Consider the following 71,860-nt stretch of genomic DNA (forward strand, 5'->3'; position numbering starts at 1 on the left):
GGATTTTGCTTATTTCGTGTTCTTTGGTGTTCATGCACATTGACCCAGAAATCGCAAAGCGTGTGTAAAGAGACCAAAATTACACAACATTGTCTTTTCGCTTCCCTATGCCTAGAAAGAAGACAAAAGCTTTGATTGTGCTTATTTCAATTCGCATGGGATTTTATAGGTGTGCACCAGAATCATCCTCAACCAAAGCAAAAAGGTCTTTTGGGTTCCATCTACATAAAAAGAAGATGATAAAGCTCTGATTGGGCTTATTTCAGATTGGTGTTTTTGGGGTTAGAATGCACATTCACCCACAAATCGCAGTGACATGTTTATTATCAGCCCAAACCAAGCATAGGTGTTTTGGTTCCATCTCAATAGATAGAAGACGAATAAGCTTGCATTTTTCTTTCGGTGTTCAGTCCCCCACAAATAGCAAAGCGAAGTGTAATAAGCCTAGCCAAGCCAAACAGGTTATTTTGGGTTGCAGCAACATAGAAAGAAGAATCTTGGATTTTGCTTATTTCGTGTTCTTTGGTGTTCATGCACATTGACTCAGAAATCGCAAAGTGTGTCTAAAGAGTAATAAGCCTAAACAACGCCAAACATGTTCTTTTGGGTTCCAGCTACACAGAACGAAGAATCTTTGATTATGCTTAATTCGTCTTGTTCTTCGGTGTTAATGCACATTGACCCAGAAATCTCAAAGTGTGTCTAATGAGACCAAAATAACACAGCATTGTCTTCGCTTCCATATGCGTAGAAAGAAGACAAATAAGCTTTGATTGTGCTTATTTCAATTCGCATGGGGTTTTATGGGTGTGCACCAGAATCACCCCCAACTAAAGCAAAAAGGTCTTTTGGGTTCCATCTACATAAAAAGAAGATGATAAAGCTCTGATCGGGCTTATTTCAAATTGGTGTTTTTGGGGTCAGAATGCACATTCACCCAAAAATCGCAGAGTGACATGTTTATTATCAGACCAAACCAAGCATAGGTGTTTTGGTTCCATCTCAATAGATAGAAGACGAATAAGCTTGCATTTTTCTTTCGGTGTTCAGTCCCCCACAAATAGCAAAGCGAAGTGTAATAAGCCTAGCCAAGCCAAACAGGTTATTTTGGGTTGCAGCAACATAGAAAGAAGAATCTTGGATTTTGCTTATTTCGTGTTCTTTGGTGTTCATGCACATTGACCAAGAAATCGCAAAGCGTGTGTAAAGAGACCAAAATTACACAACATTGTCTTTTCGCTTCCCTATGCCTAGAAAGAAGACAAATAAGCTTTGATTGTGCTTATTTCAATTCGCATGGGATTTTATGGGTGTGCACCAGAATCATCCTCAACCAAAGCAAAAAGGTCTTTTGGGTTCCATCTACATAAAAAGAAGATGATAAATCTCTGATTGGGCTTATTTCAAATTGGTGTTTTTGGGGTTAGAATGCACATTCACCCACAAATCGCAGAGTGACATGTTTATTATCAGACCAAACCAAGCATAGGTGTTTTGGTTCCATCTCAATAGATAGAAGACGAATAAGCTTGATTCTTCTTTCGGTGTTCATTCACTCACAAATAGCAAAGCGAATTGTAATAAGCCTAAACTAAGCCGAACAGGTTGTTTTGGGTTGCAGAGACATAGAAAGAAAAATCTTGGATTTCGCTTATTTCGTGTTCTTTGGTGTTAATGCACATTGATCCAGGAATCGCAAAGTGTGTGTAATGAGACCAAAATAAAACAACACCGTCTTTTCACTTCCATACGCGTAGAAAGAAGACAAATAAGCTTTGATTGTACTTAAATCAATTCGCATTGGGTTTTATGGGTGTGCACCAGAATCACCCCCAACCAAAGCAAAAAGGTGTTTTGGCTTCCAACTACATAAAAAGAAGATGATAAAGCTCTGATTGGGCTTATTTCAAATTGGTGTTTTTGGGGTTAGAATGCACATTCACCCAAAAATCGCAGTGACACGTTTATTATCAGCCCAAACCAAGCATAGGTGTTTTGGTTCCATCTCAATAGAAAGAGGACGAATAAGCTGGGATTGTTCTTTCGGTGTTCAGTCCCCCACAAATAGCATACCGAATTGTAATAAGCCTATACAATGCTATATAGGTTCTTTTCGGTTCCAGCTACATAGAACGAAGAATCTCTGATTACGCTTAATTCGTCGTGTTCTTTGGTGTTAATGCACATTGACCCAGAAATCTCAAAGTGTGTGTAATGAGACCAAAATAACACAGCATTGTCTTTTCGCTTCCATATGCGTAGAAAGAAGACAAATAAGCTTTGATTGTTCTTATTTCAATTCGCATGGGGTTTTATGGGTGTGCACCAGAATCACCGCCAACTAAAGCAAAAAGATCTTTTGGGTTCCATCTACATAAAAAGAAGATGATAAAGCTCTAATTGGGCTTATTTCAAATTGGTGTTTTTGGGGTTAGAATGCACATTCACCCAAAAATTGCAGACTGACATGTTTATTATCAGCCCAAACCAAGCATAGGTGTTTTGGTTCCATCTCAATAGAAAGAGGACGAATAAGCTTGGATTGTTCTTTCGGTGTTCAGTCCCCCACAAATAGCAAAGCCAAACAGGTTCTTTTGGGTTCCAGCTACATAGAACGAAGAATCATTGATTACGCTTAATTCGTCTTGTTCTTCGGTGTTAATTCACATTGACCCAGAAATCTCAAAGTGTGTCTAATGAGACCAAAATAACACAGCATTGTCTTCGCTTCCATATGCGTAGAAAGGAAACAAATAAGCTTTGATTGTGCTTATTTCAATTCGCACGGGGTTTTATGGGTGTGCACCAGAATCACCCCCAACTAAAGCAAAAAGGTCTTTTGGGTTCCATCTACATAAAAAGAAGATGATAAAGCTCTGATTGGGCTTATTTCAAATTGGTGTTTTTGGAGTTAGTATCCACATTCACCCACAAATCGCAGACTGACATGTTTATATTCGGCCCAAACCAAGCATAGGTGTTTTGGTTCCATCTCAATAGAAAGTGGACGAATAAGCTTGCATTTTTCTTTCGGTGTTCAGTCCCCCACAAATAGCAAAGCGAAGTGTAATAAGCCTAGCCAAGCCAAACAGGTTATTTTGGGTTGCAGCAACATAGAAAGAAGAATCTTGGATTTTGCTCATTTCAAGTCATGTTTTTTGGTGTTAATGCACATTCACCCACAAATCGCAGTGTGTTGGGTTTTGGGTTGCAGCAACATAGAAAGAAGAATCTTAGATTTTGCTTATTTCGTGTTCTTTGGTGTTCATGCACATTGACTCAGAAATCGCAAAGTGTGTCTAAAGAGTAATAAGCCTAAACAAAGCCAAACATGTTCTTTTGGGTTCCAGCTACACAGAACGAAGAATCTTTGATTATGCTTAATTCGTCTTGTTCTTCGGTGTTAATGCACATTGACCCAGAAATCTCAAAGTGTGTCTAATGAGACCAAAATAACACAGCATTGTCTTCGCTTCCATATGCGTAGAAAGAAGACAAATAAGCTTTGATTGTGCTTATTTCAATTCGCATGGGGTTTTATGGGTGTGCACCAGAATCACCCCCAACTAAAGCAAAAAGGTCTTTTGGGTTCCATCTACATAAAAAGAAGATGATAAAGCTCTGATTGGGCTTATTTCAAATTGGTGTTTTTGGGGTCAGAATGCACATTCACCCACAAATCGCAGTGACATGTTTATTATCAGACCAAACCAAGCATAGGTGTTTTGGTTCCATCTCATTGAAAGTGGACGAATAAGCTTGCATTTTTCTTTCGGTGTTCAGTCCCCCACAAATAGCAAAGCGAAGTGTAATAAGCCTAGCCAAGCCAAACAGGTTATTTTGGGTTGCAGCAACATAGAAAGAAGAATCATGGATTTTGCTTATTTCGTGTTCTTTGGTGTTAATGCACATTCACCCACAAATCGCAGACTGACATGTTTATTATCAGCCCAAACGAAGCATAGGTGTTTTGGTTCCATCTCAATAGATAGAAGACGAATAAGCTTGGATTGTTCTTTCGGTGTTCATTCACTCACAAATAGCGAAGCAAAGTGTAATAAGCCTAAACAAAGCTAAACAGGTTCTTTTGGGTTCCAGCTACATAGAACGAAGAATCTTTGATTTCGCTTATTTCAAGTCGTTCTTAGGTGGTAATGCACATTGACCCAGAAATCGCAGTGTGTTAGGTTTTGGGTTGCAGCAACATAGAAAGAAGAATCTTGGATTTTGCTTATTTCGTGTTCTTTGGTGTTCATGCACATTGACCCAGAAATCGCAAAGCGTGTGTAAAGAGACCAAAATTACACAACATTGTCTTTTCGCTTCCCTATGCCTAGAAAGAAGACAAAAGCTTTGATTGTGCTTATTTCAATTCGCATGGGATTTTATAGGTGTGCACCAGAATCATCCTCAACCAAAGCAAAAAGGTCTTTTGGGTTCCATCTACATAAAAAGAAGATGATAAAGCTCTGATTGGGCTTATTTCAGATTGGTGTTTTTGGGGTTAGAATGCACATTCACCCACAAATCGCAGTGACATGTTTATTATCAGCCCAAACCAAGCATAGGTGTTTTGGTTACATCTCAATAGATAGAAGACGAATAAGCTTGATTCTTCTTTCGGTGTTCATTCACTCACAAATAGCAAAGCGAATTGTAATAAGCCTAAACTAAGCCGAACAGGTTGTTTTGGGTTGCAGCAACATAGACAGAAAAATCTTGGATTTTGCTTATTTCGTGTTCTTTGGTGTTAATGCACATTGACCCAGAAATCTCAAAGTGTGTGTAATGAGACCAAAATAAAACAACACCGTCTTTTCGGTTCCATACGCGTAGAAAGAAGACAAATAAGCTTTGATTGTACTTAATTCAATTCGCATGGGGTTTTATGGGTGTGCACCAGAATCATCCCCAACTAAAGCAAAAAGGTCTTTTGGGTTCCATATACATAAAAAGAAGATGATAAAGCTCTGATTGGGCTTATTTCAAATTGGTGTTTTTGGGGTCAGAATGCACATTCACCCAAAATTGCAGATGATAACAGTAGGTGTCAGAGCTGCTTCCAGATCCTAGCTCACAGAGGATCACGCTAGCCAGCGATCATTAAATAAAAGTCTTTATTGAGTTACAGTTTCCATTCTCAAGCTGCTGCGTGCAACCCTAAGTCTCATGGTTAGATCGGCGAAGCTCCATCTGAGTCTCCGCCCCTTGTACACCAACTTAATATCCTAGCCTTGCTCCACCTTTTCCGCCTGACTGTTCTTCTCTGGGTCCCTCTGCCCCCCGGGGTCTCTTCCTTCCGGGATTCCTCTGACGCTGACGCTGACCCCCCTGACTCTTCTCCCTCCTTTCGGCGGGCTTTAGGACCTGGCTCCCTTTCCGGGCTGCCTACTGCGCCACTTTCCTGTGCATTTGAACTTGGCACGCGCGCCCAACCTTCCACCTTCCGTCTGACCGTTTCTTCGCTCCCCGATGGAGGTGTGGCCACTCCTGACTCGTGCCCTCCCCCCTGTTGTGAGCTGCCAGCGCTTGATCCCTGGCGCCCTTCCTCTTCCCTGCTCTCTGGCGGTGACGCTGGTCCTGATTTCCAACTGCTCCCCTCTGAGTCCCCTCTGGCTCTATCTTCCTGGGGTGTCCCCCTAGGCTCCCCCCTTGCCCTGGCCACTGGTGCTCCTTTCTGTGAATCTTCTGATTCACTGGAAAGACTCGGAGATCTCGGGTCGTCGTCATCACTCATCTTTTCTTCTGCCTCCTCTCCCTCGCTCTCTGTTTCCTCCCTTGCCCTTGCCTCTGCTCCTGAACCCCTGACATCCATCCCCCCCTCGAAGCCCCCTCTTCCCCCCTCCCCTCCTTCCGGTGCGGGATCTGGGTGCTGCCGTGTCAGGGGGACGAATGTCGGATACAGTTCGCTTCCCGTGGCGGGCCGCCATCCGAAGTCTTCCGGTTCTTCCTCCCTGCTCTCGTTGACGACGGTCACCTCCGCTTCCATCTCTGTGCCGCCGTGCTCGAAACCCGGGTCGTCCCCGAAAACGTCCATGTCCGTCTCTCCCTCGTTGCCTTCTGGAGACGTTGCTCGTCCTGGACCCTCCAGCCACCTTCTGCGGAACTGCTCCTCTGGTCGATCATCCCACCAATACGAGGGTTCTGAAGCAGATCCCGAGGGTGACCCCTCCGGGGAACGGGCGTCTCGTGTCGGTTCCTCGTCCGAGTCGAACCCCCGGAACGTGCTGGCTGAAAGCGTGGGCGTGAAAAGCCAGTCGTCGAAAAAGTCTGCTGGCATTGGCCTATGTGGGAAGAGGGCATGAAACTCTTCTTTGAGCAGAGGTTCGTCTAAAGCGTAGCCCGGCACCCAGCTGTTGGCACTGGCCGGGGTGCCCTCCTTGGCGAGAAGGTATTCTACCCCCTCTTCCCCCCATCTGGAGTCCAAAATCTCCGTGACTTCGTTGATGCGCTCCTCCTGTGCCACTCCCCCTTGCCCGGTTCTCTCTCGGAGCGGACCCGGTGCCGTTCCTGGTTCCTGAAACCTGTGAGGTGCCTTGTAGGGAGTGAGCACCGATCTGTGGAACACCGGATGCATTCTGGAACCCTCCGGAAGAGCCAGCCTGAAAGCCACCGGGTTGACCTGTTCGTCGACTTGGTAGGGCCCCAGTTGTTTATGCCCTAGTTTCTTCTTCGCCAACGACCTGGCCGGCACTGCGTGGGCTGCTAACCAGACCCAGTCTCCCACATGGATCTCTTCGCCAACCCTTCTGTGTTTGTCCGCTTGTACCTTGTATGCGTGTTTAGCCAGCTCCAGGTGCCGCCGCAGCTGATCGTGGACCTCCTGCAACTCCGATGCGAACGCATCTGCTGTCTGCGGCTCCCCCTCCCCCATTCTTTCCAGTCCCGGGAAGGTTCTAGGGTGCCTCCCGTTGTTGGCGAAGAACGGCGTGACCCCCGTGGACACGTGCTTCGTGTTGTTGTAGGCGAACTCGGCGAGAGGCAGGTAATCCACCCACGTCGCAGGCTGTTGATTCGCATAACATCTCAGGTACTGCTGCATGATGGCATTGACCCGCTCCGCTTGCCCGTTGGTCTGCGGGTGTCTAGCCGACGCCAGGTTGATCTTGACGTTCAGGAAGCCCATCAGCCTCTGCCAGAAGTTTGAGATGAACTGTCGCCCTCGGTCGGACAGAATAGACCGCGGCAGACCGTGAACCTTGAACACATGGTCTATGAACAGTTTGGCGGTTTGTTCCGCCGTGGCCACCTTCGCACACGGAATGAAATGTGCCATCTTGGAGAACAAATCCACCACCACCAGCACAGCCGTCTTGCCCCTCGAGCTGGGCAGATCCGTGACAAAGTCCAGGGCCACTCTCTCCCATGGCTCGAACGGAGTTTGCAGCGGTTCCAGCAGTCCGGCCGGCGGTCTGTGCACTGGTTTGGACCTCTGGCAGGTGTCACACCTCGCCACGTAGTCCGCGACTTCCCCTCTCATTCCGGGCCACCAGAAGTCTCTGGCTACTAATTCCACCGTCTTCTCCTTGCCAAAGTGCCCGGCAGTGGGCGCGTCGTGCAGCTGCTGCAGTACCTTGGCGCGAAGTTCGTCTCCCGGCACGTAGATGGCCCCTTTACGGATGAGCAAACCATCTCGCAGCTGGAACTCTTCGGTCGCTGCCGTGCCCCTGTGCACCTCTGCCATCTTTGCTTGCGCGAAGGAGTCATCCTGCAACGCTCGTCGCACCGCATCCAGGTCAACTGTCGCCGCCGCGCACGCCCACACTGTCGGTGCGAAGATGTGCATGGCGGCCGCTGGCGTTGCCTCCTCCAGATACTGTGGCTTACGGGAGAGAGCATCCGCCATGATGTTGGTGTCCCCCGGGACATACTCTATTCGGAAGTCGAAATTCGCAAAGAACTCAGCCCAACGTATCTGCCTCTGGTTCAGGAACTGTGCCGTGCGCCAGTGCTCTAGATTCTTGTGGTCCGTGCAGACCTGCACCGTGTGCTTGGCGCCGATCAGGAAGTGCCTCCACGCTTTGAACGCTGCATGAATGGCCAGCAACTCCCTGTCCCAGATGGTGTAGTTCTGTTCGGACTTGCTGAGCTTCCTTGAGTAAAACGCTCCCGGCCTCCAAACCCCCTGCGGGTCTTTCTGCAGCAGGACTGCTCCCACGGCTCTGTCCGAAGCGTCTGTCTCCACCCTCATCGGCCTGCTGGGGTTGACATGAAGCAGCTGCTCTTCCGACGCGAAGAGACGCTTGAGTGCCTGAAAGGACTGCTCCGCCTGCTCTGTCCAGATGAACTTCTTTTTCTTGGAGCTGAGCGTGTCCGTGATGGCCGCTGTCTGCATCGCAAAGCCTTTGATAAACTTGCGATAGAAGTTCGCGAAGCCGACAAACCGTTGGACCTCCTTCCGGTGGCGTGGGCTTTTCCAATCCAACACTGCTCGGACCTTGGCGCTGTCCATGGCGAGCCCTTTATCAGACAACTTGTAGCCCAGGAAATCCACCTCCGTCACGTCGAATTGGCACTTCTCCAGCTTGGCGTAAAGCCTATGTTGCTGTAGCCTGCTCAGCACTTCCTTGACGTGTCTGTCATGCTCCTGCTGCGATTCCGAAAAGATCAGGATGTCATCCAAGAAACAGACGCACGTCTTGTAGAGGAGCCCCGCCAACACGTGATGCATGAAAGCTTGAAAAACGTGGGAGCCATTTTGCAATCCAAAAGGCATAACTCTATATTCGTAGGTGCCCAGGGGCGTGAACATGGCTGTCTTCCACTCATCTCCCTCCCACATGCGAATGAGGTTGTATGCCCCTCGCAGGTCCAACTTGGTGAACACTCTGCCCTTCCGTACCTTTGCGAGGAGGTCGTTGATTCGGGGCATGGGGAAGTCCGATGGCTTGGTCACACTGTTCAAGATGCGAAAGTCCACTACAAGTCTTTTTTGGGGCGTGTCCCGCTTCTTAACAAAGAATACCGGACTGCCCCCCGCTGCCTTGGACTCTCGGATGAAACCGCGCTCCAAATTATGATCTATGAACTCTTTGAGTTCCTGCAGTTCGTCCTCAGACAAGGAATACAGCTTCCCTTTGGGCAGCGCCGCCCCCGGCAGCAGGTCAATTTTGCAGTCATATGGTCTGTGGGGGGGTAGCCTGTCTGCCTCCTTCTCGCAGAAAACCTCCAAAAATTCTGCGTACTTGTGGGGAACCGCTTGCAGCGTGCCTAGCTGCAGCTGTGACTCCTCTTCCCCTCCTTCCTGCCTGGGCACGATGCAGTGTTCAGAGCAAAAGGAAGAGCCGAAGGTCAGCTGCCTCTGGTACCAAGCCAGCGTCGGGCTGTGCTTGTCCAGCCAACTCATGCCCAATACAATGGGCGTGTCCGATAGTTGAGTGACATTGAAGCTGATGATTTCCCTGTGATTCCCAAGTCGCATCACCATTGGTGGCGTCTGCTTCACCACTTGCCCCCCTAGCAGCTCCCTGCCATCCACCGTGACAACCTGCAGGGGCAGCGTGGCAGGCAGCAACTGTATAGCGTGCCGGTCGACAAAGTCCTGCCCTATAAAGTCCGCATTGCTTCCGGAGTCAATGGTGATTGGCACGTCCATGGTGATTCCATTGGGCAGCTGGAGCGACGCGGTGAGCCTCACTACCGGTTTGGGCGGGAGGGGGTCCATGGGCTGTAAAATCTCTGGGGACTGCTTCACTGACACGTCTGGCTGGGCCCCAGTGCCTCTTCCTCCAACCAGACTCCGTCGTTTCCCTGCTGTGGTTCTCCTTGCTGCGTTGCTGCAGTTACCATTGCTGAGGCTGCAGTGTGCTTGTGGAGCCTCTGGGGACACTCTTTCGCCATATGCTGTGGATCACCGCAGATGTAACACTTCCTGTTCCCTCTAGGAGGCTTCGCTTTCACTGCTGCCGGTGCTAGGGCTCTGGCTGCTGACTGAGCCCTTGCACCTCCAACCTCCATAGGTTCCGCTCCTCCTCCTGGCGGAGGCGTGGATTGCGCACGCGCTGCTTCTCTGGGAAGGAAGGAGGAGCCCCTGGCTGGTTCGCGCCCTCCACGCCCTTCGTCCCTGCTCCACGGACGTCCTTCCAGCCGCACCCCCACCGCCAGCGCCCTCTGAACGATCTCCTGCGTGGTCCGGGGTCTCTCCCCCCTCGCAATTTCATCTTTAACCGAGCCGTGCAATCCCTCCCAAAACAGGTCTCTTACAGGAGCCGAATCTCTGTCCCATTCCAGAGCACTGACCAAAGCGAAAAAGCGGGCATGGTACTGCCTTACGCTAGCCCTCCCTTGCTTCAGTCCATGTATCTGCTGCCGAGCAAGATCCACGTCAATGCTTGATAAAAAGCACCCATCCATCGCTTTAATAAAGGCATCCGCATTTTGGAGCGCCGGATCCTTATCTCTCCACAAATTGCGCAGCCATGCTTTAGCATCTCCATGCAAATGGGACATGATGAATCCCACCTTCTCTTGCTCATCTCTAAAGTCTTTGTTCAGCAGTTGCAGTGCACACATTACATCTGCTCTAAAGTTGGGGTACTGTTGCAAATTCCCATCGAAGTGAGAGACCAGACCGCCTGTTCGTCTCCCCAACCCAATCCCCTCCGGTTTGGGTGTCAGTTGCCCTTGCTTCGTAAGCACTTCCAACCTGACCTGGAGATCCCTGTAGGCGGCAGCTGCGTCCTCCTCTCTCTTCCTGGATGCAAGAGCCTCGGCATTCAGTCGTGTCACTGCTTCTCTGAGTTCCACTATCTGCTGTTCGGCCGTCATGTTGTCTGCCGTTCGTGAGCTCGCTAGTAGGCACCCGCTTTCTCTCCTCTCCGCGAGGACGTAGATGCCCACAATCAAGGGATGGAGCTTACTGTCAGAGCTGCTTCCAGATCCTAGCTCACAGAGGATCACGCTAGCCAGCGATCATTAAATAAAAGTCTTTATTGAGTTACAGTTTCCATTCTCAAGCTGCTGCGTGCAACCCTACGTCTCATGGTTAGATCGGCGAAGCTCCATCTGAGTCTCCGCCCCTTGTACACCAACTTAATATCCTAGCCTTGCTCCACCTTTTCCGCCTGACTGTTCTTCTCTGGGTCCCTCTGCCCCCCGGGGTCTCTTCCTTCCGGGATTCCTCTGACGCTGACGCTGACCCCCCTGACTCTTCTCCCTCCTTTCGGCGGGCTTTAGGACCTGGCTCCCTTTCCGGGCTGCCTACTGCGCCACTTTCCTGTGCATTTGAACTTGGCACGCGCGCCCAACCTTCCACCTTCCGTCTGACCGTTTCTTCGCTCCCCGATGGAGGTGTGGCCACTCCTGACTCATGCCCTCCCCCCTGTTGTGAGCTGCCAGCGCTTGATCCCTGGCGCCCTTCCTCTTCCCTGCTCTCTGGCGGTGACGCTGGTCCTGATTTCCAACTGCTCCCCTCTGAGTCCCCTCTGGCTCTATCTTCCTGGGGTGTCCCCCTAGGCTCCCCCCTTGCCCTGGCCACTGGTGCTCCTTTCTGTGAATCTTCTGATTCACTGGAAAGACTCGGAGATCTCGGGTTGTCGTCATCACTCATCTTTTCTTCTGCCTCCTCTCCCTCGCTCTCTGTTTCCTCCCTTGCCCTTGCCTCTGCTCCTGAACCCCTGACAGTAGGTAATTTATTATTATTTATTTACAGAAATATGGGAGCCACCCCCACTCTGTTGTCTCACCTTTCAGCACTGATATTTCCTCCCTCTGACCCAGATTTGGCTTTCATCAGGTATCAAAAAACTTGAAGCATTTTTATTAGGCATTGTAGGAACTGATACATATAGAAGTGATTGTAAGTAGTTTTTGTATGCAATGACGGCAGCACGAATTTTATTGGCACAAAAATGGAAGCAAGAAGAATTACCGGCGAAAGAAGAGTGGAGGATGAAACTGATGGACTATGCAGAACTGGACAAATTAACGGGAAGAATCCGAAACCGGTGGGACCAGAGATTTACAGAAGATTGGCGTAAATTTACGGACTATATGAAAAGTAATTGTGATGACTCAATTACATTTGTAGGTTTGCAGGAAGTTTTGTAAGGGGAATAATTTGAATTATTGCCTTATTGAATGAAAGGGATGATATCGGTTAAAGGTAATATAAATTTAAGAAATGCAGGGGAAATCTTAAAGATTTCATCAGAGGAGCTAACGGAAGTCCAAAAGATTGTATAAGAGTTGGAAATTTGTAAAATGTATGACAATATAAATGTGTTTAAAACGAATAAAAAATTATATATATATATATACCCATCACCAAGGGATCCTTTCAACCTGTGTTATCCTCTGAACCTACCTCACAGGGTTGTTGCAAGGAACAATGGGCGGGGCGAACCATGGACTCCTTGGAGAAAGCAGGGGGAGACCAAGGCAATAGGAAGCTTCTCCTTCCTTGAAGGTTTTGAAGCAGGGTTTTGATGGCTGTCTGTCCTGGATGTTTGAACTGAGATTCATGCCTTGTAGGGGGTTGGACTAATGACCGCCACACTCCCGTCCAACTCTATCATTCTACGTTTTTTGAAATAAGCTCTTCTGCTTTAATGAAGTTGGAGGGTCCAGCCAGACAGACATATCCATTGCCAACCTGGCACCCAGAGATCTCCATGTAGTTGCAGTTGGCCCCACACCTGTGGCAAAATGCACCTGGCGAATGTTGAACCCTGAAGTTAGGGCAGGGCAAAACCCACCACCATGGCTGTCAAATTCCTGGCAGCAGCAGCACTCCTCTGCCTTTATATGGATTGGGACAGGAACATAAAGGCACCTGGAAGTCCTTGGTCCCGTTGAAAGTGGCCTCCTCAGGGAACCAGAAGTTGCTGGCACGGCTGCAGATCGGCTCCCTCTTCTTCTCTGTCTGGTACTAGATGTTCAGACAGTTGGCGTCCAACCCATGCAGCTGGAAGGGAAACGTAGCGCTAGAGCCAAGGGTCCAACCCTCTTGGCAGCACGGAGCACAGGCCTATTATAGGGTCGGCCAATATTATTAATATTCAATAATTCTCATCATATTGGCCACCTGATGAAAGCCAAATCTGGGTCAGAGGGAGGAAATATCAGTGCTGAAAGATGGGTGAGCCAACAGAGTGGGGGTGCCGGCAACATAGATGAAGTAGCCTGTGCTGAGGCAAGGCCAGCAAGATGCCATCCCAAGGGTAATATTTATTCATTTTGTGGACTGCAGGAGGCATCACCGTAGAACATACAGTATATCATATTATATATATCTTTTTTTACACCAGAGCTTTCCAAACAGCTTGTTGTGACACTCTATACATTGTATATAGAGCGCCCTTCACCCCAAGATGGTTGATCTATATAAATTATCTATCTGTCTATGGACACACACACACACATATACATATCCATACATCCATTTTATTTATATACATATATCCATGCATATATGTAGATAGATACACATACATATATCCACATATCCATTTTATGTACACACACACACACACACACACACACAGAGTCAAACCTTGGTTGTCGAACATAATCAATTCCGGAAGCCTGTTCGGCTTCCAAAACATTAGACAACCAAAGCATGGCTTCCAAGTGGCTGCAAGAGCTTCTTGCACTCAAGCAGAAGCTGCGTTGGATGTTTGACTTCCAAAAACTGGAGCATTTACTTCCAGGTTTTCAGCATTCTGGAGCCGAAACATTCCAAAACGGAGCCGTCTGGGAACTGAGGTTTGACTGTATATGCATGCGCGCACACACACATGTATCAATTTTATAGATATATAATACACCCACACCCACACACACTCTGTAGGGGAAACACGGAAGACCACTGTAAATTCAAGGAGTTAGATGACATGTCTCTTTCGCTTTTACACCCGCGGTTTAAGGTTTGCTAAAACATGATAGTATAATTTGTTTTTCACACACCTGTGTCAGGAGTTTTCTGGGTCCCCTGTGTTCTAAGTGCTGATTGGCTAGTGGGGAGGATACCCAGTTGCAGTGAATTGGGTTGGAGACTCTCAGCTGCTCTGCATTAGTTGCACCTGGTGTCCCAGGCTGATATGAGTGATGCCTGCTAACCAGGTGCAATCAATCAAATCAAAGTTGTCTATAAAAGCTGTAGGCTGAAGGGGCTCAGTGAGTTTCTTCACAAATCTACCTGGAGCTCCCGGCAGCTGAAGGGGAGATTGTGTGCGACTCCTCTCTGGTATGCTATAATTTGTGTTTTGTATGCCTGCTGCTATCTGTTAACCTTATGCAAATAAAGCATTGCTTATTCTTCATCCACTGGCGTGCTTATTGGCTCCAGATCCAGAAATAACACTGCCCTTGGCAGAACATATACAGCGCTTTTTTTCTGGGGGGGACGCAGGGGAATGGATACTCCTAAAACATTTTGTGAATGTACTTTTGTCCATTTACTGTATTTATTTTTCCCGGTTTGAACTATAAAATGGTGATTTTCTTGAGTCAAAATGAGAGTATCCCCAGTCACTTTTTTTAGAAAAGAAGTACTGCATATATACACACACACATATACACATATCCATTTTATTTTTATATATTTACAAACGGACACCTATATCTAGGTATGTATATTCTTGTATATAAACTTCCGCGGCCCACCCGCACCATCCTACCGCAAAGGGGCACGAGAGGAAGGCCACTGGGGGAGAAAGGCAGGTGAGGACGAGGCGGGGGGCAGGGCTGCACCCTGGGAGAGCGGGGTCGACAGAGAGAGTGGGTGGGAGAAAGAGAGAGGGCCAGCCTCGCTCGGCACGTCTCTGCTGGCCCAACGTCGCAGCGCCTCTTCCGCCCATTTCCCTCCCCTTCCTGTGCTCATGCCTCTCCTCCGGTGGCACGTCCTTCCGGTACCCCTGCCCTCGCGCAACATGGCGGCAGCACAGCCTCTTCCGCCCATTTCCCTCCCCTCCCCTTCCTGTCCTCTTGCCTCTCCTCCGGTGGCACCTCCTTCCGGTACCCCTGCCCTCGCCCAACATGGCGGCAGCACAGCCTCTTCCGCCCTTCCCCCACCCCTTCCTGTCCTCTCGCCTCTCCTCCGGTGGCACCTCCTTCCGGTACCCCCCTGCCCTCGCGCAACATGGCGGCAGCACAGCCTCTTCCGCCCATTTCCCTCCCCTCCCCTTCCTGTCCTCTTGCCTCTCCTCCGGTGGCACCTCCTTCCGGGTACCCCCTGCTCTTGCCCAACATGGCGGCAGCACAGCCTCTTCCGCCCTTCCCCCACCCCTTCCTGTCCTCTCGCCTCTCCTCCGGTGGCACCTCCTTCCGGTACCCCCCTGCCCTCGCCCAACATGGCGGCAGCACAGCCTCTTCCGCCCATTTCCCTCCCCTTCCTGTCCTCTCGCCTCTCCTCCGGTGGCACCTCCTTCCGGTACCCCTGCCCTCGCCCAACATGGCGGCAGCACAGCCTCTTCCGCCCTTCCGAGCTAGGCGTGCAGAAAAAGGTGAAACTGCCATGAAAAGGAGAGGAGGAGTGTGTGAGTGAGTGAGTGAGAGTGAGACAGGGAGCATCCTAGTAGAGATGGAAGGGGAACCCAAGGGTCATCTAGTCCAACCCTCTGCAAAGAAGCTCAGAGCTACAATTCCCAGGTCTTCTTTGGGAATTCTATGGGAAGTAAGAGTTTACATATTCATGAGCATTCACTTAGAGTGCGCTCATGTTTTTACCTTTTATTGAAAGCGGTCACAAGTGACTTGGGTGGAGTATAAATAATAAAATTATATTGCTCCTGCTGCTGTTCTCTTAGCCTAACTCAAATCCAACCCAATACCAAACCTTAATCCTAATGCTCACCCTAACTCAAACCTAATCCTCACTCTAACCCTAACCTTAACCCAAACCTAAGCCTCAGTCTAAACGTAAACCTAATTTAACCCTAACCCTAAGTAATAAAATTATATTTCCTCTGCTGCTGTTCTTCTCTTACCGTAACTCAACCCCAACTCTAACTCCTAATCCTAATCCAACTCAAACCCAGCTCTCACTGTAACCCTAACCTTTACCCAAACCTAATCCTAAACGCTTTGCTTCTTTTTGTGGTGTTTTGTGTTATTGCTTCATTTCGTAGGTTATGAGGCTTTCTTTGTTTCTTGTGGTGTTGCTTCATTTAGCAGTTTTTTAATTGGCTTTTGTGTTTCTTTTGGTATTGCATCATCTTCATAGGTTGTTTGGATTTCTGATTAATTTGCTTTGGATTTCTGGTAGCTCTGCTTCTTTATGATTTGTTTCTGTGTTTCTGGTGTTTTGGCTTGGTTATGTCATAAAATTGAAGAAATACCACCAGAAGCACAAAAACCAAGAAATATTCCCCAAATGAGGCAAAACCAGGAGACATGAAAACCAAGCCAAATCAATGGAAAAGAAACAATCTCACCCAAAACCGCAGAACCATTCAAAGTAAAAGAAGCAAAACAATTAAATGCAAAAAAACAAGCAAAACCACCCCAAATTAAACAAATCAGCAGAAAACAAAAAAGAAGCAGTAAAGCCACCAATTACAAAGCAATGCCACAAGAAACTGGAAACCAGTTTTTAAAAAGCAAAACCAGAAACTCAACAAGCATGCAATTTATGGGAGTCCAAAAGCACTTCAAGCAACAGAAATTAACCAACATAGCATACTAGTTTTCACATAGTCTTGGGTTTCTGGTGAATGTGCTTCGTTTGCAGCTGGCTTCATTTCTTTTCCATTGGTTTAGCTTGTTTTTTGGACTTTTGCCTTATTGCTTCTTTTGAGAAGTTTTCTTGTTTTTGCATTCTGGTGGTAATACTTTTGAATGCTTTGGGGGTTTCTGGTGAATCTGCTTTGTTTGGGATTGGTTGGCTTCTTTGTCAGTTTCCATTGATGTTGCTTTTACATGGTTCTTCTGCTTCTTTTCAGTAGGTTTTTGTGTTTTTAGTGGTTGACTTCATTGTTGGAATGGTCATTAGACATTTCTGGTGGTTTTCCTTCATTTCTGGTGGTTTTCCTTTTTTTCTTGGGATTATCAGATCTCATACAAATTAATATTCTCAAAGGTGCAAAACCCAAAAAACCTAGAAATGAAGCAAACTCACCATAAATCCAGCACCCAATCTGTTATGTACTAACCTTGGACCCTAGAATGCAACAACTGATTGGTCTTTTCCTGCAGGCCAATCAGGCTCCAAGAGGGAAGCAGAGTTAGCCAGTCAGACGGGACTCATTGTGTAAATAATGTATATAAAAGCTTGAGGTTGGGGGGGGGGGGCAATAAAGAGCATGAAATACATACAAGACTCTGAGTATATTTCACAATCGTAATTTATATAAAAGAATCTATGAAATGAAAACCACAGAAAAAATTCAACATAATCCCCAAAACAAACCAGAAACAACAGAAACAAACCACATCCACCGAAGATGAGAAAACCAATTGAATAGAACCACAAGAAACCCACGCAGTAAACATCTCAGGGAAAGGCGAAATCACCCCCACACCATGCAAAACTAAGGTTTAACTGGCTTTGGGGTTTCTGCGCAATTTACCTTTTCCCTCTTGTTGGGGGTTTCTGGTGGTATTTCTTCTGCTTCTCACATTTCTGCTTCTTTTCAATTGGTTTTGGGATTCTGGTGAATTTGGATATGATTTGATTGAAGTCTCTGTCTGGCAATTTTCCTTTTTCATGAAATCCTTCCTTGTTGGGTTTCTGGTATCTCACTTTTGGTTTTCACATTTCTCTTAGTTTTGCTACGTTTCAGGTAGTTTGCTTATTTTTTGGAATTATCCAGTCTCATAAAAATGAAGCAATATCATTAGAAGCTTAAAAAGCATGAAAAAACCCCCAGGCACTAACCCTAACCCTGAACATCCACCTATCCCCTGCCCTAACCCTGATATTCTGGTCATCCATCTTGGGGATAACAATCTGGTGAGGTAAATTCAGTTGAGATCACTAAATATCTCCATCAGCTGTGCTTCCTCATCCCTGAGCTTATCATAGTTTGGTTTGGAATGTTGTAGAGGTGCTTATGGAGTGGGGGCAGCCTTCCTAAGAAGGTGGATGGGCAAGACATAAAGCTAATCATTCTACAACGACGTTTGTGTTTGAAAATGTGGCTGCTTATATCCCTCATGGCAGAATTATGTTCTGTGCCCCACAGTTGTATAGACCTGGTGGTATGCATCTTTCTGATTTGGGTTGTGACATGATTCTTAAGGATCTGCAAAGAGCTCTGTTTGAGCACTTGTGTGTTTGTGGGTGGAGGTGAACAAGCACACCTGCCCAGACTTAATTTGATTTGGTTACATTGGTCGAATCTGACTAGTTTTGCCGATCCTCAAGTTGTTATATTTAATAAATACAACCTATTTATCCACTTTTGGTTGTCTTGACTCTTCCTCCTGATGTGCTAGGAACCACTCCGTTTGGGGGGCACTGCAAAACATGCGGTTTTTACTGCAAACATTTTGCCAGACTTTGGCCTTGATTTGGAGTGAATCAGACGATGTTGGGTTTTGGGGTGACCTTATGACCCCTGTCAGTTACTTGGTTTGTCGGGCAAAATGCTACAAAAATGCTACAATGTCTGGCAAAATGCTACAAAACTTTTGCCAGACTTTGGCACCAGTTTGGAGTGAATCGGACAATGTTGGGTTTTGGATATTAATTATGAACCCCGGTTTGATGTATCAATTACTCTGTTTATGGGGTGTTACAAAATGTGGGGGTTTTGCTGCAAAACTTTTGCCAAACATCAGTTTTGATGGGATCCCAGATTTGGGGGTTTGTAGTTAAATGAAGCATTCTTTCAGTGCTTCTCGGGAAATGTGCAGTTTCTGTCAGATCAAACTAATACTACTGGATAACATTATATGGTTGTTGATTATCAGACAGTTCTCCCATTTATCAAGGAAAACGTCTGTTATGGGTGGCTTTTGCTTGGTGTGTGTGACTGTTGACAGACAGATTTGAAAAGGAACACAGCTTCCTCTGTATGTCTCACAGTAACTTACTGGCCTTTTTGATTATGCAGTCGGCTCACCCAACACTTCCAGCTGGATTCCGAGGACAGGAAATGATTCTGCTAAAGGCTTTCTGTGAATATACCGGTAATTCCAGTTGATTTGTTTTAATGGTCACATAAAGGCACTTTCTTTGGTTATAAAATGATGTTGTGAGTCTTATATCTGAGCAGTCAATAAACTCCCTCCCCCACAGAAACGCTTGTCTTACTTCTTCTTCTTCTTGGCATCCATACTTACATGTTTGTTTAAAGAAAGACTAACCCCACCCCGAACCCCACCTCCAGCTTTCATCTTATTATTCTAGTGACTAGTCAGTGTTCATAGCAACAGTTGCTTTTGTTACTAGACAAACTGCCCTGAAAGACAGTTACTGTCAGGGCTGCCTCAAGTCTCAGCTCACAAAAGACCAACACCTATCTTTTCTTATATACAAAAGTGTTTATTGCAGTTCATTGTTTGCTTCAGATCCGAGGCGCGCAGCCCTACGTCTGCTAGGCTTAGACCGCTGAAGTCCCCTCTGAATCCGTCCCTCCCCTGCACCAGTTTAAGAGGCTTGCGCTGCTCCACCTCTTTCTCTCTTTCCTTTTCCGCAGGGTCTTTCTGCCCGCTGGGGTTTCGCCCCTCCTGGATTCCTCCGACGCGGAATCTGACTGCTCTTGCCCCCTCCTGCGGGCTTTGGGACCTGGCCCCTCCTCCGGGCTCCCTGTACTTCCGCGCGCCTCTACATTTGAACTTGGCGCGCACGCCCAACCTCTAACTTTCCTTTTGACAGCTACGCTACTCCCTTCACTACTCCCCTCCCCTTCCGGGAGGGTGGCTTGCTCCGACCTCCCTCCTTTTTCTACTGCCGGAGCCGCCTCCCCTGATACACTGGAACCTCCACCCCCTTCGCTGCACTCTGGCGGGGAGGCTGGTCCTGACGCCCAGCTGCCACTTTGGGATCCCCCGCTGGCCCCCTGCTCCTGACACGTCCCCCCTGGGGCTCCCCTGGCCTTGACCACCGGTGCCCCCTTCTGGGAATCCTCTGATTCGCTGGAAAGACTCATGGAATCTCTTGAGTCATTGTCATCCTCTTCCTCGCTGTCCTGGGATTCATCCCCATCGCTCTCCATCTCCTGCCTACCCTGTGCCTCTGTCCCTGAACCCCTGACATCCATCCCCCCCTCGAAGCCCCCCCTTCCCCCCTCCCGCTGCTCGGGCGCAGGTTCCGGGAGCTCCGTTGTAGCGGGGGTAGATGCTGGATACAGTTCATTGACGTCGATCTCCTCTGCTTCCAGTTCAGTGTATGCGTGCTCGAAACCGGGGTCCTCCCCCAACACATCCAAACCCTTCCCTCCCCCTGTTACTTCAGGCGATGCTGCTTGCCAAGGTCCCCTTCGCCACCCCACTTCTGGTTGATCGTCCCACCAATAAGAGCGGTCCGTGTCCACCCCCGAGCATGATCCCCTTGGAGGGCTCGATTCCGGCGTGGTCTCCTCTGCGGAGGAGAACCCCCGGAAGGTGCTGCCTGAAAGTGTGGGCGTAAAAAGCCAGTCGTCGAAATACTCCGCTGGCATGGGCCTGTGTGGGAAGAGTGCATGGAACTCGTCTTTAAGAAGAGGTTCCTCCAGAGCATAATCTGGCACCCAACTGTTGGCGCTGGCCGGGGTACCTTCCCTGGCGAGGAGGTATTCCACTCCCTCCTCCCCCCATCTCGAGTCCAGAATTTCCGTGACCTCGTTGAGTGTCGGGGTCCTCGGTGACTCCCCCCCCCTGGTGACTCTCTACGTGGGTCTGGTGCCGTCCCTGGCTCCTGAAATCTGTGTGGGGCCTTGTAGGGTGTAAGCACCGACCTATGAAAGACCGGGTGCATTCGGGAACCTTCTGGGAGGGTCAACCGAAAAGCTACGGGATTGATCCTGCCCTCAACTTGGTATGGCCCTAGCTGTTTGTGTCCCAGCTTCTTCTTAGCTAACGACTTGGCCGGCACCGCCTGGGCTGCTAACCATACCCAGTCCCCCACCTGGATGTCTTCTCCTGCCCTCCTGTGCCTGTCTGCCTGCACTTTGTAGGCGTGTTTAGCTAGTTCCAAGTGCCGTCGTAGCTCCTCGTGGACCTCCTGCAATTCTGCTGCTAAATGCTCAGCTCCCTGCGACTCCCCCTGCGTCATTGTCTCCAACGCCGGGAAGGTTCTGGGATGTCGCCCATTGTTGGCGAAGAACGGTGTCACCCCCGTTGACGCGTGCTTCGTGTTGTTGTAGGCAAACTCGGCCATCGGTAAGTAGTCCACCCAAGTTGCAGGCTTTTGATTGGTGTAACATCGCAGGTACTGCTGCATGATGGCGTTGACCCTTTCCGCTTGGCCGTTGGTTTGCGGGTGTCTCGCCGACGCTAAGTGGATCTTGACATTCAGGATGCCCAGGAGCTTCTGCCAGAAACTGGAAATGAATTGGCGACCCCGGTCGGACAGGATGGACCGCGGTAAGCCGTGCACCCGGAACACGTGGTCTATGAACAGCTTGGCGGTCTGTTCCGCTGTTGCCACCTTCGCGCAAGGAATGAAGTGCGCCATCTTGGTGAACAGATCTACAACCACAAGCACCGCCGTCTTGCCCCGCGAACTGGGCAGATCAGTAACAAAGTCCAGCGCCACCCTTTCCCACGGCTGTAGTGGCGTCTCCAGCGGTTCCAGCAATCCCGCTGGCTTCTTGTGCACTGGCTTGGACCTCTGACAAGTGTCACACCTGGCGACGTAATCCGCGACCTCTCCCCGCATCTGGGGCCACCAAAAGTCTCTGGCTACTAAGTCCGCCGTCTTTTCTTTGCCGAAGTGACCCGCGCTGGGTGCGTCGTGTAACTGCTGTAAAACCTTCGCGCGGAGATCGTCTCCCGGCACGTAGAGAGCACCTTTGCGGGTCAGCAGGCCGTCGCGTATCTGGAATTCGCCGTCCTTTGCCGTCCCTCTTCGCACCTCCTCCATCTTGGATTGTGCAAACGGATCCGTCTGTAGCGCGCGTCGTACCGCGTCAAGGTCCACGGCGGCGGAAGCGCACGCCCACGCTTGCGGTGTGAAAATGTGCCTGGCTGCCACTGGTGCCGCTTCCTCGAGGTACTGCGGTTTCCTGGAGAGCGCATCCGCTATGACGTTGTTGTCTCCCGGGATATACTCTATCCGGAAATCGAAATCCGCAAAGAACTCCGCCCATCTCATGTGCCTCTGGCTCTGGAGCTTCGCCGTGCGCCAATACTCTAGGTTCTTGTGGTCCGTGCGGACCTGCACGGTGTGCTTGGCTCCGATGAGGAAGTGCCGCCACGCCTTGAAAGCCGCGTGGATGGCCAACAACTCCCTGTCCCAGATGGTGTAGTTCTGTTCCGACTTGCTGAGCTTCCGGGAATAGAAAGCGCAGGGCCTCCAGTTCCCTTGCGGATCTTCCTGCAAGAGGACGGCCCCCACTGCTCTGTCAGATGCGTCAGTCTCAACCCGCATGGGCCTGCCGGGATTCACGTGTAGCAGCTGGTCTTCGGACGCGAAGAGACTCTTAAGTCTCCTGAAGGACTGCTCCGCCTGGTCCGTCCAGGTGAACTTTTTCTTCTTGGAACTGAGGGTATCCATGATAGCTGCCGTCTCTTTCGCGAAACCCCTGATGAACTTGCGGTAAAAGTTGGCGAAACCGACGAACCTCTGGACCTCCTTCCGATTGCGCGGGCTATTCCAGTCCAACACCGCGCGGACTTTGGCGCTGTCCATGGCTAGTCCCTTGTCGGACAGCCGGTAGCCCAGGAAATCCACCTCCGTCACGTCAAACTGGCACTTCTCCAGTTTGGCGTAGAGTCTGTGCTCCCGTAGCCTCTGCAGGACCTCCTTTACGTCTCTCTCGTGAGTCTCCTGCGATTCTGAGAAGATCAGAATGTCGTCGAGGAAGCATACACACTTCTTGTAGAGGAGTCCTGCTAGCACGTGGTGCATGAATGCTTGGAAACAGTGGGAGCCATTTTGGAGACCAAACGGCATAACTCTGTATTCATAGGTGCCCAGCGGCGTGAACATGGCCGTCTTCCACTCGTCACCTTCCCTCATGCGTATTAGATTGTATGCTCCGCGTAGATACAACTTGGTAAAGATCCTCCCCTTCCTCACCGTCGCGAGCAGGTCGTCAATCTTGGGCATGGGGAAGGCCTTGGGCTTTGTCATCGAGTTGATGGCCCTATAGTCCACAATGAGCTTTTTTTGGGGCGTGTCCTTCTTCTTCACGAAAAACACAGGACTGCCCCCCACGGCCTTGGATTCTTGGATGAATCCCCGCTTCAAATTGTGATCTATGAACTCCCTGAGTTCCTGCATCTCATCTTCAGACATGGAATACAGCTTCGCAGTCGGCAGCGTCGCCCCTGGTAAGAGGTCAATTGCACAGTCGTAGGGCCGGTGGGGTGGTAATTGGTCAGCTTCCTTTTCGCAGAAGACCTCCAAAAACCCCTTGTACTTGTGGGGCACTGCCTGCACCATGCCTAGATGCAACTGTTGCCCTTCCTCCTGGCCCTCCTCCTCCTGGCCGGTCTGGATGCAATGTTGTGCGCAGTAGGACGAGCCAAAGGTGAGCTGCCGCTGGTACCACGCTAATGATGGGCTGTGTCTATCCAGCCAACTCATGCCTAACACTATAGGCGTGTCTGACAGTTGGGTGACATTGAAACTGATGACCTCGCGATGATTCCCAATTTTCAGCAGCATGGGTGGCGTCTGTTGTACCACTTGCCCACCCAGCAACTTTCTGCCATCTACCGTGACGACGTTCAGAGGCAGCGTGGCTGGTAGTAGCGCTATGCGATGCTGCTTGATGAACTGCATCCCCACGAAGTCTGCGTTGCTCCCTGAGTCAATCGTAATGGGGACTTCCAGGGTGAGTCCATTAGGTAGCTGGAGAGTAGCAGTGAGCTGCACCACTGGCTTGGGTGGTAAGGGGTCTGTAGGCTGCAAAAGCGCTGGGGACTGCTTCACTGACTTGCCTGGCGGAGCCCCAGCATCTCTGCTTCCAGCCAGGCATTCTCGTTTCCCTGAAACTGTTCTCCTTGGAACGCTTCCCCTGTTACTGTTGCTAAGGCTGCAGTGTGCTTCTGAAGCCTCTGGGGACACTCTTTAGCCATGTGCTGTGCACTGTCACAGATGTAACACTTCCTGGTCCCTCTAGGAGGCTTCGCCTTGACTGCTCCGGACGCTGAGGCTCCGGCAGCTGACTGAGCCTTTGCACCACCCAGCTCCATTGGTTCCTCCCCTCCCTTCAGCATAGGCGAGGGATTTGTACGTCCCAGGTCCCTGGGAAGAAGAAAAGGAGGCGCTCTAGCTGGTGGGCGGACGTGACGCCCCTCCCCACTGTGCCAAGGGCGTTCTTCGTGGCGCACCCCTATCGTGAGTGCCCTCTGCACGACGTCTGCTAGGGTTTGAGGTCTGTCTCCCCTAGCCAGCTCATCTTTTACTGAGCCATGAAGCCCCTCCCAGAACAAGTCTCTCACTGCCAGGGAGTCCTTTTCCCAGCCCAGCACATTCAGCAATGCAAAAAAGCGAGAATGGTACTGACGCACTGTAGCCTTGCCCTGCCGCAATCCATGCATCTCCTGGCGCGCCACATCAACGTCAACGGTAGATTGGAAGCAAGCGTCCATGGCTTTGATAAATTCGTCAGAGTCCCTGCGGGCAAGACCATCTTCGCGCCACAAATTGCGTAACCAGGTTCTAGCTTCCCCATGCAAATGGGACACAATAAAGCCTACTTTCTCCTCCTCATCTTTGAAGTCTTTTCGAAGCAAATGCAGCGCGTATAGGACGTCTGCTCTGAAATTGGGATAATGCTTCAGGTTCCCATCGAAGTGGGCTACTAAATTGCCCCCCCTCCGTCCGAGACCGATTCCCTCTGATCTGGACCCCGGGAACCCCTGTTTGCACGCCTGATCCCACCTGGCTTGCAGATCCTGGCATCGCACTTCTGCTTCGGCAACTGTCTTCTGAGAGACCCGTACTGCAACGGAGAGTTCAGCAACTGCGTTTTGCAGGGTCGTTATCTGCTCCTCAGTAGTCATGTCTGCCAAACTTCGTGAGCTTTGCAAAAAAATTTTTTTTGCAGTTTAGGAGAGGGGACTTACTGTCAGGGCTGCCTCAAGTCTCAGCTCACAAAAGACCAACGCCTATCTTTTCTTATATACAAAAGTGTTTATTGCAGTTCATTGTTTGCTTCAGATCCGAGGCGCGCAGCCCTACGTCTGCTAGGCTTAGACCGCTGAAGTCCCCTCTGAATCCGTCCCTCCCCTGCACCAGTTTAAGAGGCTTGCGCTGCTCCACCTCTTTCTCTCTTTCCTTTTCCGCAGGGTCTTTCTGCCCGCTGGGGTTTCGCCCCTCCTGGATTCCTCCGACGCGGAATCTGACTGCTCTTGCCCCCTCCTGCGGGCTTTGGGACCTGGCCCCTCCTCCGGGCTCCCTGTACTTCCGCGCGCCTCTATATTTGAACTTGGCGCACGCGCCCAACCTCTAACTTTCCTTTTGACAGCTACGCTACTCCCTTCACTACTCCCCTCCCCTTCCGGGAGGGTGGCTTGCTCCGACCTCCCTCCTTTCTCTACTGCCGGAGCCGCCTCCCCTGATACACTGGAACCTCCACCCCCTTCGCTGCACTCTGGCGGGGAGGCTGGTCCTGACGCCCAGCTGCCACTTTGGGATCCCCCGCTGGCCCCCTGCTCCTGACAAGTCCCCCCTGGGGCTCCCCTGGCCTTGACCACCGGCGCCCCCTTCTGGGAATCCTCTGATTCGCTGGAAAGACTCATGGAATCTCTAGAGTCATTGTCATCCTCTTCCTCGCTGTCCTGGGATTCATCCCCATCGCTCTCCATCTCCTGCCTACCCTGTGCCTCTGTCCCTGAACCCCTGACAGTTACTATGAACTACATGTGTCTTCTTGATATATAAAGTTGTTGCTAGTTTCTGCAAAACACTTCTTTCAACAATCTTTCAACAAGAAATAAATGAATAGGAGGCTGCTCTAAGGAAGAAGTGTGATTACATCTGGAATATCAGACTCTCTGTATTTTTGTTTATTTACTTGATTTAGGGGTGGCTGCTTCACCCCCTGGCTACGCCCATGTCCCCAACTAACTGAGCTTCTTGGGATCATCCTGTCATGCTGTGAGCTACTACATTATCCTGCACTTTACAGAACCTTCCTTAGAGAATAAAAAACTGAGGCAAATTTCCAGTCTAAACAGGCTACACAAAAAGAAACTGCAGCGATTCTTTATGTATGACTTGTGCTTGAGCGCCTGATATCTCAGAAAATCAACATCAGTGTTGGGGTGGGTGGGTCAGGGCATTTCCAAAATGTTATGATAGATGGAACCATGGGTGTAGCCAAGGGGGGGGCAAATAAATAAAAATAAATAAAAATACATAGCTAACTGACGTTCTGCACCCCCTAACAAAAGGCCTGCCCCCACTAACAAAAATCCTGGCTATGCCCATGGATGGAGCCAACTACAGTAATTCTGGTTTTGTCCCCACCCAGAAGTGTAGCATGTGTGGGCTGTTGGGGGCACAAATGTGGTCCCGTGGGCCCTGGGCACAATTGTGTCAGGGGGCACAAACAGGTAACCCCACAGCAGGCTCCCTCATTGGTGCCTGGCTCCGTGTGAGAAGGAGCTGACCTAAGCTGCTGTGCTTCTGCTGGTCACAATTTCACCCAAAATCTGACGTTCTGCATTTCACTCAAAAATGCTGCCAAACTGTTGCAAATGCTCCCCTGAAAGGTTTTTCGGTGGAAACAACAGGGTTTTTATCATCGGAAAAACCCTCGACGTCTTAACTTGCGGAAAAATAATTTTTTTTAAATAATCCCTAACCCCAACCCCAACCCCTAAACCCTAACCCTAACCCTAAACCCTAACCCTAACCCTAATCCTAATCCTAATCCTAATCCTAATCCTAATCCTAATCCTAATCCTAACCCAATCAAAGCTTATTCGTCTTCTTTCTATGCATATGGCAGCAAAAACAACCATTTTTCCTGTGTTTCGGATTATTTCACTTCACTTTGTGATTTTTGGGTGCATAAAGAACCTGAAACCTGGTGAAAATATCCAATAAAAGCTTATTCGTCTTCTTTTTATCCATATTGAACTAAAAGAATTCTATTTTGCTTTATTTGACATTACATGACTTCGTTTGTGACTTTTGGTTGACTATGCATCCACACCCACAAAATAGAAAAAAAGATAAATACGCCCAAACAAAGCTTATTCATCTTCTTTCTCCGCAAGCTGACAAAAAAACGTTTTTATCTACTTGCACTTTGATGTGCTTTCGAACTGCTAGGTTGGCAGGAGCTGGGACCATGCAACCGGAGCTCACCCCATCGCAGGGATTCGAACCCCCCAACCTTCTGATCGGCAAGCCCTAGGCTCTGTGGTTTAACCCACAGCGCCTCCCGCGTCCCCTTTCTTTTTTTAAAAATTACTTTTTTATTCAAAATTAAAACAAAACGTATTATCCAGAAACATATCATCCTTATTTCCCCCTTTTTTCCTCCCTCCCTCCCTCCCCCCCTCCCCCCACAGGACCCACCCACCCCCACCCTTCGACTCCCCTCAGTTCCAGTCTTTGATTTCTCTAAAAATGTTGTTTTTTGCATGTTACACAGTTGTATTTATCCTCAAACTGTTTAAGTAATAATTATCAATAAGAAGTTTGTGAATGTTTATTCAACCAGCCAAGGAGTCCAGTTCGCTTTGTTGTGTCTTCAAATACTTTGTAAAGGGTTTCCATTCATCTTTAAAGTCACAGTTATCCTTGTGCCGTAGCTTGTATGCCAGTTTTGCCAGTTCTGCATAGTCCATCAATTTTTTTGCCATGATCCTTTAGTTGGGGTTTCTTCAGTCTTCCTTCTTTGTGCTATTAAAACTCTCGCGGCCGTTGTCGCATACATGAAGATGTTTTTCAGCTTTTTTGGCAGATCTTTCCCTACAATCCCTAATAAAAATGCTTCAGGTTTTTAAACAAATGTTAAATGGAACATTTTCTTCAATTCGTTATATATCATTTCCCAAATTTTTTTAATTACCTTACAATCCCACCACATATGATAAAATGTCCTCTCCATTTCTTTACACTTCCAATGTAGATTTGAACTAGTTTTGTACATTTCCCCTAACTGCACTGGTGTTATATACCATCTGTACATCATCTTCATGTAATTCTCCTTCAGTAGGGAACAATCTGTAAATTTTAAATCAGTTTTCCATAATTTTTCCCAGTCTTCCATCATAATGTTGTGACCTACATCTTGGGCCCATTTAATCATAACTGATTTTACCTCTTAATCTTTCGTCTCCCATTCTAATAGTATGCTGTATACGGCCTTCAGTAATTTCACTTTCCCTTCAATCACTTCCGTTTGAAACCTAGATCTTGTATAACTAAATCCTTTCTTGCTGTCTTCTTTATGTGTTTCATATAGTTGTCGATAATGCAACTGTCAGGGGTTCAGGGACAGAGGCACAGGGTAGGCAGGAGATGGAGAGCGATGGGGATGAATCCCAGGACAGCGAGGAAGAGGATGACAATGGCTCAAGAGATTCCATGAGTCTTTCCAGCGAATCAGAGGATTCCCAGAAGGGGGCGCCGGTGGTCAAGGCCAGGGGAGCCCCAGGGGGGACGTGTCAGGAGCAGGGGGCCAGCGGGGGATCCCAAAGTGGCAGCTGGGCGTCAGGACCAGCCTCCCCGCCAGAGTGCAGTGAAGGGGGTGGAGGTTCCAGTGTATCAGGGGAGGCGGCTCCGGCAGTAGAGAAAGGAGGGAGGTCGGAGCAAGCAACCCTCCCGGAAGGGGAGGGGAGTAGTGAAGGGAGTAGCATAGCTGTCAAAAGGAAAGTTAGAGGTTGGGCGCGCGCGCCAAGTTCAAATGTAGAGGCGCGCGGAAGTACAGGGAGCCCGGAGGAGGGGCCAGGTCCCAAAGCCCGCAGGAGGGGGCAAGAGCAGTCAGATTCCGCGTCGGAGGAATCCAGGAGGGGCGAAACCCCAGCGGGCAGAAAGACCCTGCGGAAAAGGAAAGAGAGAAAGAGGTGGAGCAGCGCAAGCCTCTTAAACTGGTGCAGAGGAGGGACGGATTCAGAAGGGACTTCAGCGGTCTAAGCCTAGCAGACGTAGGGCTGCGCGCCTCGGATCTGAAGCAAACAATGAACTGCAATAAACACTTTTGTATATAAGAAAAGAAAGGCGTTGGTCTTTTGTGAGCTGAGACTTGAGGCAGCCCTGACAGCAACCAACTCTGAAAGTGGTCTTTGATCTCATCATAATCTCTTAATTTCCATTTTCCATCATGTTCCTTTAATAAATCAACATATGTGAGTCATTTTCCTTTCTTTCCAAGTGGTTTGAGCAGTAATGCTTCATGTGGTGAAAGTCTTTTGTTTCAATAAGTCTTTGTATCTCTCCCATACTCTCATTAGTGATTTCCTGATTATATGGTTGTAAAAACTTCTATGAACCTTCACTTTCCCGTACCATAAGTATGTGTGCCAGCCGAATCTGTTGTCATGTCCTTCCAGTTCTAATGCCTCTTGCTTAATCCAATCTCATCCAGTCCCTGATCCATACCAAACAAACAGATTCATAATACAATTTAAGGTCTGGGAGGGCAAACCCGCCTCTATCTTTTATGTCTGTAAGTATTTTATGTTTTATCCTTTGCCTTTTGCCCCCCCCAGATAGATTTTGAAATCTCCTCCTGCCATTTTTTAAAACATTCATCTTTCGGGATGACTGGTATGGGTTGAAAAAGAAATAGCATTTTTTGGGGGGCCGCTAGGGGCACTTTGGAAGATGGCCGACAATACCATCTCTCCGGCTCACACGAGGTAATTAAGAGGCTAATGATGGGAGTAAATTAGCCTCCCCATTTTCCCAGGGGATGGGAAAACGCTGCCTCGTCCGCAGTTGCCAATAAATCACCCCCGAGTTCGAAAGACTTTTGGATCAGCGTGAAAATCCACACAGGACTATAACAATGTTTGCTTCAACTTGCTTGTGGAGATAACTCAGAGGTTATTAAGAAGAAAAATAATAACAACAAGAAGATTTGAAGACGGAGACTTCCGGGCTGGTGCCTCCGGTAATGGCGGAATTCCTCTGATCGGGAGGAATTTGCCCCGTGGGAATCTGGGTCTGGCCGCCACGGCGAAGGCGGAGACCCACAAAAAATCACAGGCGGGAGAAGCCTGTGAGCGTGGGATTCGGCGGGCACCCTTTGCGCCTCCCCTACTCGCGCCTCCCCTACTCGCGGGGAAACCCAGCTTCGGGGGCGACGTGGGGTGAGCGGTGTGGTGCTTTGAATCATCTGCTTCTTCCACGGAGCGAAGCTGCATAGCTGTTGCCAGAGAGCGCTGACTTTTTCCTGTGGACAATTTGACTTTAAAGTAATTACCTGCGAGTAGAGCTGAAGCGGGAGAATTGGATTTTTAAAAGTTTAATTTGGTATTGTAACGGGGAGGCTCAATACAGGAAGTCCGCCTTCCCCTTTTGTAAATAGACTGAAGCAATGAGGCTGCAAGCTGAAGCCTTGGAAAGCCTTTTGTAAAAGACTAAATTTCCATCGGTAAAGAACATTAAACCCCCCCTTGGAGGCAGGAGAAGAGGGGGGGGGAGTTGTGGACTGAGTATGCCTGCAGGAGAGAGCGAAGAGAGCTAAAATACCGCTGCTCTGACCCTGGAAACGGGCTGCTAGCAGGACTGACGTCTTTTGGAATGTTCATTGACAGCGTTTAGAACGTTCATTGACAGCTAGCTAAATAAGAGAAATACATTGTTTCTGCTGTCTCCGGCTGCTTCTAAAAAGGAGTAAAAGTAACTGAAAAACTGAAACTAACTTTGGATTGTTTGAACTGTGTTTAAAAGAGGACATTACTGACTAATATAAATAGAAACTGTTTCCCCCTAGTGGAAGCCTTTGAAACTGGTTGGTTTACAAGAGCTGGGTTGGGGGAATTTCCAGCTGCAAGATAAACTGTGAGACTCTGGGACTGACCTTGAATCTTTTAAGTGTTATGGCAAATGGGAAGGAAGAAACAGACCAGTCAACTGCTGAAAAAACATTAAGGTCTGGGAGGACTTGGCACCAACCCAGGAGAGGCTCAACATCAGGCCCCCCTGCTTCTTCTGCTGCTGCTTCTGTACCAGTATATTCGAAACCAAGAGGAATGTCGACAGAAGAGGCCTTAGCGGTTGCATTAAATAAGATAAATGATTCACTGGAACAGCTTAACAAGAAAGCAGATGTGACAAATGCGAAAGTGGATGTTGCAACCATTAAAATCGACCTAAATACAGAAAGTATAAATAATCTGGGACAAAAGGTGAATACCAATACAGAAACCATCCAGAAATTGATACAGGAATCTACTTTGATATGGCAGACTGCGGAGGAAGCCAGGGAGAAAGCCGTTGCTGCTGAATGTAAAGTAACACAACTGGAGAGAGCGAGAGTCCCAGCCCTACAGAGGCAACTTGATGAACATAAGTTGACGCTTGCTATGATTGAACTTAAAGAAAAACAGATGAATCTGAGGATCAGAGCCCTACCTGAATTGGAGAAGGAAAGTTTGACAGACTTTCTCACACAGGAATTTGCAGACTTTTGGGACTTGGACTTGGGTCAAGAAGAGTTTAGAATTGTGAGGGCCTTCAGACTTGGAAGAGGAGGGAAAAAAGAGAAGAATAGAATAAGAGACTGCTTGATCACCCTTCGAACTAAAGAAGAGAGAGATAGAATCTTGGGTTGGCATTACCAGAAGAACCTAGAAGTACAACAGTCAAGAGTGGAAATTTTTAAAGACGTCCCGAAATATCTTTTGGATCTTAGGCCTAACTACGGAGATATTGTTGCCCTGCTGAGAAGGAACAAAATCATCTTTAGGTGGGAATTCCCCCAAGGTCTATCCTTCAGTTTCAAAGGAAGGAAAATAAAAATAAGATCAGTAGAAGATAAAAGTTTTTGCATAAATACAAAGAAGATCTGCAGAAGGGACTTGGAAAAGAGCCAGGAGCATCGGACAGAAGATCATCAGATAGAGGACTAGAGCAAAAAGCATCGAAGATCACCAAACAGGGGAATATTGGATATATCAGCATTATCCTTTGGATTGGATCTCCCAGTGAACGTGTCACCACTACCACCAACAGAAGAAGAGCAAGCATTGGGTGCAGTTGGAGGAATATCAGTGTAATTACATGATGGCGTTGCAGGTTTTGAGCTGGAATGTGAATGGATTAAATTCCCCAGAAAAAAGGCGGAGAGTCTTTCATTTATTGAAAAAAGAACATTTGGACTTGATTTGTTTACAAGAAACACATGTGATAAGGCTACACAGGAAGATATTGAGTAATAAAAGACTGGGCCAAGAATTTATCTCATCAGATAAAGTTAAAAAAAGAGGAGTGGTCCTTTATGCAAAGGAGAGCCTATCACCGAAATTCATATTCAAAGATGACCAAGGAAGATTTGTTGCAATTGAAATTCAATCACAAGGAGAGAAATTTCTGATTGTAGGTATTTATGCACCAAATGAAGGAAAATTGGAGTTCTTTTAAGAAGCTACACGAGACTCTGATGGATTATATGGACTATAATATGATCTTGATGGGAGATATGAATGGAGTGGTGTCTACAAATATGGACAAGGCACAGAGACAGGTAGTCACCAAAGATGGTAGACTACCAAAAACCTTTTTTGACATGACTGAAAATATGGACTTAGTTGACATTTGGAGAATGAAGAACCCTCTGGGAAGAGAGGGAACCTTCTTCTCTGAGGCTAAAATGACATGGACAAGAATTGACCAAATCTGGGTAACTAGGAGATTGGCTCTGAAGATCAGTAAAGTGGAGATTTGCCCCAAAACTTGTTCCGACCATAATGCTGTGAAGATGGAAATGAAATTGACGCCAACTGGTTCCTTTAGATGGAGGATGAACGGCACTTTGTTCAGGAACGAAGAGGTGACCAAGAAGGCCCAAAAAACTCTAAGAGATTATTTCGAGATAAACATGAATACTACAGTGGAAAAAAGAGTAATTTGGGTTATGAGAGGATTCCTAATACAATTAATTTGGGTTATGAGAGGATTCCTAATACAACAGAATGCAATTAAGAAGAGAACTCAGAATGAAAAAAAGGATAAAATCCTGGGGAAAATAAAGGAAGGAGAGAAGAAATTGAGAGCAAAACCAAAGTCACAGGAGATCCTGAAAGAGATAAAGTTATACCAAGTACAATATACGAAGCTGATGAATCAGGAAATAGAATGGAAGATTAAACAGATGAGGCAAAAGACATTTGAATCGGCAAATAAGTGTGGAAAATTGTTGGCCTGGCAAATGAAAAAAAGACAAAAACTCAATACTATTACGAATTTGGAAGTGGAAGGAAAGAATATACAGAATCCAGTGGAGATCAGGAAGTGTTTTCAGAGGTATTTCAAACAACTTTATACACAGGAGAAGCAGAAAGAAATGGACATTGATCGATTTTTGAAAATAAATGGACTACACAAAATCTCTCAGGAAAAACAGCTAATGTTGAATTACAAAATAACGGATCAGGAGGTGGAAGGGGCCATCCAGAACATGCAATTAGGTGAATCTCCAGGACCAGTTGGTTTGACTTCAAGATATTACAGATCTTTGAAAGAATGGTTAATACAACCATTGAAGGAAGTCTGCAATGAAATATTGGAAGGGAGAAAGGCACCAGAGTCGTGGAAGGAAGCTTACATTACACTTATACCGAAAACAGAGACTGAAAAGACACAGCTCAAGAACTACCGCCCTATATCGCTGCTTAATGTGGATTACAAAATTTTTGCAGATATTTTGGCTAAAAGATTAAAAAAGGTATTAGTAGAAGAAATTCATAAAGACCAAGCGGGCTTCCTCCCGGGCAGACATTTGTCTGACAACATGAGAAATATAATTAATATTCTAGAAAAATTACAAGTGAATATTAATACTAAGGCAGTCTTGATATTTGTGGATGCAGAGAAAGCCTTTGACAACATTTCTTGGAGTTTTATGAAGAAGAATCTACAGGGAATGGGGGTAGGTCAAGGTTTTGAAAATGGTATAGGTGCAATTTATTCAGAACAAAAGGCAAAATTAATTGTGAACAATGTAGTGACAGAAGAGTTTAAGATTGAGAAAGGGACACGACAAGGTTGCCCAATTTCTCCATTGCTTTTTATATCGGTCCTTGAGGTTTTGTTAAATATGATTAAAAAGGACCAAGAGGTTAAAGGTATACAAGTGGGAGCTAAACAGTACAAATTGAAAGCATTTGCTGATGACTTAGTATTGACTTTACAGGAGCCAGAATCTAGTACCAAAAGGGTATTGGAACTGATTCAAGAATTCGGACAGGTAGCAGGTTTTAAGTTGAACAAGATGAAAACTAAGGTTTTAGAGAAAAACTTAACTGTGAATGAGAGAGAGAAGTTTCAGGAGGAGACAGGACTAACATTGGTTAAGAAAATGAAATATTTAGGGGTTAACATGACTGTCAAAAATGTGAATTTATTTAAGGATAATTATGAAAAATGTTGGATTGAAGTGAAAAAGGATTTAGAAATATGGACAAATTTGAAGTTATCATTGTTAGGCCGAATTGCTGTGATAAAAATGAATGTGTTGCCAAGGATGTTGTTTTTGTTTCAAACATTGCAAATTTTGGATAAGATGGATTGTTTCAAGATGTGGCAGAAAGATATTTCCAGATTTGTTTGGCAGGGCAAGAAGCCTCGAATAAAATTTAAGATATTAACTGATGCCAAAGAAAGAGGTGGATTTGCCCTGCCAGATCTTAAACTTTATTATTAATCAGCTGCTTTTTGCTGGCTGAGAGAATGGCTGCTTCTTGAAAACACTGACGTGTTGGATTTAGAAGGTTTCAATAATGTATTTGGCTGGCATGCATATTTGTGGTACGATAAGGTAAAAGCACATAAAGCGTTTAAAAATCATATTGTTAGAAAAGCATTGTTTAATGTTTGGATAAGATATAAGGATATGTTAGAAAAGAAAACCCCAAGATGGTTGTCACCAATGGAAGCGAAGGCACAGAAAAAACTCAATATGGAGGCCAAATGGCCGAAATATTGGGAAATTCTGGATCAAGATGGAGACAGAATAATATTGCAGAGCTTTGAAAAATAGAAAAATAAAGTGCGAGTGTCAGGGGTTCAGAGACAGAGGCACAGGGCAGGCAGGAGATGGAGAGCGATGGGGATGAATCCCAGGACAGCGAGGAAGAGGATGACAATGACTCTAGAGATTCCATGAGTCTTTCCAGCGAATCAGAGGATTCACAGAAGGGGGCGCCAGTGGTCAAGGCCAGGGGAGCCCCAGGGGGGACGTGTCAGGAGCAGGGGGCCAGCGGGGGATCCCAAAGTGGCAGCTGGGCGTCAGGACCAGCCTCCCCGCCAGAGTGCAGCGAAGGGGGTGGAGGTTCCAGTGTATCAGGGGAGGCGGCTCCAGCAGTAGAGAAAGGAGGGAGGTCGGAGCAAGCCACCCTCCCGGAAGGGGAGGGGAGTAGTGAAGGGAGTAGCGTAGCTGTCAAAAGGAAAGTTAGAGGTTGGGCGCACGCGCCAAGTTCAAATGTAGAGGCGCGCGGAAGTACAGGGAGCCCGGAGGAGGGGCCAGGTCCCAAAGCCCGCAGGAGGGGGCAAGAGCAGTCTGATTCTGCGTCGGAGGAATCCAGGAGGGGCGAAACCCCAGCGGGCAGAAAGACCCTGCGGAAAAGGAAAGAGAGAAAGAGGTGGAGTAGCGCAAGCCTCTTAAACTGGTGCAGGGGAGGGACGGATTCAGAGGGGACTTCAGCGGTCTAAGCCTAGCAGACGTAGGGCTGCGCGCCTCGGATCTGAAGCAAACAATGAACTGCAATAAACTCTTTTGTATATAAGAAAAGATAGGCGTTGGTCTTTTGTGAGCTGAGACTTGAGGCAGCCCTGACAGTAAGTCCCCTCTCTCAAAACTGCAAAAATTTTTTTTTTGCAAAGCTCACGAAGTTTGGCAAACATGACTACTGAGGAGCAGATAACGACCCTGCAAAACGCAGTCGCTGAACTCTCCGTTGCAGTACGGGTCTCTCAGAAGACAGTTGCCGAAGCAGAAGCGCGATGCCAGGATCTGCAAGCCAGGTGGGATCAGGCGTGCAAACAGGGGTTCCCGGGGTCCAGATCAGAGGGAATCGGTCTCGGACGGGGGGGGGGCAATTTAGTAGCCCACTTCGATGGGAACCTGAAGCATTATCCCAATTTCAGAGCAGACGTCGTATACGCGCTGCATTTGCTTCAAAAAGACTTCAAAGATGAGGAGGAAAAAGTAGGCTTTATTGTGTCCCATTTGCATGGGGAAGCTAGAACCTGGTTACGCAATTTGTGGGGCGAAGATGGTCTTGCCCACAGGGACTCTGACGAATTTATCAAAGCCATGGACACTTGCTTCCAATCTACCGTTGACGTTGATGTGGCGCGCCAGGAGATGCATGGATTGCGGCAGGGCAAGGCTACAGTGCGTCAGTACCATTCTCGCTTTTTTGCATTGCTGAATGTGCTGGGCTGGGAAAAGGACTCCCTGGCAGTGAGAGACTTGTTCTGGGAGGGGCTTCATGGCTCAGTAAAAGATGAGCTGGCTAGGGGAGACAGACCTCAAACCCTAGCAGACGTCGTGCAGAGGGCACTCACGATAGGGGTGCGCCACGAAGAACGCCCTTGGCACAGTGAGGAGGGGCGTCACGTCCGCCCACCAGCTAGAGCGCCTCCTTTTCTTCCCAGGGACCTGGGACGTACAAATCCCTCGCCTATGCTGAAGGGAGGGGAGGAACCAATGGAGCTGGGTGGTGCAAAGGCTCAGCCAGCTGCCGGAGCCTCAGCGTCCGGAGCAGTCAAGGCGAAGCCTCCTAGAGGGACCAGGAAGTGTTACATCTGTGACAGTGCACAGCACATGGCTAAAGAGTGTCCCCAGAGGCTTCAGAAGCACACTGCAGCCTTAGCAACAGTAACAGGGGAAGTGTTCCAAGGAGAACAGTTTCAGGGAAACGAGAATGCCTGGCTGGAAGCAGAGATGCTGGGGCTCCGCCAGGCAAGTCAGTGAAGCAGTCCCCAGCGCTTTAGCAGCCTACAGACCCCTTACCACCCAAGCCAGTGGTGCAGCTCACTGCTACTCTCCAGCTACCTAATGGACTCACCCTGGAAGTCCCCATTACGATTGACTCAGGGAGCAACGCAGACTTCGTGGGGATGCAGTTCATCAAGCAGCATCGCATAGCGCTACTACCAGCCACGCTGCCTCTGAACGTCGTCACGGTAGATGGCAGGAAGTTGCTGGGTGGGCAAGTGGTACAACAGACGCCACCCATGCTGCTGAAAATTGGGAATCATCGCGAGGTCATCAGTTTCAATGTCACCCAACTGTCAGACACGCCTATAGTGTTAGGCATGAGTTGGCTGGATAGACACAGCCCATCATTAGCGTGGTACCAGCGGCAGCTCACCTTTGGCTCGTCCTACTGCGCACAACATTGCATCCAGACCGGCCAGGAGGAGGAGGGCCAGGAGGAAGGGCAACAGTTGCATCTAGGCATGGTGCAGGCAGTGCCCCACAAGTACAAGGGGTTTTTGGAGGTCTTCTGCGAAAAGGAAGCTGACCAATTACCACCCCACCGGCCCTACGACTGTGCAATTGACCTCTTACCAGGGGCGACGCTGCCGACTGCGAAGCTGTATTCCATGTCTGAAGATGAGATGCAGGAACTCCGGGAGTTCATAGATCACAATTTGCAGCGGGGATTCATCCGAGAATCCAAGGCCGTGGGGGGCAGTCCTGTGTTTTTCGTGAAGAAGGACACGCCCCAAAAAAGGCTCATTGTGGACTATAGGGCCATCAACTCGATGACAAAGCCCAAGGCCTTCCCCATGCCCAAAATTGACGACCTGCTCGCGACGGTGAGGAAGGGGAGGATCTTTACCAAGTTGGATCTACGCGGAGCATACAATCTAATACGCATGAGGGAAGGTGACGAGTGGAAGACGGCCATGTTCATGCCGCTGGGCACCTATGAATACAGAGTTATGCCGTTTGGTCTCCAAAATGGCTCCCACTGTTTCCAAGCATTCATGCACCACGTGCTAGCAGGACTCCTCTACAAGAAGTGCGTATGCTTCCTCGACGACATTCTGATCTTCTCAGAATCGCAGGAGACTCACGAGAGAGACGTAAAGGAGGTCCTGCAGAGGCTACGGGAGCACAGACTCTACGCCAAACTGGAGAAGTGCCAGTTTGACGTGACGGAGGTGGATTTCCTGGGCTACCGGCTGTCCGACAAGGGACTAGCCATGGACAGCGCCAAAGTCCGCGCGGTGTTGGACTGGAATAGCCCGTGCAATCGGAAGGAGGTCCAGAGGTTCGTCGGTTTCGCCAACTTTTACCGCAAGTTCATCAGGGGTTTCGCGAAAGAGACGGCAGCTATCATGGATACCCTCAGTTCCAAGAAGAAAAAGTTCACCTGGACGGACCAGGCGGAGCAGTCCTTCAGGAGACTTAAGAGTCTCTTCGCGTCCGAAGACCAGCTGCTACACGTGAATCCCGGCAGGCCCATGCGGGTTGAGACTGACGCATCTGACAGAGCAGTGGGGGCCGTCCTCTTGCAGGAAGATCCGCAAGGGAACTGGAGGCCCTGCGCTTTCTATTCCCGGAAGCTCAGCAAGTCGGAACAGAACTACACCATCTGGGACAGGGAGTTGTTGGCCATCCACGCGGCTTTCAAGGCGTGGCGGCACTTCCTCATCGGAGCCAAGCACACCGTGCAGGTCCGCACGGACCACAAGAACCTAGAGTATTGGCGCACGGCGAAGCTCCAGAGCCAGAGGCACATGAGATGGGCGGAGTTCTTTGCGGATTTCGATTTCCGGATAGAGTATATCCCGGGAGACAACAACGTCATAGCGGATGCGCTCTCCAGGAAACCGCAGTATCTCGAGGAAGCGGCACCAGTGGCAGCCAGGCACATTTTCGCACCGCAAGCGTGGGCGTGCGCTTCCGCCGCCGTGGACCTGGACGCGGTACGACGCGCGCTACAGACGGATCCGTTCGCACAATCCAAGATGGAGGAGGTGCGAAGAGGGACAGCAAAGGACGGCGAATTCCAGATACGCGACGGCCTGCTGACCCGCAAAGGTGCTCTCTACGTGCCGGGAGACGATCTCCGCGTGAAGGTTTTACAGCAGTTACACGACGCACCCAGCGCGGGTCACTTCGGCAAAGAAAAGACGGCGGACTTAGTAGCCAGAGACTTTTGGTGGCCCCAGATGCGGGGAGAGGTCGCGGATTACGTCGCCAGGTGTGACACTTGTCAGAGGTCCAAGCCAGTGCACAAGAAGCCAGCGGGATTGCTGGAACCGCTGGAGACGCCACTACAGCCGTGGGAAAGGGTGGCGCTGGACTTTGTTACTGATCTGCCCAGTTCGCGGGGCAAGACGGCGGTGCTTGTGGTTGTAGATCTGTTCACCAAGATGGCGCACTTCATTCCTTGCGCGAAGGTGGCAACAGCGGAACAGACCGCCAAGCTGTTCATAGACCACGTGTTCCGGGTGCACGGCTTACCGCGGTCCATCCTGTCCGACCGGGGTCGCCAATTCATTTCCAGTTTCTGGCAGAAGCTCCTGGGCATCCTGAATGTCAAGATCAACTTAGCGTCGGCGAGACACCCGCAAACCAACGGCCAAGCGGAGAGGGTCAACGCCATCATGCAGCAGTACCTGCGATGTTACGCCAATCAAAAGCCTGCAACTTGGGTGGACTACTTACCGATGGCCGAGTTTGCCTACAACAACACGAAGCACGCGTCAACGGGGGTGACACCGTTCTTCGCCAACAATGGGCGACATCCCAGAACCTTCCCGGCATTGGAGACAACGACGCAGGGGGAGTCGCAGGGAGCTGAGCATTTAGCAGCAGAATTGCAGGAGGTCCACGAGGAGCTACGACGGCACTTGGAACTAGCTAAACACGCCTACAAAGTGCAGGCAGACAGGCACAGGAGGGCAGGAGAAGACATCCAGGTGGGGGACTGGGTATGGTTAGCAGCCCAGGCGGTGCCGGCCAAGTCGTTAGCTAAGAAGAAGCTAGGACACAAACAGCTAAGGCCATACCAAGTTGAGGGCAGGATCAATCCCGTAGCTTTTCGGTTGACCCTCCCAGAAGGTTCCCGAATGCACCCGGTCTTTCATAGGTCGGTGCTTACACCCTACAAGGCCCCACACAGATTTCAGGAGCCAGGGACGGCACCAGACCCACGTAGAGAGTCACCGGGGGGGGGAAGTCACCGAGGACCCCGACACTCAACGAGGTCACGGAAATTCTGGACTCGAGATGGGGGGAGGAGGGAGTGGAATACCTCCTCGCCAGGGAAGGTACCCCGGCCAGCGCCAACAGTTGGGTGCCAGATTATGCTCTGGAGGAACCTCTTCTTAAAGACGAGTTCCATGCACTCTTCCCACACAGGCCCATGCCAGAGGAGTATTTTGACGACTGGCTTTTTACGCCCACACTTTCAGGCAGCACCTTCCGGGGGTTCTCCTCCGCAGAGGAGACCACGCCAGAATCGAGCCCTCCAAGGGGATCGTGCTCGGGGGTGGACACGGACCGCTCTTATTGGTGGGACGATCAACCAGAAGTGGGTTGGCAAAGGGGGCCTTGGCAAGCAGCATCGCCTGAAGTAACGGGGAGGGAAGGGTTTGGATGTGTTGGGGGAGGACCCCGGTTTCGAGACGCATACACTGAACTGGAAGCAGAGGAGATCGACGTCGATGAACTGTATCCAGCATCTACCCCCGCTACAACGGAGCTCCCGGAACCTGCGCCCGAGCAGCGGGAGGGGGGAAGGGGGGGCTTCGAGGGGGGGATGGATGTCAGGGGTTCAGGGACAGAGGCACAGGGTAGGCAGGAGATGGAGAGCGATGGGGATGAATCCCAGGACAGCGAGGAAGAGGATGACAATGACTCAAGAGATTCCATGAGTCTTTCCAGCGAATCAGAGGATTCCCAGAAGGGGGCGCCGGTGGTCAAGGCCAGGGGAGCCCCAGGGGGGACGTGTCAGGAGCAGGGGGCAGCGGGGGATCCCAAAGTGGCAGCTGGGCGTCAGGACCAGCCTCCCCACCAGAGTGCAGCAAAGGGGGTGGAGGTTCCAGTGTATCAGGGGAGGCGGCTCCAGCAGTAGAGAAAGGAGGGAGGTCGGAGCAAGCCACCCTCCCGGAAGGGGAGGGGAGTAGTGAAGGGAGTAGCGTAGCTGTCAAAAGGAAAGTTAGAGGTTGGGCGCGCGCGCCAAGTTCAAATGTAGAGGCGCGCGGAAGTACAGGGAGCCCGGAGGAGGGGCCAGGTCCCAAAGCCCGCAGGAGGGGGCAAGAGCAGTCTGATTCCGCGTCGGAGGAATCCAGGAGGGGCGAAACCCCAGCGGGCAGAAAGACCCTGCGGAAAAGGAAAGAGAGAAAGAGGTGGAGCAGCGCAAGCCTCTTAAACTGGTGCAGGGGAGGGACGGATTCAGAGGGGACTTCAGCGGTCTAAGCCTAGCAGACGTAGGGCTGCGCGCCTCGGATCTGAAGCAAACAATGAACTGCAATAAACTCTTTTGTATATAAGAAAAGAAAGGCGTTGGTCTTTTGTGAGCTGAGACTTGAGGCAGCCCTGACAGCGAGATTGGCTCCATTATTACCAAATAATGGAGGCATACAATTTGGACAAAAAAGTTGGTTTCCAGGTGGAAAAATCAAAATTGGAAACAGAATTGTTAGATCCAAAAATTAAGAATTTGTCAAGAATGTATAACTTGCTGTTGAAATGGAACACTCAGGATGAAATGGTGAATCAGCTATGATTAAATGGGCACAAGATGTTGGACATAACATAATGATGGCCGACTGGGAACAGTTATGGACCACAGGTATGAAATTCACGGCATGTAATGCCCTAAGAGAAAATTTAATAAAAATGATTTATAGGTGGTACATGACACCAGTCAAGCTTGCAAAAATTTACCATTTGCCCGACAATAAATGTTGGAAATGTAATGAGACTGAAGGTACATTCTTTCACCTTTGGTGGACATGCCCAAGGATTAAGACATTCTGGGAGATGATTTATAATGAAATGAAAAAGGTATTCAAATATACCTTCCTGAAGAAAGCAGAGGCCTTTCTCCTGGGCATGGTCGGCCAATTGGTGCCAAAGAAGGATAGAACTCTTTTTATGTATGCAACAACAGCAGCAAGAATACTCATCGCGAAGTATTGGAAGACACAAAATTTACCCACCCGGGAAGAATGGCAGATGAAGTTGATGGACTATATGGAACTGGCGGAAATGACTGGCAGAATCCGAGACCAGGGAGAAGAGTCGGTGGAAGAAGACTGGAAAAAGTTTAAAGACTATTTACAGGAATACTGTAAAATTAATGAATGTTAGAAAAATGTTGGAATGAAGTTATATGGCTTTAGTAGAAATGTTATAAGGAATTAAGTATAAATAGATTAATAGAGAATTAAAGGGAAAAATAAGGTTAGAATGTGTTAAGATAATTATAGGATAGAAAACAGAGGAAGATGGAAAGGAATTGCTGAAACAATTAACAGAAGTGGAATACAAAAAGGGAGGTGTGAGGAGGTTGTGGAAATAAGTGAATGAAAGATAAGATATTGAAATTGTTTGATGTGTTTAACTGTTTTCGTTTTGTTTTGTTAGTTTAATGTGTTAGTGTTATGTAGTGTTTTTGTATTGTATTGTATTGTTTTTGTAGTGTTTAAATTGTTGGAAAAGTAATAAATATTTTTTTTTAAAAAAAGAAGATTGGAAGACGGGATTTGTAAAGGATAACAGCAAAGAGACAGAAAGATGGGACATGTGAACATCAAAGCAGCAGAAATATGAGATGATTGGACCCTTTCCTAACTCGAAGCATGGATACCCCCAACAAAAATTTAAAATTCAGCTAAATATTTGGAGTTTATTATGTATTGGTATAATTTGGAATTAATGTGATATGATTGGTTTGTTAATTGGAAATTTAATAAAAATTATTTTAAAAAAAGAAAGAAAAAGAAATAGCATTTTTGGCAACACATTCATTTTAATTGCCGATATTTTTCCTAACATTGAGAGATTCATTCTGCTCCATATTTCTAAATCTCTTTTTACCTCAAGCCAAATTTTTTCATAGTTATTTTTAAATAGGTTTCTTAACCAAATCCCTAAATATTTAACCTTTTTATGGACTTCAATCTCAATGTTTTGTTCTAATTCGGTTCTTTCTTCTTCCTTCATGTTTTAAACTAATAATTTAGTTTTATTCCTATTTAGCTTAAATCCTGCCACTTCCCCAAATTTCTGAATTTTTTCTATTACTTTAGGGAGTGAAGTTTTAGGTTCTTCCACTGTTATCACTAAGTCATCTGCATACGCTTTTAACTTGAATTCACTTTTCCCAGTTTTTACACCTATATCTGCTCTTATGTTTTTGGCAAGTACTTCCAACACCAAAATAAACAATAATGGTGATAATGGGCATCCTTGTCTTGTTCCTTTTTGGATCTTACATTCATCTGTTATCACCTGATTTATTAGTTTGGCTTTTTGTTCTGAAGAGATCGCTGCTATTCTTTTTAAAAACTTAGAACTTCCTTCACTCTCTCTCTCTTTCTCCCCCTAATTTCCTCTCTCTCCTCTCTCTTTCTCCACCTCCCTCCCTCCTTCCCCCCTCCCCCTCTCTCTCTGTCTCTCTTTTTCTCAAGAGATTCCATGAGTCTTTCCAGCGAATCAGAGGATTCCCAGAAGGGGGCGCCGGTGGTCAGGGCCAGGGGAGCCCCAGGGGGGACGTGTCAGGAACAGGGGGCCAGCAGGGGATCCCAAAGTGGCAGCTGGGCGTCAGGACCAGCCTCCCCGCCAGAGTGCAGCGAAGGGGGTGGAGGTTCCAGTGCATCAGGGGAAGCAGCTCCGGCAGCAGAGAAGGGAGGGAGGTCGGAGCAAGCCACCCTCCCGGAAGGGGAGGGGAGTCGTGAAGGGAGTAGTGTAACTGTCAAAAGGAAGTTTAGAGGTTGGGCGCGCGCGCCAAGTTCAAATGTAGAGGCGCGCGGAAGTACAGGGAGCCCGGAGGAAGAGCCAGGTCCCAAAGCCCGCAGGAGGGGGGAAGAGCAGTCTGGGGATTCCGCGTCAGGGGAATCCAGGAGGGGCGAAACCCCAGGGGGCAGGAAGACCCTGCGGAAAAGGAAAGAGAGGAAGAGGTGGAGCAGCGTAAGCTTCTTAAACTGGTGCAGGGGAGGGACTGACTCAGAGGGGACTTCAACGGTCTAAGCGTAACAGACGTGGGGCTGCGCGCCTCGGATGTGAAGCAAACAATGAACTGCAATAAACACTTTTGTATATAAGAAGAGATTGGCGTTGGTCTTTTGTGAGCTGAGACTTGAGGCAGCCCTGACAACATCCTTTTATATATTTGAACATGGCTATCATATCACCCCTTAACCTCCTCTTCTCCAGGCTAAACATGCCCAGCTCCCTTAGCCGTTCCTCATAAGGCATCGTTTCTAGGCCTTTGACCATTTTGGTTGCCCTCCTCTGGACCCGTTCCAGTTTGTCAGTGTCCTTCTTGAACTGTGGTGCCCAGAACTGGACACAGTACTCCAGGTGAGGTCTGACCAGGGCAGAATACAGTGGCACTATTATTATTATTAACAGGTAACACTATTACCTGTCCCTTAAAATACAGAATTGTCCCCGTATTGATTTAATATGGGGCACACAGTTTGTCCTATATTTGATGTCCTCCTCCCATCCTTCCTCCCCTCTCCCTCTCCTTCCATTGGCCCTTTAAGCTATTTATGCCCCACCTTTTTTGTCCCAGCGGTGGCACTGCTGGTGGGCGGAACTTGCATGGGCAGAGAAGTCCTAGTTTCCTTTACTATTAAGTTTAGGATAGTAGGGACGCAGGTGGCGCTGTGGTCTAAACCACTGAGCCTCTTGGACTTGCCGATCGGAAGGTCGGCGATTCAAATCGTCGCAACAGAGTGAGCTCCCGTTGCTCTGTCTCAGCTCCTGCCAACCTAGCATGCCAGTGCAAGTAGGTAAATAGGAACCCCTGTGGTGGGAAGGTAAATGATGTTCGCGTGCTCTTGCATTCTTCACTGTCCTCCATGCACCAGAAGCAGTTTAGTCCTGCTGGCCACATGACCCAGAAAGCTGTCTGTGGACAAACGCCAGCCCCCTCTGCCTGAAAGCGAGATGAGCGCCACACCCCATAGTCACCTTTGACTGGACGTAACTTTACCTAAGTTTAGGACTGATGCATTCCCCTGAATCTTGCTTGGTTAAATAAAATCTCTCTTTGGATCTTTGATACATCTGATAAGATCCAATTTAGCAGGTAAGATCAGATTTTCTCGAAGCGCAACAATAAAAGTTCTCAGACCCAGGGGAATTAACAGGTACACAATAAAATCCAAATACAGGTCAGGCAAAAGTGTGGATGAGCCCCCACTCTTACATCACGGTACAAAAGGTAGTGAAGGAGGGGTAGCTTGTTAGAACAAATCTTACCATTCCACTCAACACTAACAGCAAAAAGTCCAGTTTTTGCATACAGTGTCAAGTTCTTAAGAAATGAGAGGTCCAATAGTGATCACTTCTGAGAAAAATAGAGCTTCTGAAGAATGAAAGTCTTTTTATTTGCATGCAAGGAACATTTGCAATTCTACTCATACTTTGATTTCTCCAGAACTTAAAGGAAATTCTGCAACACTTGAAGATGGAGCAGGCAGGCAGGATGTGTGTGTGTGTGGGGGGGGGAGTGAAACATTGCTAAACCTGGTAGCAGCTAAGCTGCTAATAAGCTGAAAATAATGATTGTTACATTTGATCATTTTAATGACGTAGTGCCAGCTGCTATTCTAACTCCTTTCTTGCTGAAGAACAAAGCCTATACCAGACCAATTCTCTCAGGTGGTAAAGAGGGATGTGTTTGCAGGTTGAAACCTGATGGGAAATTGTCTCATTGTCCCACACAAACAGGGTGCATCGGGAGAGGAGGGGGAGGCCTAATTACAGTGGTTCTGGGTAGGGGGAGGTATGGCATGGGGGAAGGGACAGGCTGGGTAAGGGGCACGTGGCCCAGGCAGCTAGTGACTGTGCTGTGTGCCAGCCCCTCCTCCAACCTGGGGAATTGCGGTTGTCCTATCAGCCAGCCCTCAGGTCTGCGACTGCTGCTGTTGAGTGCCAAGTCAGCCCAGAATGAAATCTCCCTCATCCATGGTCTGATTATGGATGAGGAGGCTAATCTGGCATGTAACCAGGTTGGGTGAACAGGATGGAGTTGGTCTCACCCAACTATGCCTATCTGGTTACTCAGTACAGCATCAGGCCAAATTTGAGGATCAGGGATGGGGAGTTTCTGTGGTTTATAGAGATCCTCTCTCATCTCCAGACTTTCTGTCCAGTTGTCTAGAGTGTGTGTTCTTGGTGTTGGGCAGATTAGGGATTCTGCTGGTTTACCACCCACCTTCCTGCCCAACAGTGTCCCTGCCTGAACTGACAGAGCTGGTCTCGGAGGCGGTGTTGAGGACTCACAGACTGCTGGTTCTGGGAGACTTCAGCATCCATGCCGAGGCAGCTGGCTTTGGGGGGGGTCAGGACTTCATGGTGCCATGACAACCATGGGTCTGTCCCAACATGTCACTGGCACAAGGCAGGCCACACTCTGGACCTTGTCTTCTCGACTGGGCAAGAATAGAGTGATTTGAAGGTGAGGGACATTGACATCAATCCATTGTCATGGTCAGGTCACTTCCTGTTGAGATCTAGGATGTCAGCACCTTTTCCCCTGTGCCAAGGTGGGGACCTATTAGGAAGGTCTGCCCTTGGAGGCTGATGGATGCAGTGGGATTCCAAACAGCTCTGGGGTTTTTTCCGGCTGATATGATTGGTGCTCGTCTCGAAGCCCTGGCAGATCTCTGGAACACCCAAATGGCTCAGGCTATTGACACGATCGCCCCTGAGCGTTCTCTCCCACCTTGTGGAGCCTGATTGGCCCCCTGGTGTACTCCAGAGCTTAGGGCAAAGAAACAAGCTGGGAGACAGCTTGAACGCAAGGGGAGGAAAGATCCAAATGAATGCAACCGAACACTGCTCATTATCGAGCCTACTTAGTGGCAATGAAGGCAGCAAAGAAGGCATACTTTGCTGCCTCCATTGTATCCTCATTATGTTGTCTGGCAGAGCTTTTCTGGGTTGTACAGGGCCTTTTACAGGCTGGCCCAAAGGAGGTGACAGAACCAATGGAGGCTCGTTGTGACTTGTTTGTAAAGCATTTTGAGGATAAAATTGCTTGCATCCACCAAGACCTTGACTCTGCTGTTATAGCAGATGAAACTCATGGGGTGTCCAGAGCACAGTCTAGTCCTGTTGTGTTGGCTGAGTTTCAGTTGGTAAGGCTCAAGGGTGTGGACAAGGTGCTCGAATCAGTTAGAGCAACCAGTTGTGCTCTAGAGTCCAGACCCTTTCCCCTCTTGGCTGATAAAAACCAGCAGGGAGGGAACAGCTAGCTGGGCCAGGGAGGTGATCAATGTCTCTTTACCAGAGGGGGTGCTCCCTGCCTGTTTGAAGAAGGCAGTGGTAAAACCACTCATTAAGAAACCTTCCCTGGATTCAGAAAACCTAACTAACTACCGGCCAGTTGCTAGGCAAGGTTCTGGAGTGAGTGGTTGTGGACCAGATCCAGCCGCTTTTGGAAGAAACTGCTTTTCTGGATCCATTTCAATCAGAGTTTAGGCCTGGTTTTGGCACAGAACCTGGTTTTTGGTTGCCCTGTATGATGACCTCAGTTGAGAGAGAGAGAAGGGAAACATGTCCCTGTTAATTCTTCTCGACCTCTCTGTGGCTTTCAATACCATTGACCATGATATCCTTTTGGTGCGACGCTCCAAACTAGGAGTTGGTGGCACCGCTTTGCGGTGGTTCCAGTCCTACTTGGATGGTTGTTCCCTGAGGGTGTTACTTGGGGAATGCTTTTCAGCCCTGTGGAACCTTCAATGTGGGGTTTTGCAGGGCTCAGTCCTATCCCCCATGTTGTTTAACATCTACATGAAACTGCTGGTTGGGGTTATCCGGAGGTTTGGAGTACGTTGTCAGCAGTATGCTGATAACACTCAGCTCTACATCACCTTTACATCTGCAGGTGAGGCAGTGGAAGTGCTGGATAATGGACTGGATGAGAACCAACAGACTGAAGCTCAATCCAGATAAGACTGAGGCACTGTTAGTGGGGGGGTTCCCTAGACCAGATGGGTGGGAGGTTGCTTGCTCTCAATGGGGTCACATTTACTCTGAAGGAGCAGGTTCGTAGCCTGGGGGTCCTCCTGGATCCTTTGCTGTCGCTCACGGTTCAGGTGGCCTCAGGGGCCCGGAGTGCCTTCAATCAGCTTTGGCTGGTGGTCCAGCCACGCCCCTATCTGGACAGGGATGCCTGTTGTCTATGTTCTGGTAACCTCAAGGTTAGATTACTGCAATGCGTTATATGTAGGGCTGCCTCTGAAAACGGTTCAGAAACTTCAGCTGGTGCAGAATTCCATGGTCAGGTTGCTCACCAGAGCAAGACGGTTTGAGCATATTACACTTATCCTGGTCCAACTGCACTGGCTGTCAATAAGTTTCTGGGCCAAATTCAAAGTGTTGGTTTTGAACTATAAAGCCTTAAATGGCTCAGGATTGCAATACCTCAAGGACCGCCTCTTTCCATATGAACCAACTCAGACCCTGAAATCATCTTCTGAGGCACTTCTTCATGGGGGGGTTCGGAGGGTGGCAACACGAGAATGGTCCTTCTCTACAGTGGCTCCCATCTGTGCAATGTTCTCCCCCGGGAAGTTCGTCTGACACCTTCGTTATACACCTTTAGGTGCCAGGCAAAAATGTTCTTTTTTAACCAAGCCTTTGGTTAAAGGATCTGATTTACATCCTATGCCCTTTTAAAATGTGATGTTTTGGGGGAGGTTGTTTTTATTTTTATTTTGATTATGTATTTTGTGGTTTTGTATTTTGATTTTATTCTGTCAACTGCCCTGAGACCTCCGGGTATAGGGCGGTATATAAATTCAACAAACAACAACAATCACTCCAAGACTGCTACTGGGATAAAAAGAATGTTTTTCTGGCATTTTCTGGTAGTTCTTAGACGTGCATTTAGCCACTGGTTGAGCATCTGCATACATTCAATAATTGCTAAATGGTCTGATTTTGCCACTTAAAACCCGCCTTTTCCATTTCCACTTTGAACTGAACTTTTACATCAAACTTTGAGTGCTTTCTATTTGTTGGCAGGGCCTCTCTTTATTGTTTTTGAAGGCATCCCATGTGGGATTTCATAAGCTGTCAAGCACAAAATGCCATTGTGTGGCAACTATCAACAATGGCTGATTATGAGCTGTCAAATATCAAATATGTCAGAGGATGTCTAGGGCAGATACCAAATGTTATAATAATAATAAAAATTTTTATTTGTATCCCGCTCTCCCCAGCCAAAGCCAGGCTCAGAGCGGCTAACATCATATAAATAAGACAATATGCATAATACAATATACAATATGCAAATAAAATAACATTCAACATTCAGTAAAATAATATAAAATAATATTAAATATCAGCATTTCAAAATTAAACAGAAATCCACTCAATAATTACAATAAGTAATTTCTAAACTCCAATCAATAAAACAACAGCAAACCACAGTGCACAACATAATACAGTACAAAATAAGAAGCAGAGACTGCAGGGTGGGGCAAGGCAGGTGGAAGGAGGCCTTGCCTGATGGAGTCTCCCCCCTCACTGTTCTTCCTCCAGGCACAGCTTCCTTATGAGGAGACCCAGGGCCAGGGGGTGGGGCAAGGCAGGTGGAAGGAGGCCTTGCCTGATGGAGTCTCCCCCCTCACAGTTCTTCCTCCAGGCACAGCTTCCTTATGAGGAGACCCAGGGCCGGAGGGTGGATATTCCAGAACTTTGAGAATACCTGGAGGAAATTCATTATTTGTGGAATGGCTGAGAAATCCTCACCCTTCTTGCATTAAAATGCCGTACATGTGGTTCCCCCAAGGTCTCCCATTCAGGCACTGATTGGCCCCCTGACCTGCTTAGCTTTGTTATACCTTGGAGGAAGACTTTTGGGGAGAAAGAAAATATTAGGAACCCTGCTGTGTCATAACAAAGGTCCGCCAAGTACGAGTAGCATCCTGCCTCCAACAGCTGCCAGACAGATGTTTCCAGGAAGCCCACCAGGAGAACATGAGACCCAGAGAGCCCCTGCTGCCTCCTAGGAGAAATGGGACATGGAAATGACATATAGCCTTCATGGCTCACCAGCATTTGTAGACTTCTCCTCCAATTTGCCCATTTCCTTTTTAAAGCCATCTAATCCAGTGGCCATTCTCACATCATAGGAATGTGGGAGGGAACTGGCAGTGATCTACCCATTTTTTTTGGGGGGGGGGAGTTCAGAGTTGTTGAGCTTTTTTTAAGGGCGGACAGACCTTGTCAAGCAGTAAGTGTGGTGATTTGCAGCAGACCATTGGTCTACATTGCCCATCTAAGATTCCTGATGGAGACTGGACCTAGGACTGATTACATGCAGAGCACATGCTGTGCTGCTGAGCTATATCCCATAAATGAATTAATATGTTCTGCAAAGAAGATTTTTTTTTTAATCTTGAATCTTGTCCATCAATTCCATTGGGAGTTAAATTTCAGCTCAAGAATTCTAGATTCTTGTCAAGCATTGTTTCATTTATGGCTGGGAAAGTGGATGGACTGATCCCATTACTAGATCCATTCTCTCTTGCTGTTGCTTTTAAAATGTTTTTTCTCTCTTCTCCCTCCTCTGTTCATCTTCTTACTTACATCTTCAAGGATAAGGATCGGAAGGTCAACCTTCTTCTAAAGCAGGGACAACGTCCAACTCCCAAGAGACTGTGATCTACTGGGGGGGGGGGACTGGCAGTGATCTACCGATTTTAGGGCGGGGAGTTCAAAGTTGTTGAGCTTTTTCTAGGGGAGCAGTGTGGGGATTTGCAATAATATCCGCCCTCCCTTCCCCACAGGTGGGCAGGGTTTGCAGCACTGAGCGAGCCTCACCGGGCGGGTGCCACCCACCTGTTTCAGCTGGCCTTTGACCCACCCTCAGCCAGGGAGGACAATGGATGGCCGGCTGGGGGTGGGCCTAAGGCCAAAAGAGGTTGACTCCTTGGCTCAAGCCTCTTTTGCTGTTCTTCCTTTCAGGATCAGGAGTGTATCCAGGCGGCTGGATTAAGGTAAGTAGGCGGTCTTCTTTCCTTTGCCTGGATGGGGAAGGGGGATTTTGCCCCCCTCCACCAGGCTAGGCTGCAATTTTGTCGTGCCCAATTGGGTACATTGCAGCCTTTTCAGGTTTTGCTGTTTTGTTTTTGTCCCCAGCGTGGGAGGGAGCATTGCTCCTCCACCACTGGCCTGAGTGGGTGGCACGCCCCCTGGCAGGGCTGCTAGTGCGGCCTGCTCGCCTTTTTGTGGCTGCTGGAGGGAGGCATTGCTCCCCCACCGCCGGTCCGTGGTTCTGCCGACCTGAGTGGGCGGTGTGGGACCTGGCTGGGCCATTTGCGTGGCCTGTTTCCTTTGTGGTGGCGGGGGGGATTGCTCCCCACCGCCACCTGCCGCCGATCCGGGGCTCTTACTGACCCGGGCGAGCGGTGCGGGCCCCACTAGGCCGCAAGCACGGCCTGGTTGCCTTTCTCGGCAGCGGGGGGGGGCGGCATCGCTTCCCACCGCCGCCGGCCCGGGCCCGACAAGGCCACAAACGTGACCTGGTCACCTTTCCCAGCAGCGAGGGGGGGGGCGCGGCATTGCTCTCTTCTGCCTACTGCCGGTCTGGGGCTCCTGCCAACCTGGCGGGTAGTGCGGACTTGGCTAGGCCGCAAACACAGCCTGCTCGCCTTTTTGTGGCGGCTGGGGGAGCGTGGCCTACTTGCATTGGTACGGCCAGCCCGGGTGCGCTGCGCAAGCCTGACTAGGCCGCGGTGCTGGCCTCCTCGCCTTCTCTGTTTGCTTTTGTGGTGGCAGGGGGAGGGCATTGGTCTCCCGCAGCTGCCAGCATGGGTACTGCCAGCCCGAGCAGCCCGCTCACTTTTGCGGTGGTGAGGGGTGGCATTTCTCCCCAGCCGCCGCCAGCCACCGGTGTTGCTGGCCCGACTGGGTGGCGGGCCCCTACCAGGCCACAAGGGCCGGCCTGCTTGTTGCAGGTGGGGGTGTGGCATAGCTCCCCTGCTGCCAACCGCCCTGTGGGAGGTGCCTCATCAGGCCTGAGGGTTCCTTGGCAACAGGCCACTTGGTGGGCTTCTGATTTGGCAGCGGCACGGGGGGCTCCTCGCTGCTAGGCCACAGGTCAGCCACCCACTGAATAATCTTATAAGCATGGCTTTCAGTTGTCTGGCTGGGGGGGGGGTTATGTCAGGCCGCATGGCAGTCATGTTCACACCCTTACCCCCCTGCTTTATAGCAGGAGCCCATGATTAAGGATGTGTGCTAACTGTTATTCCTCTTTTGCAGTTTTAGTGTTTGTGCGCAGTTAGGTTGGCTGGTTCTGTCCTTAGCCCAAATCTTTTGATTGCAAAGTATATTAGTAACAACAACAACAACAACAACAATTAAAAAACAAACAAACAAACAAACAAACAAAAACCTGCCATTTTACTAGAACATTGCTTCTAGGTGCATTATGTCTCTAGCCGTGGCAGCTGAACAATTGGAAGGCTCCCCCTTGCACACACGTGGTGCTGTAGCGGGGGGGGGGGTACTCCAAGAGCTGCAGCGAAGGACTTCCGGGGTGGCGCCACTGGCAATGACGGACTCCCTCTGAACTGGAGGGATTAGCTCCGCGGGAAACGGGTCTTCTCCACTACGGCGAAGCGGGGACCCTCTTAAAAATCACAGGCGGATGAAGCCTGTGACCATGGGACTCGGCGGGCACCTTTAGCGCCCCCCCAATCCGCTAAGGAACCCACTAACGGGCTCCGAAGTGAAGAGGGGGAAGTGGCGCGGTGCTGTGAGTCAACTGCTATTTCCGTGGAGCGAAGCCGCATAGCCATTGCCGGAGAGCGCTGCTTTTTTCCTGGGACAATTTGGACTTTAAAATAAGCACCCATGAGTACTTAGACTTTGAACAATTGGACATCAAATAAGGACTAGCGAGCAGGAAAGAAATGGATTTTAAAAACCTACTCTAATTTGGTACGGAACGGGAAGGTCTAAACAGGAAGTCAGCCTTCTGTTCTTTTGTAAACAGAATAAAGCAAAGACAATTTAAACTAGAGCTCAGAAAATCGTTTTTAAAAGATTGGATTTCACCATTTAAAATTGTGGAACCCCCCTTTGACAGCAGGAGAAGGGGGGGATCTTTTTGGACTGTTTAAAGTGACTTTAAAGTGAAGTAACTTTCCTCCGTCCTGATCCTGGAGCGGGGTGTCAGGACTGACGTTTGAAGTTCATTGACCAAAGACAAGTGTTTTTGACAGATAGCTAAAAGAAGAGAAACATAGTGATTCCACTGCTCCCTTTCGCATTTTAAAGGAATATATATGGACAAAGTATCTGTCAGAGCTGCTTCCAGATCCTAGCTCACAGAGGATCACGCTAGCCAGCGATCATTAAATAAAAGTCTTTATTGAGTTACAGTTTCCATTCTCAAGCTGCTGCGTGCAACTCTACGTCTCATGGTTAGATCGGCGAAGCTCCATCTGAGTCTCCGCCCCTTGTACACCAACTTAATATCCTAGCCTTGCTCCACCTTTTCCGCCTGACTGTTCTTCTCTGGGTCCCTCTGCCCCCCGGGGTCTCTTCCTTCCGGGATTCCTCTGACGCTGACGCTGACCCCCCTGACTCTTCTCCCTTCTTTCGGCGGGCTTTAGGACCTGGCTCCCTTTCCGGGCTGCCTACTGCGCCACCTTCCTGTGCATTTGAACTTGGCACGCGCGCCCAACCTTCCACCTTCCGTCTGACCGTTTCTTCGCTCCCCGATGGAGGTGTGGTCACTCCTGACTCGTGCCCTCCCCCCTGTTGTGAGCTGCCAGCGCTTGATCCCTGGCGCCCTTCCTCTTCCCTGCTCTCTGGCGGTGACGCTGGTCCTGATTTCCAACTGCTCCCCTCTGAGTCCCCTCTGGCTCTATCTTCCTGGGGTGTCCCCCTAGGCTCCCCCCTTGCCCTGGCCACTGGTGCTCCTTTCTGTGAATCTTCTGATTCACTGGAAAGACTCGGAGATCTCGGGTCGTCGTCATCACTCATCTTTTCTTCTGCCTCCTCTCCCTCGCTCTCTGTTTCCTCCCTTGCCCTTGCCTCTGCTCCTGAACCCCTGACATCCATCCCCCCCTCGAAGCCCCCTCTTCCCCCCTCCCTTCCTTCCGGTGCGGGATCTGGGTGCTGCCGTGTCAGGGGGACGAATGTCGGATACAGTTCGCTTCCCGTGGCGGGCCGCCATCCGAAGTCTTCCGGTTCTTCCTCCCTGCTCTCGTTGACGACGGTCACCTCCGCTTCCATCTCTGTGCCGCCGTGCTCGAAACCCGGGTCGTCCCCGAAAACGTCCATGTCCGTCTCTCCCTCGTTGCCTTCTAGAGACGTTGCTCGTCCTGGACCCTCCAGCCACCTTCTGCGGAACTGCTCCTCTGGTCGATCATCCCACCAATACGAGGGTTCTGAAGCAGATCCCGAGGGTGACCCCTCTGGGGAACGGGCGTCTCGTGTCGGTTCCTCGTCCGAGTCGAACCCCCGGAACGTGCTGGCTGAAAGCGTGGGCGTGAAAAGCCAGTCGTCGAAAAAGTCTGCTGGCATTGGCCTATGTGGGAAGAGGGCATGAAACTCTTCTTTGAGCAGAGGTTCGTCTAAAGCGTAGCCCGGCACCCAGCTGTTGGCACTGGCCGGGGTGCCCTCCTTGGCGAGAAGGTATTCTACCCCCTCTTCCCCCCATCTGGAGTCCAAAATCTCCGTGACTTCATTGATGCGCTCCTCCTGTGCCACTCCCCCTTGCCCGGTTCTCTCTCGGAGCGGACCCGGTGCCGTTCCTGGTTCCTGAAACCTGTGAGGTGCCTTGTAGGGAGTGAGCACCGATCTGTGGAACACCGGATGCATTCTGGAACCCTCCGGAAGAGCCAGCCTGAAAGCCACCGGGTTGACCTGTTCGTCGACTTGGTAGGGCCCCAGTTGTTTATGCCCTAGTTTCTTCTTCGCCAACGACCTGGCCGGCACTGCGTGGGCTGCTAACCAGACCCAGTCTCCCACATGGATCTCTTCGCCAACCCTTCTGTGTTTGTCCGCTTGTACCTTGTATGCGTGTTTAGCCAGCTCCAGGTGCCGCCGCAGCTGATCGTGGACCTCCTGCAACTCCGAAGCGAACGCATCTGCTGTCTGCGGCTCCCCCTCCCCCATTCTTTCCAGTCCCGGGAAGGTTCTAGGGTGCCTCCCGTTGTTGGCGAAGAACGGCGTGACCCCCGTGGACACGTGCTTCGTGTTGTTGTAGGCGAACTCGGCGAGAGGCAGGTAATCCACCCACGTCGCAGGCTGTTGATTCGCATAACATCTCAGGTACTGCTGCATGATGGCATTGACCCGCTCCGCTTGCCCGTTGGTCTGCGGGTGTCTAGCCGACGCCAGGTTGATCTTGACGTTCAGGAAGCCCATCAGCCTCTGCCAGAAGTTTGAGATGAACTGTCGCCCTCGGTCGGACAGAATAGACCGCGGCAGACCGTGAACCTTGAACACGTGGTCTATGAACAGTTTGGCGGTTTGTTCCGCCGTGGCCACCTTCGCACACGGAATGAAATGTGCCATCTTGGAGAACAAATCCACCACCACCAGCACAGCCGTCTTGCCCCTCGAGCTGGGCAGATCCGTGACAAAGTCCAGGGCCACTCTCTCCCATGGCTCGAACGGAGTTTGCAGCGGTTCCAGCAGTCCGGCCGGCGGTCTGTGCACTGGTTTGGACCTCTGGCAGGTGTCACACCTCGCCACATAGTCCGCGACTTCCCCTCTCATTCCGGGCCACCAGAAGTCTCTGGCTACTAATTCCACCGTCTTCTCCTTGCCAAAGTGCCCGGCAGTGGGCGCGTCGTGCAGCTGCTGCAGTACCTTGGCGCGAAGTTCGTCTCCCGGCACGTAGATGGCCCCTTTACGGATGAGCAAACCATCTCGCAGCTGGAACTCGTCGGTCGCTGCCGTGCCCCTGTGCACCTCTGCCATCTTTGCTTGCGCGAAGGAGTCATCCTGCAACGCTCGTCGCACCGCATCCAGGTCAACTGTTGCCGCCGCGCACGCCCACACTGTCGGTGCGAAGATGTGCATGGCGGCCGCTGGCGTTGCCTCCTCCAGATACTGTGGCTTACGGGAGAGAGCATCCGCCATGATGTTGGTGTCCCCCGGGACATACTCTATTCGGAAGTCGAAATTCGCAAAGAACTCAGCCCAACGTATCTGCCTCTGGTTCAGGAACTGTGCCGTGCGCCAGTGCTCTAGATTCTTGTGGTCCGTGCAGACCTGCACCGTGTGCTTGGCGCCGATCAGGAAGTGCCTCCACGCTTTGAACGCTGCATGAATGGCCAGCAACTCCCTGTCCCAGATGGTGTAGTTCTGTTCGGACTTGCTGAGCTTCCTTGAGTAAAACGCTCCCGGCCTCCAAACCCCCTGCGGGTCTTTCTGCAGCAGGACTGCTCCCACGGCTCTGTCCGAAGCGTCTGTCTCCACCCTCATCGGCCTGCTGGGGTTGACATGAAGCAGCTGCTCTTCCGACGCGAAGAGACGCTTGAGTGCCTGAAAGGACTGCTCCGCCTGCTCTGTCCAGATGAACTTCTTTTTCTTGGAGCTGAGCGTGTCCGTGATGGCCGCTGTCTGCATCGCAAAGCCTTTGATAAACTTGCGATAGAAGTTCGCGAAGCCGACAAACCGTTGGACCTCCTTCCGGTTGCGTGGGCTTTTCCAATCCAACACTGCTCGGACCTTGGCGCTGTCCATGGCGAGCCCTTTATCAGACAACTTGTAGCCCAGGAAATCCACCTCGGTCACGTCGAATTGGCACTTCTCCAGCTTGGCGTAAAGCCTATGTTGCTGTAGCCTGCTCAGCACTTCCTTGACGTGTCTGTCATGCTCCTGCTGCGATTCCGAAAAGAGCAGGATGTCATCCAAGAAACAGACGCACGTCTTGTAGAGGAGCCCCGCCAACACGTGATGCATGAAAGCTTGAAAAACGTGGGAGCCATTTTGCAATCCAAAAGGCATAACTCTATATTCGTAGGTGCCCAGGGGCGTGAACATGGCTGTCTTCCACTCATCTCCCTCCCGCATGCGAATGAGGTTGTATGCCCCTCGCAGGTCCAACTTGGTGAACACTCTGCCCTTCCGTACCTTTGCGAGGAGGTCGTCGATTCGGGGCATGGGGAAGTCCGATGGCTTGGTCACACTGTTCAAGATGCGAAAGTCCACTACAAGTCTTTTTTGGGGCGTGTCCCGCTTCTTAACAAAGAATACCGGACTGCCCCCCGCTGCCTTGGACTCTCGGATGAAACCGCGCTCCAAATTATGATCTATGAACTCTTTGAGTTCCTGCAGTTCGTCCTCAGACATGGAATACAGCTTCCCTTTGGGCAGCGCCGCCCCCGGCAGCAGGTCAATTTTGCAGTCATATGGTCTGTGGGGGGGTAGCCTGTCTGCCTCTTTCTCGCAGAAAACCTCCAAAAATTCTGCGTACTTGTGGGGGACCGCTTGCAGCGTGCCTAGCTGCAGCTGTGACTCCTCTTCCCCTCCTTCCTGCCTGGGCACGATGCAGTGTTCAGCGCAAAAGGAAGAGCCGAAGGTCAGCTGCCTCTGGTACCAAGCCAGCGTCGGGCTGTGCTTGTCCAGCCAACTCATGCCCAATACAATGGGCGTGTCCGATAGTTGAGTGACATTGAAGCTGATGATTTCCCTGTGATTCCCAAGTCGCATCACCATTGGTGGCGTCTGCTTCACCACTTGCCCCCCTAGCAGCTCCCTGCCATCCACCGTGACAACCTGCAGGGGCAGCGTGGCAGGCAGCAACTGTATAGCGTGCCGGTCGACAAAGTCCTGCCCTATAAAGTCCGCATTGCTTCCGGAGTCAATGGTGATTGGCACGTCCATGGTGATTCCATTGGGCAGCTGGAGCGACGCGGTGAGCTTCACTACCGGTTTGGGCGGGAGGGGGTCCATGGGCTGTAAAATCTCTGGGGACTGCTTCACTGACACGTCTGGTTGGGCCCCAGTGCCTCTTCCTCCAACCAGACTCCTTCGTTTCCCTGCTGTGGTTGTCCTTGCTGCGTTGCTGCAGTTACCATTGCTGAGGCTGCAGTGTGCTTGTGGAGCCTCTGGGGACACTCTTTCGCCATATGCTGTGGATCATCGCAGATGTAACACTTCCTGTTCCCTCTAGGAGGCTTCGCTTTCACTGCTGCCGGTGCTAGGGCTCTGGCTGCTGACTGAGCCCTTGCACCTCCAACCTCCATAGGTTCCGCTCCTCCTCCTGGCGGAGGCGTGGATTGCGCACGCGCTGCTTCTCTGGGAAGGAAGGAGGAGCCCCTGGCTGGTTCGCGCCCTCCACGCCCTTCGTCCCTGCTCCACGGACGTCCTTCCAGCCGCACCCCCACCGCCAGCGCCCTCTGAACGATCTCCTGCGTGGTCCGGGGTCTCTCCCCCCTCGCAATTTCATCTTTAACCGAGCCGTGCAATCCCTCCCAAAACAGGTCTCTTACAGGAGCCGAATCTCTGTCCCATTCCAGGGCACTGACCAAAGCGAAAAAGCGGGCATGGTACTGCCTTACGCTGGCCCTCCCTTGCTTCAGTCCATGTATCTGCTGCCGAGCAAGATCCACGTCAATGCTTGATAAAAAGCACCCATCCATCGCTTTAATAAAGGCATCCGCATTTTGGAGCGCCGGATCCTTATCTCTCCACAAATTGCGCAGCCATGCTTTAGCATCTCCATGCAAATGGGACATGATGAATCCCACCTTCTCTTGCTCATCTCTAAAGTCTTTGTTCAGCAGTTGCAGTGCACACATTACATCTGCTCTAAAGTTGGGGTACTGTTGCAAATTCCCATCGAAGTGAGAGACCAGACCGCCTGTTCGTCTCCCCAACCCAATCCCCTCCGGTTTGGGTGTCAGTTGCCCTTGCTTCGTAAGCACTTCCAACCTGACCTGGAGATCCCTGTAGGCGGCAGCTGCGTCCTCCTCTCTCTTCCTGGATGCAAGAGCCTCGGCATTCAGTCGTGTCACTGCTTCTCTGAGTTCCACTATCTGCTGTTCGGCCGTCATGTTGTCTGCCGTTCGTGAGCTCGCTAGTAGGCACCCGCTTTCTCTCCTCTCCGCGAGGACGTAGATGCCCACAATCTGGGGATGGAGCTTACTGTCAGAGCTGCTTCCAGATCCTAGCTCACAGAGGATCACGCTAGCCAGCGATCATTAAATAAAAGTCTTTATTGAGTTACAGTTTCCATTCTCAAGCTGCTGCGTGCAACTCTACGTCTCATGGTTAGATCGGCGAAGCTCCATCTGAGTCTCCGCCCCTTGTACACCAACTTAATATCCTAGCCTTGCTCCACCTTTTCCGCCTGACTGTTCTTCTCTGGGTCCCTCTGCCCCCCGGGGTCTCTTCCTTCCGGGATTCCTCTGACGCTGACGCTGACCCCCCTGACTCTTCTCCCTCCTTTCGGCGGGCTTTAGGACCTGGCTCCCTTTCCGGGCTGCCTACTGCGCCACCTTCCTGTGCATTTGAACTTGGCACGCGCGCCCAACCTTCCACCTTCCGTCTGACCGTTTCTTCGCTCCCCGATGGAGGTGTGGTCACTCCTGACTCGTGCCCTCCCCCCTGTTGTGAGCTGCCAGCGCTTGATCCCTGGCGCCCTTCCTCTTCCCTGCTCTCTGGCGGTGACGCTGGTCCTGATTTCCAACTGCTCCCCTCTGAGTCCCCTCTGGCTCTATCTTCCTGGGGTGTCCCCCTAGGCTCCCCCCTTGCCCTGGCCACTGGTGCTCCTTTCTGTGAATCTTCTGATTCACTGGAAAGACTCGGAGATCTCGGGTCGTCGTCATCACTCATCTTTTCTTCTGCCTCCTCTCCCTCGCTCTCTGTTTCCTCCCTTGCCCTTGCCTCTGCTCCTGAACCCCTGACAGTATCTTAAAAAGCAAGATGGCGAACGGCACTTAGTCAGCATGAGTGTGAGCTCCCTGATTTATCTTTTAACATTGTTTTAATGAGTATAGAAACCTTTTAACTTTTAACTTTAGTTTTTAGTTTTTAGTCTTAGTTTTAAATTAGTAAGTAGGAGGACGCCTTTTTCTATCGGGGAGACAACCATTAACCTTGAAACTGGGGCGGTTGCATGAAGAGAGAAATGACTAAGCAACTATACAGCCCTGCTTGTGGGAGAGGAACTGGGAAACGTACCAGAGATTCTAGAGATATAGACGACACAGAGGAACTGAGATGCCTGCCTCTTGCTAAACAAACAAAAATTAGTGAATCTGAAAGTACAAAGGATATTTTTAATATCCCGGTTTCAAACTCTTTCACACTGCTAGCAGAGATGAATGACGAGGAATCCAGTGTGAAAGAACCTTTTGATAACCTGCCTACTAAACCTTCAAGCAATAATAATACTGGCATCCACTCGAATGTTTGCACTAGAGCCCGTGAAAGCTGCATTGACGAGATACTATTTGAACACTCAACTACTTTAGACCTGGTTGCTAGAACAGTGGACTATATCTTTAAATACATAAAAGACATCCAAGGATCCTTGGAGAAGATTATCTCGCTTGTATCCCTAACAGGTAAAGACAGTTCCCCTGATGTACCACCTGAGATGAAGCCCTTACAAATGCCCAGAGCACCCGTTTTACCTCATACCTCCTGTATAATTCCTCAAGCTGCTGGCAATCAGAAAAGTGAGCAAGGTGAGCAAAATAAGAAGGAACAACACTCTGCACCTCCTCACAAACTGCTGCTGCAAGCTACCAAAATCTGCCTAACGGTTTGCCCCTTTAGAGGCAAGGTGATAAACTGGCATTATAAGAGTGATATAAGGAGATACCTAGTGGAGCTTCTGAGGGTAACCCCTAGCTCTATTGACCTGAAGCATATTGATCATATTAGCAGCAGACCTCAGAGGCAGAGAGTGCTGCTCTCCTTTAAAACCAAAAAGCTCCCTGCACTTATTATGTCCTCAAGAAGCCTTCTAATTAACTATGGAATCCTTGCTACAAGAGTCTTTACCAATACCAAGATCTGCCCCCTCTTACCAAACTGCTTGTTCAAAAAGAAAGCAGACAAGTCTGAGGGTCCGCCAATTGCCACGACCCCAACTCCCCTGGCCGCAGATCTAATCAGCTGGATTGACGCCCCCCTGCCTCCACTGACAAAGGCCATACATTTGGAGAATTCTACGGAGCGTGAGTTACTTCTATCCTTCTCCCAATTGCCAAAACTGGAGCGAACAGAGATAACGGACAGATTGGACGAGTTGCTACTCTGTCTCCGTAACTCAGAAGATCATGCTCATGTAAATAAGATGAATTCCTCACCAATTGTAGATCAGGCTACACAAGCCCAAGTGGTACCTGCTTTAACGACCTTTGATCTGCAACCTGGCTGTGCACAGCCTCGGGATGTCAAGTCCGGGCAGGATACAGTGGAAGATTCGACAACCCTCTGGTCAAATTCGGAAGCTGTGGCAAGACTGGATGCTCTTTTGGAGGCAAACCGAAAAGGATGCCTTCCACCTGCCTTACACTGCATGTTCCCTGCAGCATCTGCAGATCCAAAAGGCCCACCCCCCTCAATCTTAGAGCATACTTTAAATGTAGAGTCTATGGACCTGTCGTTAAGTGATACTCCTGTGCACCAGAATCCATCCCTGCAGCTACCAATAATTAAGCCTCAATCCATGGCTGCTGCTGCGGTAAGTGGTGCTCGGAAATTGCCTGGTAAGCAAGCTACAATTACTTCCTTTTTCCAGCCTATTGTCCCCCCTCGCCGCATGCATTCCCAGGTGGATTCTGCCGTGCTGGTTCCGCAAGGCCCAGCATGACTCGAAGGGGTGACCAGGAGATTACTTACTTTCTTATCCTGGAATGTAGCTGGCATTAAACCTAAGCTGATGGATCCATCCTTTGTCGCCTACATAAAAGGCAGTCATATTCTTTTGCTGCAAGAGACCTGGGCTTGTGAGGGCTTCTCCCTATCAGGGTATAAGGGCTTCTACCTGAATGCACATCAGAATTTACTATCTCCTGGCAGACCACAAGGTGGGTTGGCTACCCTAGTTTCTTTGGCCTTAAACCTGCAGGTGGAACAAATCGACATCCAGTCGTCATCCATGCTGGGTGTTAAGCTACAAACAGCGGAGGAAGTGTTCGTGGTGATTAATGTTTATTTGCACCCAATCTATAAGAAAAACCTGGTGGACCAAAGATGGAGGGAAATTCAACAGACTCTTGAAACTCTCCTAGAGAAATATCCTGAAGCCACCTTCCTAGTTGCAGGAGATTTCAATGGCCGATTGTCTCACTCTGATAAATCATTATTTGCTAAATATAATAAATATCCCTCACTACCCATTTTAACCTCAGACCTTTTACCCAGGAATTTTAAAGACAGTGTTGCTACATATGCAGGTTTTAAATGTAGACAAACTTTGATGGCTCTTAATTTTCACCTTTTAAACGGAGCTCTCAGTTCTGATTACCCTGCCGAATTTACTTTCTGGTCAGGCTCCCGAGCCTCTACCATAGACTTTATTTGGACATCAGTAGACCTAATTCCCAAAATTTCCAACTTTAGGGTGGTAACGAGGCTGGAAAGTGACCATTTTCCATTAGAACTTTCTCTGACCCTGGATGGAGAATTGGCTACCTATTCCTGCGTGCCTATTACAAATAACCAGCTTCAGATGAGGCCCACTGCCTTAAAATGGACCGACAATATGGCTCAACGGATAAATGAACTCCTTTGGTCTGACCAACTGCAAGAGACAAGGGACTCCCTTATCCAGGCAGTTGAGCCACTGCCAATATATGACAATTTAGTAGAACTGCTAAAACCTTCGTTGGCTAAGACCCCGGTAATGAATAGTAACCATTTCTCTCATAAAAAGTGGTTTGACGAGGAATGTAGGCACTTCAAGAACAACCTATATAATGAATTCTTGGCATATAGGGCATCAAATGACTCCGCACCTAGCAGTCACCTTATGAACCTCAAGAGAAGGTATAAAGCACTATTAAAGGAAAAGAAGCGTGCGGCAGAAAGAAATGATTGGAAGAACCTTCTAAAAGCTGCAGAAAATAGAAATCCCTCCTCCTTTTGGCACCAAATTTCCAGATACCTGGGTAGACCGTTGTCAAGGATAGAACCCCAAATTTCAGCTGACACCTGGGAAAGCTTCTTCTCCGTTTTATATGCAGCTCACGCAGCTAGCGGAGGAAGGTTAGATTTGGCCCCCTTGCCAGAGTGGGATCCTGTTACCTGCTCTGAAGTGGAAACACTTATAGGCCAATTTGAGGCGGGCAAGGCACCCGGAGACGATCTTATTTCCATAGATGTTATTAAAGCCAATAAGGATTGGTGGTGTCCACCCCTAGCAGCTCTTTTTACTTATATAAACAAAACAGCACAATTTCCTCCAAGCTGGAACTCTGCACTGATTGTGTTAATTCACAAGAAAGGGCCGCGCACAGACCCGGCCAATTTTAGACCAATTAGCCTGCTAAATGTTATCGGGAAGATCTATTCAAGATTTCTACTTAAAAAATTAACGACCTGGATGGAAAGCAACAATATCATCGCAGAGGAACAGGCGGGTTTCCGCCCCGGAAGATCAACAACAGACCAAATCTTAATCCTAAATCACTTGGCCACCAAGTACGCTGGCAATGGCCTAAAAGCCCTCCACGTCGCCTTTATAGACTTTAAGCAGGCCTTTGATCTAATTCCCAGGAACCAGCTATGGACAAAATTGGCAGCGACATCTATCGACCGCCGCCTTCTCTTGCTGATTATTAATTTGCATACAAATACCCTCTTGAGGATTAGGATAGATAGTAAGGGGCTAGTCTCCAATCCGGTTGCCACCACTAGGGGGGTAAGACAGGGCTGTTTGCTTGCCCCTGCTCTGTTTAACTTCTATATTAATTCGCTAGTGGTGCATATGGCAAATGCTGATTTCCATCCACCAAAACTGGCAGGACGAGCCTTGAATGTCCTACTGTATGCGGACGATGCCGCCCTATTAGCTACCTCCCCCATCGGATTAAGGAGGATGCTTCGAGCTCTTCATGAATATGAGACCCAACACGAGCTCCAATTAAATTATGCCAAGACCAAAATAATGGTCTTTGCTGCTCGACCGAAACCTAATTTATGGTCAATTAATGGTATTCCTTTAGAGCAGGTCAGTTGCTTCAAGTACCTGGGTCAGGTTGTAAGATCAAATAGGTCCTTCCTGGCGCACAGAGAATACATAGCCTCGAACGCATCCAAAGCAGCCCTGATGATTAGAACCCTGTACTCCAAGAAACAGGCACAAACTGTCAATGTTGCCTTACGTCTCTTTAAAATGAAAGTCCTCCCTCTTCTGCTGGTGGGCATTGCCTTGGGCTCACGTAGGGATTTTGAAAAATTGGAATCTATCCAAACCCAATTCCTCAGGGCCATACTCAGGATCCCCCCCTCTGTGGCAGGTGCGATCATGAGACTGGAAACCGGTTGTCAAGCCTTTAGGTATGTGGCCCTGAAAGCGAAGTTATGGCTATGGCTCAAGCTCTGTTTCAGACCGGTGGGTTTGGCCCCCTTGATTCTGAGGGATAACTTTAAATCTCCATGGGAAGGGGAGATAGTGGAGGAAGTGCAGAAGTGTGGGTTGTCCTCCCTTTATATAGAGTCCATGACGTATAGCCACGCAAAGGCGGTGATCGCGCAAAGATTAAGGGATATTGCCAGACAGGAGGACATAGCCCGTGTGAAACCTGGGTTGTTTCTGGGGGAGCAGTTGTATCGGGCTGCTCCAGCTCGCTACCTGGCGGATATCCACTACGTGGAATACCGCAGACTATTTACTGCGGCTAGGCTGAATGTTCTTGACTCGGCGGTCCTGAAGGGAAGATATGGAGGAGTCCCATATGACCAGAGATTATGCCACTGTGCATTGGGTGAGGTAGAATCCACAGAGCACATTTTATTGAGCTGTCCCTTCTACAACGATTTAAGACAGTATCTTATAACTCCATACTTACCCCAGCTCAGTTCCCGACAAAGAGGAAAGCAGACAGCATATCTGCTAAATAAGTCTTCTGGGAAAACAACCTTGTCAGTGGCTAAATTTCTTTTCCTGGCACTCAAGTGTCAGAAACGTATAATTGAATGCTTTGACGTGGGTTATCTGTGAGAGGTCTAGTACTGTGGCCCTACCTTACTTATGTACCTTATGTAACTTATGATGTTATAGTTTATAATTATTGTGTAATGTTTTAATTCTGACTATCGGTCGAATAAAGAAATTGATTTTTTTTTTGATAATTCCAATAAATAATAATAAATCTCTGTTCCAGGACAGTCTATTCTGGTCTAGTGACAATTTCCTCGTCTTGTCCCGAAGTACAAAGTGTGGATAAGCCACCCTCAAGTTCTTTTCCAGTGAGGCAACCAACTTGCACTTGCTGCAGGTGTAGTTTTGCACATTCTCAGACAGGAAAACAAAACATGGCATGGCAAAACATTGCCATGCATGTCTCATGTCCTACATACACCATGAGACAGCACTCAGGTTTCCCCCTCAAATTCCTCTGCTAAATGCCCTCATAAATGTCCCTGCTTACAAGTCCTGGTCATGAGAGTTTCACCTGTTGGATTTCTTCCAGTAGTGGTTTCAGTCTTTGGTGAATGGTAGTGTGGGGCATCCAGAATCCATTCTTTAATGCAATTAAATAGAATATCTCCCCCCAAAAAATAAAAATTAGAAAAGAATATGACCCTCAGGGTCCCTCCCAACTCTACAATTCTATGACTCTTTCCTTCTGTAAATCACCTGAAGTAGTCCCCCACCCATTCTTTACTTCTATCTGTCAACTTGCTTAAAAACCACCAACACTCTCAGCTTAGGCTAGGTCAGCAGCAGGGCCGTCTTAAGTATATCCATCGCCATGGAGCAAAGATCCCTCCGGCGGCACCTCCCCCCCATTTCCCAGAGTTGCCAACCTTTTTATGGTGCTGCTGGCAGCTTTGCAGGGCTGGAGGAGGTGGGCAGCGGCTGGAGGGCGGCTCCTCCGGTGGGGAAGAATTGGAGGCTCTGGGCATGGTGCTGCTTCAGTGAGGCAGGCGAGGGTGGTGAGCTGATGCCAGAAGGTGCCGCATCCAGCCTTCCTGGCACCCTCCAGAACTTGGCGCCCTGGTGCCCCACGCCACTTGCCTCTGTGGGCAAGACAGAGAAGAGAAGAGAAAGAGAAGCATCCCTCCATTTTAATTATGGCTGGCCTGTTAATAGATACCTTTCCCGCTGGTGCAGACAGCTGACATGCACAGCTCGTAGGATAACTGCACCTACTGTTCACGAAAGAGAAGAAGATTATTATGATGATATAGGAGTAAGAAAGGATGGAGAGACTAGAGAGCCAGTTGAGTGCTGGGTAATTGAATGTCAAGGTTGACATGTCTAGTATTTATTTTGGTAGCTGCACAGCTGTAATGCTAGCACTGGCTCTTTGTGACTCATAGAGGCTAGAGGCGAAAGTAAGGGAAAATAGAATCTTAAAAAGGGAAACTTTGTTGCAAGAACAAATAGAAGTCTTCCCCCCAGAGGGAGTCTGTGAAACTGTAACTAACTCTCGGGAGCCGGCAGCTGTTACAGATTACAACCGTGGGAACAGGCATCTGACCTTGCAGGACAATGTATTCAGAAGCTTTGTTGTGTGCTCTCTATAAAACAAATGCCCTACTGGAACAATTACATGAGAAGGTGTAATTGGATGGCGACTTCGACTAGAAATTTTGAACAGGCAGTGGGAAATTTTGAACAGACAGTGGGAAAATATGTGGAGCCCACTCAGGAATTAAATCAGGAGTGTGTCTTGACAGAACAGGCCCAACAGGAATATGATTTTTCGGATTTGACAAATGAACTTGGAAAAAGCCATATTTGGAAAGGAAAAGTTTGGTTTGGCTTGGAAATGGGGGGCTGGATTGACCCCCCTATGCTGGGATGTTTGGACTTTTCAAATATGGCAATGGGCCGTGAGATGTTTGGGACTGTGGGGGCTCTTAATTTTGGAGGGTCTTTGAAACATGCTTTTAAATACTACATGGAATTCAGTGTTGAACATGGAAAAGGGGCTGATCTGTCGAGAAGGGTTAAAAACATTGTCAAGCTGGAGTTACCACGAGCAGGAGACAAGGGAAAATACAGTTACAAATATGAAGAAGAGCCGCGGAAGGGACATGGAAGAGACTTTAGGGCCTCGGATATAAGGTTGCCAGGTTAATGGGCTAGATCGACGGGATAATAAGGACTGACAAAACCCGGAACCAGGAGGAAGGGACGTTGGATGAAGATTGGATCTGTTTGTATCTCTTTTCTCTACCATTAGAACTGTTTTATAAAATTGATGAATGTTAGAAAAATGTTGGAATGAAATTACTTGGCTTTAGCAAAGATGTTTAAAGAATTATGAAAGAATATTATGGTTATGAGAAGTTGGTAAGGATAAGATTTAAGTTTTAAGCTTTAAGGTTTATTTTATTATAGAAAGATAAGATCAAAACAGTTTAGGGTAATGCAATGACAGAATATTATGAAACATGGAAAGGATTTGCTGGGATAATTAATAACTAGGATACAAAGAAAGAGCTCTCTGCTGAGAGTGATTCTTCACAGTCAAGTGAGGATGATGTGCAGGAATTACTGCGTCAGAACCGCAGCCTGCAGCGTCGCCTGGCTCGGGCCGAGGAGCGCTTAGATAAGTCTAAGTCACCTCGTCGGCGGTCTCGTGAGGGCAGGCATAGGCATAGGTCACACGTTTCAAGTTCATTGGACAGCTCCTCCAGCCCTGATTCACACAGAACACATCGCAGGAAGAAGAGGCCTTGCAGATCAAGGAAGCATGGGCGTAAGTGCAAGAGGGACTCTTCAGATTCTTCAGATCTTGCAGGTACAGTGGTACCTCAGGTTAAGTACTTAATTCGTTCCGGAGGTCCATACTTAACCTGAAACTGTTCTTAACCTGAAGCACCACTTTAGCTAATGGGGCCTCCTCCTGCCGCCGTGCCGCCGTGCCGCCAGAGCACGATTTCTGTTCTCATCCTGAAGTAAAGTTCTTAACCTGAAGCACTATTTCTGGGTTAGTGGAGTCTGTAACCTGAAGCATATGTAACCTGAGGTACCACTGTATGTGTGATTACTCCTGTGGCGAGTTGGAAGAACGGTGCAAGGCCCCTGGCCTGCCTAGTTGGATTTGGGAACATCTCACCCGGCGCCATCACTGCGCCTTTGGGGCCAAGGAGCCATGTGGGGAGGATGGGCTTGATGCAAAAGGGAGGGTGCGGGCGTCAAACCTTAAGACCACGGATCAGCCTCCTGGCATCTGGCTCAAAAAGAATATTCGCAATCGCATTCTAAATGGGGAATTTGTGGACATGTTTGCCCTGCTCTCCCCGGCTTATTCTTGTAGTTCCAAGTTTAAGCCTGAATCGTGTCACAAGAAGGACAAGGCAGTGGATATTGATAGAGCTTTCGACAATTGGCTAACTGTGTTCACCTCTTACATGGGATTGGTGGCCGCTGCTTACCCCGATAGAGCTTGGCACTTGGCTAACTATCTGGGCATCATCTTAAAAGCCAGAAAAATGGCGGGGGACTCAGCGGCTTTGGCTTACGATCAGCTGTTCTGTGAGAGGGCTGCTGAAGAACCCAAGGCCCATTGGGACATCAAGGACAATGATCTTTGGTCCAAAGTAGTGGCCCCAAACTTCCAAAAAAGGGCTTTTGGGGAGAAGTCAGGTAACCCAACCTCCAAAGTGCAAAGGGTGGCTATATCAACATGTTGGGAGTTTAATAATGGGTTGTGCAGCAGGGACCGACGTCACTTTGACCATGCTTGTGAGCGCTGTGGTGGTCCTCACTCACGGACTAAGTGTTTTCGGGCTAAGCCCCCTTTTCGCAGTTTTTGAAAAACAGGATCAGGGAGTGGAGCCAAGGACGCCAAGGGAGCCTCTACCTCTGGAACCCAGCAAGCCAAGGCTGCCTCCCAAAAATGAGGTTTTTTCCACCCTACCCCCAACCCCTGTCCGCCTCTCCGTGATGTTACCTTTGTTACAGACTTATCTCAACAGGACTGCAGCCAACTACTCGGAGGCAGGGTTTCGTTATGGCTTCTGCATCCCTGTCTCCAGTACACTGGTATCCAGAACCCCTTCCAATCAAAAGTCAGTAATGGAAATGCCCCTTGTTGCATTTAACAAAATTGAAAAAGAGTGGCATTTAGGCAGGGTGGCTGGCCTTTCCCGGCCCCACCTTTCAAAAAGTTTATAGTTTCCCCTCTCAGCATAGTGCTTCCTGGTGAGTTCCGCATGATACACAACCTTTCTTATCCTAGGGGTGGGTCTGTAAATGACGCCATACCACGGGAGCATTGTTCAGTTAAATATGCGTCCTTGGATGTGGCCATCAAAATGATTAGGGAATTGGGCACTGGGGCCTTATTGGCAAAATGCGATGTTAAGTCAGCCTTTCGGCTGCTTCCATCCTGAAGATTTTTGGCTTCTAGGATTCAAATTCAGGGATAGCTGATACCGTATTTTTCGCACCATAGGACGCAGTTTTTCCGTCTTAAAAACTAAGGGGAAAAGTCTGTGCGTCCTATGGAGCAAATGCAGGGGGGGAGGCAAGCAGGAAAAGCCCCCAAGAGCCACACACAAGCTTCGCGCAGCTCTTGCGGGCTTTCCCCCAGGAGGTCCGGTGCGTCCAATAGAGTGAAAAATACGGTATTTTGACAAGGCTATGCCCATGGGTTGCTCTGTGGCCTTTGAAACCTTCAGCACATTCATTGAACGGCCTTCAAAACCACATCTGGTTCCCCTTTCATGATCCATTACGTAGATGACTTTCCTTTTCTTTTTTTAAAATAATTTTTTATTAAATTTACAATATCAATTTATACAAAATTAAACATCCAATTCTCACCAACATCTTCTTTTTGGACTTCCATCAACATGTCTGACAATTCTCCGTATTATCACTTTTTTCCACATTTCTGAATTTAATATTGCACTATATCATTATTTGCCTTATCATATTATTTAAACAATATTTCTACCAAGCATTTTCACAAAGCTTCTTGAAAACTTACAAACGTTATCTGTTTATCACATATATTTTTAATATATTCTGTAAATTTGTTCCAGTCCTCAGTGAATCTCTGGTCTCGTCGGTTTTGGATCCTCCCTGTTAATTTGTCCAGTTCTGCGTAGTCCATTAGTTTCATTCTCCACTCTTCAATCGTAGGTGTCAGGTGTCAGGTGTCATTTCTTCTTGTTTCCACTTCTGGGCCAACAAAATTCTGGCTGCTGTTACTGCGTATAAGAATACCTTCCCGCCCTTCTTTTTTATTTCATCACCTAATATTCCTAATAGAAATGTTTCTGGTTTTTTAACAAATGTATATTTCAACATTCTCTTTATCTCATTATATATCATTTCCCAAAAACATTTCACTTTTTTACATTCCCACCACATATGATAAAATGTTCCTTCTTTTTCCTTACATTTCCAACATTTATTACTCACTTTATACATCTTACCGAACTTTACTGGTGTTACATACCATCTATATATCATTTTCATAACATTTCCCTTTATTGTAGTACATGCAGTAAACTTCATGCCTTCCTTCCACAATTTTATCCAATCATCAAATTGAATATTAAATCCAAAATCTTTGGCCCATTGAATCATAACCGACTTAACCTCTTCATCCTTTGTATACCACTCTAATAGTAATTTATACATTTTGGATAGATTCTTCACATCATTATTCAATATTTCCTGTTGAAACCTAGATTCCTTTTCAAAAAAAAACCTCTTTCTGATACCTCTTTTTTTGAACATTTCATTAATTTGAAAATAATGCAGCCAATCATTTACATATTCTTTAACCTCTTCATATGGTTTCAATTTCCATTTATTCCCCTGTTTATTTATTAAACTCGCATATGTTATCCACCTCCCAGTCATATTGATCTTTTTGACACTCATCACCTCCAATGGAGATAGCCAATGTGGGGTTTTAGGTTCCAGTAGGTTTTTATACCTACCCCATACTTCAATCAAAGATCCACGAATGATATGATTTTCAAACCCTTTATGCACTCGTTTTTTATCATACCATAAATATGTGTGCCAACCAAATCTATTATCATATCCTTCCAAATCCAACAATTCTAAATTTTCTAATTTCATCCATTCTTTCAACCAGCAAAGGCATGATGCTTCATAGTATACTCAAGTCTGGCAAGGCGAAGCCTCCTCTATCTTTTGCATCAGTTAACAACTTAAATTTTATTCTCGGCTTTTTACCCTGCCAGATGTATCTTGAAATTATTCTTTGCCATTCTTTAAATATTGCCACTCCTTTAATTATTGGAATTGTTTGAAACAAAAACAACATTTTCGGTAGCACACTCATCTTTATTGTAGCAATTATTCCCCAAAAAGATAACTTCATTCTCCC

General features: G+C 48.8%; 1 long non-coding RNA gene across 2 annotated transcripts; it reads left to right on the plus strand.

Moving 5' to 3' along the window:
- The first annotated feature begins 15,449 nt into the window (after positions 1-15,449).
- Positions 15,450-43,106, plus strand: LOC308485689. 2 transcript variants are annotated; one of them, XR_013990674.1, is made up of 3 exons: positions 15,450-15,613; positions 18,996-19,071; positions 42,881-43,106. It is a non-coding gene; the product is annotated as an uncharacterized lncRNA (long non-coding RNA). The 2 variants fall into 2 exon arrangements; XR_013990675.1 differs by having other exon boundaries at positions 42,878-43,104.
- The last annotated feature ends 28,754 nt before the right edge of the window (positions 43,107-71,860 follow it).

This window comes from Podarcis pityusensis, assembly GCF_964106645.2.
Source record: "Podarcis pityusensis genome assembly, chromosome: 9".
Taxonomy (NCBI): domain Eukaryota; kingdom Metazoa; phylum Chordata; class Lepidosauria; order Squamata; family Lacertidae; genus Podarcis; species Podarcis pityusensis.